Source organism: Biomphalaria glabrata, chromosome 6, assembly GCF_947242115.1.
Source record: "Biomphalaria glabrata chromosome 6, xgBioGlab47.1, whole genome shotgun sequence".
In the NCBI taxonomy this organism is placed as follows: Eukaryota; Metazoa; Mollusca; class Gastropoda; family Planorbidae; genus Biomphalaria; species Biomphalaria glabrata.
The window spans coordinates 25,790,182-25,862,270 of NC_074716.1; the positions used below are offsets into that span (position 1 = coordinate 25,790,182).

General features: G+C 37.5%; 2 protein-coding genes and 1 long non-coding RNA gene across 18 annotated transcripts in view; 1 reads left to right on the forward strand and 2 right to left on the reverse strand.

The window, feature by feature from the left end:
* Positions 1-405, reverse strand: part of LOC106050822 (CUGBP Elav-like family member 2) — a 186,560-nt gene extending 186,155 nt beyond the window's left edge. For 2 of the 7 annotated variants that reach the window (XM_056034066.1, XM_056034067.1), the window contains exon 1: positions 279-402. The gene's annotated coding sequence lies outside the window, so the exon portion shown is untranslated. Of the gene's footprint in view, positions 1-278 lie in introns of all 7 variants that reach the window. The other 5 variants (XM_056034063.1, XM_056034065.1, XM_056034069.1 and 2 more) reach the window with 4 other exon arrangements.
* A 20,742-nt stretch (positions 406-21,147) lies between these two features.
* LOC106066470 (uncharacterized) lies at positions 21,148-48,201 on the forward strand. 10 transcript variants are annotated; one of them, XM_056032721.1, is made up of 7 exons: positions 21,149-21,212; positions 28,239-29,147; positions 38,764-38,848; positions 40,253-40,357; positions 40,974-41,114; positions 42,353-42,403; positions 43,084-48,201. In XM_056032721.1, the coding sequence occupies exons 3-7, from the start codon at positions 38,827-38,829 to the stop codon at positions 43,221-43,223; spliced, it is 459 nt and encodes a 152-aa protein (XP_055888696.1). In that variant the 5' UTR covers positions 21,149-21,212; positions 28,239-29,147; positions 38,764-38,826; the 3' UTR covers positions 43,224-48,201. The 10 variants fall into 10 exon arrangements, with proteins under 10 accessions (XP_013080954.1, XP_055888696.1, XP_055888695.1 ...); XM_056032720.1 differs by having other exon boundaries at positions 21,159-21,216; XM_013225500.2 differs by lacking the exon at positions 28,239-29,147 and having other exon boundaries at positions 21,148-21,212.
* Positions 32,021-36,247, reverse strand: LOC129926787 (uncharacterized). The gene is made up of 2 exons (XR_008778522.1): positions 36,167-36,247; positions 32,021-35,117 (listed from the first exon to the last, which is right to left on the reverse strand). It is a non-coding gene; the product is annotated as an uncharacterized LOC129926787 (long non-coding RNA).
* Positions 48,202-72,089: the final 23,888 nt, after the last annotated feature.

Sequence of the window (72,089 nt, forward strand, 5' to 3'; positions counted from 1 at the left end):
CTAATAGAGTGAGAAGAAACCAAAAACCGAAGGAATAAAAAAAAAAGTAAACATCCTTACAACTTTTTATGTGGGAAGAAAAAGAAACTTTTCATTAAAAATGTTTAAAAAGCAACTAATGATTTATTTTGTTGTTGGTGGTGTAAGCTACAGAAGCTACGGTCCAGTGATTTAAGAGTTTCTAGCTTAGCGTTAAATGTCATCTGTCGTCACAGTCAACTTAATTCTCCAAGTTACGACCTGGCAACTGTTATCTCGTGCCTCTATCCATCACTTACCCTGCTAGAAGTGTAATCCATTGCTTCCCCCCGCTGCGACATGTACGTCTCAACTAATGTTCCTGTGCCCACTGTCTTGTTTACCTCACTCACTACTAAAAGGGAGGCAGGGGGGTCCGTGAGTTCTACCCCCCATCTCTCCCTCTCGCTCTCTCACGGCTTTGCGGAAGGGGTGTACGCACGCGCGCAGCGCTGGGTGCCGGTAGGGCGATTGTAGAGCCCGTGCAATTGAAAATACAGAGCAATACTTCAGCATTGACCAATAGACTTTAAACTATTATAACTGTAGAATAAAATAATGTCATGGAATTACATCACACCTCCCCGTTTCCTTTCTGTTATCTATTTATTTGTGTATCAGTGTGTGTGTGTTAGTAAATCTGTGTGTGTGTGTGTGTCTGTTCTCCTTTATGAGTTGCAGACTTTGTAGCTGCACTATCATATATCTGAGCTCAACACATCAACAAGTCAAACGCATCCCTTTGGAAGCATCTTTAAATATTAAAACTGATCATATTAGCACATGTCCACATTGAATAGAACATTCCTAAAAACATTCCTTTCTTTTCAAAGTTACGCTTTATAATTTGAATATTATAACTTATAATCATCTGTTATGTGTGCTAGCGTACCAGATAGCAGATTATCTTGAAACATTTGAGTCTCTGATGAATAAATCCTTTACGTGCTTTGCTAGACCATTGACCAATTCACTCTGAGTTTTGCTACAAGGTTCGAAAGTACAATGTGTCTTTTGCGCATCGCTGCCTTGCCATCTTTAAAGTTTTAATTTCAGTACTCTGTCATATTTATATTAGATTTCCACAATCTAAATAAAATTTATTTATTTAACGAAAACTCATCTACAAATGTCCACGAAATGCCAAAAATCTGCTCTGCTAGACACATTGTGATAACAAGCAGTTTGTACAAGATGTTCTTTCATTCTTTCGTCTTAAAGTTAATTATAGCAAGGACTCCCTTGACAATTGTTTTTTTGTTTGTTTGTAGCTAAATCTGGCTGCCAAAGTTTTGCAGTTTTTAAAGCCTGATCAATGTTTTTCAGTCTTTTCGTGATTTTCTAATGTTTGGACATGAATCCACAAATTATCAAATCAACAAGAACTGGAAGTTTTCTCATTAGGAAACATTCATAGAAATCATTCGTTTGCTTTTGAATCTTGCTACAGTCACTTTTTTTAGGCTGTTTTTGAAAAAAGTGATTTTTCCATATGGGTGTCCTGTGAGTAAGAATTAGTGAAAATCATGTGAAAGACTTTTGAGCCATTTTTACCAAAGGCAAAAAAAATGTTCATAAAATAATATTTCGATAGTAATTTGTTCATAAAGTACAAATGTTCTACTTTTTAAAATGTTTTTTAATGTTGATAACAGTCTCTTTGGTTGGTCACTTCCGTTCTTAATTTTTTGTAGACAAGTGAGAGGTTTCCTTTTTCTTCACTACGTTATTAGGCAGTGTGTGTGCCCTCGTGTTCCCTGAGTCCATTGATTTCACTCACACTGTTCTGGCTCTTTTCACTTGTCTAAAGATGAGAGATATTCCCTCTAACACAGCGGTTCTCAACCTTTTTAGGTTGGCGACCCCTTTTTACGATTCTCTACTATGCGGCGACCCCCCCCCCCCAATCGTAAAAATCCTATGCCTGCCTGTGCTTTTCATAATGTTCTAAAACAGTTCATTTAATGTAAACGTTTGTTATGCATTGCCAAAAGTTTTAGGTTTAATCACAAAACAATTGTTATTGTAGTCTTGAAATATATATTTCTCATTATGATTAAATTATAAATAAATAAAATTGCATTTTGTGACGCATTTATTTACTATTCTTTTTCTTATTCAACATTTTTATGTTGCATACTTATGTGACTATTTAAAAAAACGCACAACAATGTAGTACTACAACCGAACCTCCACAATGCGATAGTCTGAGCTTAATTCTGTTTCACCAGATCAAGATTTGTATTTAGACTTGATAACCATCAGGCTGGAAAACTCATGTTTCTCAAAAATATGTTATTGAAAATGGAAGAAAAAGGTCTAGCACTGACTAATAGGGCTACGACTGCAAACTCTTGATCCACATTTTTTTAAACACATTGCAATTAATAAGCTAATTAAACTCTGTCTCCTGAACAGCTTTAAATTGAACTTCAAAACTGTGGCAAGTGCACACAGTACACCAAGTAGATCTGGGAAGTAGGCTCAAATGTCGTCCACATGAATGCACAGTACATCAAGTAGATTTGGGAAGTAGGCTCAAATGTCGTCCACATGAATGCACAGTACACCAAGTAGATCTGGGAAGTAGGCTCAAATGTCGTCCACATGAATACACAGTACATCAAGTAGATCTGGGAAGTAAGCTCAAATGTCGGCCACATGAATGCACAGTACATCAAGTAGATCTGGGAAGTAAGCTCAAATGTCGGCCACATGAATGCACAGTACATCAAGTAGATCTGGGAAGTAGGCTCAAATGTCGGCCACATGAATGCACAGTACATCAAGTAGATTTGGGAAGTAGGCTCAAATGTCGTCCACATGAATGCACAGTACATCAAGTAGATCTGGGAAGTAGGCTCAAATGTCGTCCACATGAATGCACAGTACATCAAGTAGATTTGTGAAGTAAGCTCAAATGTCGTCCACATGAATGCACAGTACATCAAGTAGATCTGTGAAGTAAGCTCAAATGTCGTCCACATGAATGCACAGTACATCAAGTAGATCTGGGAAGTAAGCTCAAATGTCGTCCACATGAATGCACAGTACATCAATTAGATCTGGGAAGTAGGCTCAAATGTCGTCCACATGAATGCACAGTACATTAAGTAGATCTGTTAAGTAGGCTCAAATGTCGTCCACATGAATGCACAGTACATCAAGTAGATCTGGGAAGTAGGCTCAAATGTCGGCCACATGAATGCACAGTACATCAAGTAGATATGTGAAGTAGGCTCAAATGTCGTCCACATGAATGCACAGTACATCAAGTAGATTTGGGAAGTAAGCTCAAATGTCGTCCACATGAATGCACAGTACATCAAGTAGATATCTGAAGTAGGCTCAAATGTCGTCCACATGAATGCACAGTACATCAAGTAGATTTGGGAAGTAAGCTGAAATGTCGTCCACATGAATGCACAGTACATCAAGTAGATTTGGGAAGTAAGCTCAAATGTCGGCCACATGAATACACAGTACATCAAGTAGATCTGGGAAGTAGGCTCAAATGTCGTCCACATGAATGCACAGTACATCAAGTAGATCTGGGAAGTAGGCTCAAATGTCGTCCACATGAATGCACAGTACATCAAGTAGATCTGTGAAGTAAGCTTAAATGTCGTCCACATGAATACACAGTACATCAAGTAGATTTGGGAAGTAGGCTCAAATGTCGTCCACATGAATACACAGTACATCAAGTAGATTTGGGAAGTAGGCTCAAATGTCGTCCACATGAATACACAGTACATCAAGTAGATCTGGGAAGTAGGCTCAAATGTCGGCCACATGAATGCACAGTACATCAAGTAGATCTGGGAAGTAGGCTCAAATGTCGTCCACATGAATGCACAGTACATCAAGTAGATCTGGGAAGTAGGCTCAAATGTCGTCCACATGAATGCACAGTACATCAAGTAGATCTGGGAAGTAGGCTCAAATGTCGTCCACATGAATGCACAGTACATCAAGTAGATTTGGGAAGTAGGCTCAAATGTCGTCCACATGAATGCACAGTACATCAAGTAGATCTGGGAAGTAGGCTCAAATGTCGTCCACATGAATGCACAGTACATCAAGTAGATCTGGGAAGTAGGCTCAAATGTCGTCCACATGAATGCACAGTACATCAAGTAGATCTGGGAAGTAGGCTCAAATGTCGTCCACATGAATGCACAGTACATCAAGTAGATCTGGGAAGTAGGCTCAAATGTCGTCCACATGAATGCACAGTACATCAAGTAGATTTGGGAAGTAGGCTCAAATGTCGTCCACATGAATGCACAGTACATCAAGTAGATTTGGGAAGTAGGCTCAAATGTCGTCCACATGAATGCACAGTACATCAAGTAGATTTGGGAAGTAGGCTCAAATGTCGTCCACATAAATACACAGTACATCAAGTAGATCTGGGAAGTAGGCTCAAATGTCGGCCACATGAATACACAGTACATCAAGTAGATTTGGGAAGTAGGCTCAAATGTCGTCCACATGAATACACAGTACATCAAGTAGATCTGGGAAGTAGGCTCAAATGTCGGCCACATGAATACACAGTACATCAAGTAGATCTGGGAAGTAGGCTCAAATGTCGTCCACATGAATGCACAGTACATCAAGTAGATCTGGGAAGTAGGCTCAAATGTCGGCCACATGAATACACAGTACATCAAGTAGATCTGGGAAGTAGGCTCAAATGTCGTCCACATGAATACACAGTACATCAAGTAGATCTGGGAAGTAGGCTCAAATGTCGTCCACATGAATACACAGTACATCAAGTAGATCTGGGAAGTAGGCTCAAATGTCGGCCACATGAATACACAGTACATCAAGTAGATTTGGGAAGTAGGCTCAAATGTCGTCCACATGAATGCACAGTACATCAAGTAGATTTGGGAAGTAGGCTCAAATGTCGTCCACATGAATGCACAGTACATCAAGTAGATCTGGGAAGTAGGCTCAAATGTCGTCCACATGAATGCACAGTACATCAAGTAGATCTGGGAAGTAGGCTCAAATGTCGTCCACATGAATGCACAGTACATCAAGTAGATCTGGGAAGTAGGCTCAAATGTCGTCCACATGAATGCACAGTACATCAAGTAGATCTGGGAAGTAGGCTCAAATGTCGGCCACATGAATACACAGTACATCAAGTAGATCTGGGAAGTAGGCTCAAATGTCGGCCACATGAATACACAGTACATCAAGTAGATTTGGGAAGTAGGCTCAAATGTCGTCCACATGAATACACAGTACATCAAGTAGATCTGGGAAGTAGGCTCAAATGTCGTCCACATGAATGCACAGTACATCAAGTAGATCTGGGAAGTAGGCTCAAATGTCGTCCACATGAATACACAGTACATCAAGTAGATCTGGGAAGTAGGCTCAAATGTCGGCCACATGAATGCACAGTACATCAAGTAGATCTGGGAAGTAGGCTCAAATGTCGTCCACATGAATGCACAGTACATCAAGTAGATCTGGGAAGTAGGCTCAAATGTCGTCCACATGAATGCACAGTACATCAAGTAGATCTGGGAAGTAGGCTCAAATGTCGTCCACATGAATACACAGTACATCAAGTAGATTTGGGAAGTAGGCTCAAATGTCGTCCACATGAATACACAGTACATCAAGTAGATCTGGGAAGTAGGCTCAAATGTCGGCCACATGATTGCACAGTACATCAAGTAGATCTGGGAAGTAGGCTCAAATGTCGGCCACATGAATGCACAGTACATCAAGTAGATTTGGGAAGTAGGCTCAAATGTCGTCCACATGAATACACAGTACATCAAGTAGATCTGGGAAGTAGGCTCAAATGTCGTCCACATGAATGCACAGTACATCAAGTAGATTTGGGAAGTAGGCTCAAATGTCGTCCACATGAATGCACAGTACATCAAGTAGATCTGGGAAGTAGGCTCAAATGTCGTCCACATGAATGCACAGTACATCAAGTAGATCTGGGAAGTAGGCTCAAATGTCGTCCACATGAATACACAGTACATCAAGTAGATTTGGGAAGTAGGCTCAAATGTCGTCCACATGAATACACAGTACATCAAGTAGATCTGGGAAGTAGGCTCAAATGTCGGCCACATGATTGCACAGTACATCAAGTAGATCTGGGAAGTAGGCTCAAATGTCGGCCACATGAATGCACAGTACATCAAGTAGATTTGGGAAGTAGGCTCAAATGTCGTCCACATGAATACACAGTACATCAAGTAGATCTGGGAAGTAGGCTCAAATGTCGTCCACATGAATGCACAGTACATCAAGTAGATTTGGGAAGTAGGCTCAAATGTCGACCACATGAATGCACAGTACATCAAGTAGATCTGGGAAGTAGGCTCAAATGTCGTCCACATGAATGCACAGTACATCAAGTAGATCTGGGAAGTAGGCTCAAATGTCGTCCACATGAATGCACAGTACATCAAGTAGATTTGGGAAGTAGGCTCAAATGTCGTCCACATGAATGCACAGTACATCAAGTAGATTTGGGAAGTAGGCTCAAATGTCGGCCACATGAATACACAGTACATCAAGTAGATCTGGGAAGTAAGCTCAAATGTCGGCAACATGAATGCACAGTACATCAATTAGATTTGGGAAGGAGGCTCAAATGTCGTCCACATGAATGCACAGTACATCAATTAGATTTGGGAAGTAGGCTCAAATGTCGTCCACATGAATGCACAGTACATGAAGTAGATCTGGGAAGTAGGCTCAAATGTCGTCCACATGAATGCACAGTACATCAAGTAGATCTGTGAAGTAGGCTCAAATGTCGTCCACATGAATGCACAGTACATCAAGTAGATTTGGGAAGTAGGCTCAAATGTCGTCCACATGAATGCACAGTACATCAAGTAGATTTGGGAAGTAGGCTCAAATGTCGTCCACATGAATGCACAGTACATCAAGTAGATCTGGGAAGTAGGCTCAAATGTCGGCCACATGAATGCACAGTACATCAAGTAGATTTGGGAAGTAGGCTCAAATGTCGGCCACATGAATGCACAGTACATCAAGTAGATCTGGGAAGTAGGCTCAAATGTCGGCCACATGAATGCACAGTACATCAAGTAGATCTGGGAAGTAGGCTCAAATTTCGGCCACATGAATGCACAGTACATCAATTAGATTTGGGAAGGAGGCTCAAATGTCGTCCACATGAATGCACAGTACATCAATTAGATTTGGGAAGTAGGCTCAAATGTCGTCCACCTGAATGCACAGTACATCAAGTAGATCTGGGAAGTAGGCTCAAATGTCGTCCACATGAATGCACAGTACATCAAGTAGATTTGGGAAGTAGGCTCAAATGTCGTCCACATGAATACACAGTACATCAAGTAGATCTGGGAAGTAGGCTCAAATGTCGTCCACATGAATACACAGTACATCAAGTAGATCTGGGAAGTAGGCTCAAATGTCGGCCACATGAATGCACAGTACATCAAGTAGATCTGGGAAGTAAGCTCAAATGTCGGCCACATGAATGCACAGTACATCAAGTAGATCTGGGAAGTAGGCTCAAATGTCGGCCACATGAATACACAGTACATCAAGTAGATCTGGGAAGTAAGCTCAAATGTCGGCCACATGAATGCACAGTACATCAATTAGATTTGGGAAGGAGGCTCAAATGTCGTCCACATGAATGCACAGTACATCAATTAGATTTGGGAAGTAGGCTCAAATGTCGTCCACATGAATGCACAGTACATCAAGTAAATCTGGGAAGTAGGCTCAAATGTCGTCCACATGAATACACAGTACATCAAGTAGATCTGGGAAGTAGGCTCAAATGTCGTCCACATGAATACACAGTACATCAAGTAGATCTGTGAAGTAAGCTCAAATGTCGTCCACATGAATACACAGTACATCAAGTAGATCTGGGAAGTAGGCTCAAATGTCGTCCACATTAATGCACAGTACATCAAGTAGATTTGGGAAGTAGGCTCAAATGTCGTCCACATGAATGCACAGTACATCAAGTAGATCTGGGAAGTAGGCTCAAATGTCGTCCACATGAATACACAGTACATCAAGTAGATCTGGGAAGTAGGCTCAAATGTCGTCCACATGAATACACAGTACATCAAGTAGATCTGGGAAGTAGGCTCAAATGTCGTCCACATGAATACACAGTACATCAAGTAGATTTGGGAAGTAGGCTCAAATGTCGTCCACATGAATGCACAGTACATCAAGTAGATCTGGGAAGTAGGCTCAAATGTCGTCCACATGAATACACAGTACATCAAGTAGATCTGTGAAGTAAGCTCAAATGTCGTCCACATGAATACACAGTACATCAAGTAGATTTGGGAAGTAGGCTCAAATGTCGTCCACATGAATACACAGTACATCAAGTAGATCTGGGAAGTAGGCTCAAATGTCGGCCACCTGAATGCACAGTACATCAAGTAGATCTGGGAAGTAGGCTCAAATGTCGTCCACATGAATGCACAGTACATCAAGTAGATCTGGGAAGTAGGCTCAAATGTCGTCCACATGAATGCACAGTACATCAAGTAGATCTGGGAAATAGGCTCAAATGTCGTCCACATGAATGCACAGTACATCAAGTAGATTTGGGAAGTAGGCTCAAATGTCGTCCACATGAATGCACAGTACATCAAGTAGATCTTGGAAGTAGGCTCAAATGTCGTCCACATGAATGCACAGTACATCAAGTAGATCTGGGAAGTAGGCTCAAATGTCGTCCACATGAATGCACAGTACATCAAGTAGATCTGTGAAGTAAGCTCAAATGTCGTCCACATGAATACACAGTACATCAAGTAGATTTGGGAAGTAGGCTCAAATGTCGTCCACATGAATACACAGTACATCAAGTAGATTTGGGAAGTAGGCTCAAATGTCGTCCACATGAATACACAGTACATCAAGTAGATCTGGGAAGTAGGCTCAAATGTCGGCCACATGAATGCACAGTACATCAAGTAGATCTGGGAAGTAGGCTCAAATGTCGTCCACATGAATGCACAGTACATCAAGTAGATCTGGGAAGTAGGCTCAAATGTCGTCCACATGAATGCACAGTACATCAAGTAGATCTGGGAAGTAGGCTCAAATGTCGTCCACATGAATGCACAGTACATCAAGTAGATTTGGGAAGTAGGCTCAAATGTCGTCCACATGAATGCACAGTACATCAAGTAGATCTGGGAAGTAGGCTCAAATGTCGTCCACATGAATGCACAGTACATCAAGTAGATCTGGGAAGTAGGCTCAAATGTCGTCCACATGAATGCACAGTACATCAAGTAGATCTGGGAAGTAGGCTCAAATGTCGTCCACATGAATGCACAGTACATCAAGTAGATCTGGGAAGTAGGCTCAAATGTCGTCCACATGAATGCACAGTACATCAAGTAGATTTGGGAAGTAGGCTCAAATGTCGTCCACATGAATGCACATTACATCAAGTAGATTTGGGAAGTAGGCTCAAATGTCGTCCACATGAATGCACAGTACATCAAGTAGATTTGGGAAGTAGGCTCAAATGTCGTCCACATGAATACACAGTACATCAAGTAGATCTGGGAAGTAGGCTCAAATGTCGGCCACATGAATACACAGTACATCAAGTAGATTTGGGAAGTAGGCTCAAATGTCGTCCACATGAATACACAGTACATCAAGTAGATCTGGGAAGTAGGCTCAAATGTCGTCCACATGAATACACAGTACATCAAGTAGATCTAGGCAGTAGGCTCAAATGTCGTCCACATGAATGCACAGTACATCAAGTAGATCTGGGAAGTAGGCTCAAATGTCGTCCACATGAATACACAGTATATCAAGTAGATCTGGGAAGTAGGCTCAAATGTCGGCCACATGAATGCACAGTACATCAAGTAGATCTGGGAAGTAGGCTCAAATGTCGTCCACATGAATGCACAGTACATCAAGTAGATCTGGGAAGTAGGCTCAAATGTCGTCCACATGAATGCACAGTACATCAAGTAGATCTGGGAAGTAGGCTCAAATGTCGTCCACATGAATGCACAGTACATCAAGTAGATCTGGGAAATAGGCTCAAATGTCGTCCACATGAATGCACAGTACATCAAGTAGATTTGGGAAGTAGGCTCAAATGTCGTCCACATGAATGCACAGTACATCAAGTAGATCTTGGAAGTAGGCTCAAATGTCGTCCACATGAATGCACAGTACATCAAGTAGATCTGGGAAGTAGGCTCAAATGTCGTCCACATGAATGCACAGTACATCAAGTAGATCTGTGAAGTAAGCTCAAATGTCGTCCACATGAATACACAGTACATCAAGTAGATTTGGGAAGTAGGCTCAAATGTCGTCCACATGAATACACAGTACATCAAGTAGATTTGGGAAGTAGGCTCAAATGTCGTCCACATGAATACACAGTACATCAAGTAGATCTGGGAAGTAGGCTCAAATGTCGGCCACATGAATGCACAGTACATCAAGTAGATCTGGGAAGTAGGCTCAAATGTCGTCCACATGAATGCACAGTACATCAAGTAGATCTGGGAAGTAGGCTCAAATGTCGTCCACATGAATGCACAGTACATCAAGTAGATCTGGGAAGTAGGCTCAAATGTCGTCCACATGAATGCACAGTACATCAAGTAGATTTGGGAAGTAGGCTCAAATGTCGTCCACATGAATGCTCAGTACATCAAGTAGATCTGGGAAGTAGGCTCAAATGTCGTCCACATGAATGCACAGTACATCAAGTAGATCTGGGAAGTAGGCTCAAATGTCGTCCACATGAATGCACAGTACATCAAGTAGATCTGGGAAGTAGGCTCAAATGTCGTCCACATGAATGCACAGTACATCAAGTAGATCTGGGAAGTAGGCTCAAATGTCGTCCACATGAATGCACAGTACATCAAGTAGATTTGGGAAGTAGGCTCAAATGTCGTCCACATGAATGCACATTACATCAAGTAGATCTGGGAAGTAGGCTCAAATGTCGTCCACATGAATGCACAGTACATCAAGTAGATTTGGGAAGTAGGCTCAAATGTCGTCCACATGAATACACAGTACATCAAGTAGATCTGGGAAGTAGGCTCAAATGTCGGCCACATGAATACACAGTACATCAAGTAGATTTGGGAAGTAGGCTCAAATGTCGTCCACATGAATACACAGTACATCAAGTAGATCTGGGAAGTAGGCTCAAATGTCGTCCACATGAATACACAGTACATCAAGTAGATCTAGGCAGTAGGCTCAAATGTCGTCCACATGAATGCACAGTACATCAAGTAGATCTGGGAAGTAGGCTCAAATGTCGTCCACATGAATACACAGTACATCAAGTAGATCTGGGAAGTAGGCTCAAATGTCGGCCACATGAATGCACAGTACATCAAGTAGATCTGGGAAGTAGGCTCAAATGTCGTCCACATGAATGCACAGTACATCAAGTAGATCTGGGAAGTAGGCTCAAATGTCGTCCACATGAATGCACAGTACATCAAGTAGATCTGGGAAGTAGGCTCAAATGTCGTCCACATGAATACACAGTACATCAAGTAGATTTGGGAAGTAGGCTCAAATGTCGTCCACATGAATACACAGTACATCAAGTAGATCTGGGAAGTAGGCTCAAATGTCGGCCACATGATTGCACAGTACATCAAGTAGATTTGGGAAGTAGGCTCAAATGTCGGCCACATGAATGCACAGTACATCAAGTAGATTTGGGAAGTAGGCTCAAATGTCGTCCAAATGAATACACAGTACATCAAGTAGATCTGGGAAGTAGGCTCAAATGTCGTCCACATGAATGCACAGTACATCAAGTAGATTTGGGAAGTAGGCTCAAATGTCGTCCACATGAATGCACAGTACATCAAGTAGATCTGGGAAGTAGGCTCAAATGTCGTCCACATGAATGCACAGTACATCAAGTAGATCTGGGAAGTAGGCTCAAATGTCGTCCACATGAATACACAGTACATCAAGTAGATTTGGGAAGTAGGCTCAAATGTCGTCCACATGAATACACAGTACATCAAGTAGATCTGGGAAGTAGGCTCAAATGTCGGCCACATGAATGTCCAACATCAATCTTAAAATGATAAAAAAAACTTCCAATGGAAAAACAGTGTACAGTGTCAAGTTTTACATCTTAGAAAAAAAAAATCCTTTTTTTTCAATGGTGTTACGCGACCCCTGGTAAATCGTTATTCAACCCCCAAAAAGATCGCGACTCACGGGTTGAGAACCCCTGCTCTAACATTATCAATGGAATGGGCCATTCTACGACTTGCGTACTATCTGTCTGTCGCTAATCAAGTTAAGTTCCCATTGTAGTCCTTCCGATCTGTTCTTCCACCATACTCTTTAAACTCATTTATTTGTTCATGTGTAGTGACGTAAGCCTGTTCATCTTAGTCTACATATATTAATAAGCAATATTAGAAATGCATTTCATTTAGTTCTATTACACACCAACTACGACCGGAACTTTGATTTTGTTGTAGACTAATTACTTAAAGTAAAAGAAATTTAAAAAAAAAACGCGAAGAATGATCAAGCTTAAGAGTCCTAAATTTTAAGAAACCCAAATAATAAAACAATCTGACCTATGTATATTATTTAACTCCTTCCCCCTGTTTTTTCCCCAAAGCTTACATTGGCAACCAAAACTGTTGTCATAGTGATGGTAAAACACCTTGGGGGCATTGCGAGAGATAAACTCCTGGAGTTTATGAATCGAACCTGGGCAGAGTCCAGACTGCCCGGGGCCTGGAAGAGTGCTGTCATTGTGCCAGTCCTTAAGAAGGGTAAAGACGCGACTAACGTGGAGTCCTACAGACCCATTTGACTAACCTCAACCCTTGGCAAAGTTGCTGAGCGAATGGTTAACGAGTGGCTAGTTTGGTCCTTTGAGAGTGCCGGTATCCTGGCGCCAGAACAGGCCGGCTTTAGGGCAGCCTTGAGCCCGATCGACCAGGTCACGACATTCGCAAAGGAGGTGACCGACGGGTTCCAGAGGTCCGAGAGCACATACGCGGTGTTCATAGACCTAAAACAGGCCTACGATCGTGTGTGGAAGCAAGGCCTCTATCTTAAGCTAAGAGCTATGGGTGTGCGGGGAAAGATATACAATTGGACACAATCCTTTCTGTCTGGGAGGAGCACACGTACAAAATACCAGCACTCCCTTAGCAAGCCAAAACAACAACTCAATGGCCTGCCTCAGGGCTCTGCCCTGTCCTGTACACTTTTCATAGCCTTTCTTACTGATTTGCCCAGCTCAATACGGTCCAAAAAACTGCTATATGCTGACGATATTGTCCTCTGGTCAACCGGGAAGAAAGCCGACCAAATTCAGGCGGCACTTCAAGCAGACCTCCATACCATCTCCTCGTATTGCGACAAATGGCAAATTCAGATAAACGTTGCCAAAACGACCTGGTCCCTGTTCAGCCTAGTAATCGACATCCTTAAGGCTCCATTCGAGCTTCAACTCGGTGGGCTACGACTCCAGCGTGAAAATACGCCAAAATATCTAGGGGTGACCCTGGATAGAAAACTGTCAATGCTCCAGCACGTCCAGGAAGTTGAACGAAAAGCCTCGGAGAAGTTAGCGTTACTAAGAAAGCTGGCCAGCACAAAGTGGGGTGCCAAAGCTGACATGCTACGCACATTGTACTTAGGGGCAGTCAGATCACAAATTGAATACAGCTATACAGTTCAAGGATACGCTAGTAAAACTGCCCTCGAATCACTCGACCGGGTACAAGCACAGGCTCTACGGTTCATTTGTGGCACCTTTAGGACAAGCCCAACAAACGCTGCTGAAATCTTTACTAACGTGGCACCCTTACATCTTAGGAGGGAGAGGGCAGTACTTACGGCCTACGAGCGCTACAAAAGGGGCGACTCTAGGCTACCCACCTCAATCTTAGTGCGACAGTGGAGAGAGAGGAACCGCATTAAAATGCGATCGTTCCTACATATAGCGGCCAATTTGTCAAACTCAGCTGGACTCTCCACTGATAGAATCCCTATTAGGAGAATTAGTACGTGCCCTCCGTGGAGGAGATTGCCGGCCCCACAAATAAACCTGTCCCTGTTAGGGCAAGAGGGAGCCACCAAGAGGCGATTAACACCTGCCATTCTCCAAAATTTGGCATCCATAACCATAAAATCCTACCCATCAGTTGCCATATTCTGTTATACCGATGGGTCGATAATGAGGGACCCCGATAGATCAGGGTATGGGGCCCTTATTGTCTACCCCGACCGGACTGAACCAGATAGGCTCTCTGGTCCATGCGGCTACGCTGCATGCTCCATGGATGCCGAACTTACAGGGATAACTAGGGCGTTCGAGGCCATTAGGGTCCGAATGCTCCAACGCGAGACTAGCGCCACTACGGTGGTGTTGGTCACTGACTCTCGCTCCAGTCTCCTAGTTATGGGTGGCGGCGGGGGAGGGTCGTCCGTAATAGAAGAGGCAATCGGCGCCGCAGATAACATCCGCCGAGCTATTGGAGCTGTCGTTTTTATGCAGTGGGCGCCTTCACATTGCGGCGTGAGGGGCAATGAAACGGCAGACGCCCTCGCAAGGGAGGGTGCAATGGCAGCCACACACCTCGAAGCACCAAGCACGTACTTACAAGCAACGGCACAAATCCGAGCACTCATTCATGAGAAGTGGTTAAAGTCCTGGGAGGAATCCGACAGAGCACGTGGTGTCTGGCAGCGCATGCGTCACCCAGATCGCGACGATCCATGGTGGCGACTGAGGAGGTCAGAGCAGTCAATAGTTGCGCAGTGCAGGACGGAACATTGTCCTATTGGGGCATACTTTGCCCGGTTCCGCACTAACTTTGACTCCCGATGCCGTCACTGTGGAGAGAGCGTCGAAACAGTGTCGCATGTCTTGTACGAGTGTCCCCAGCTTCGCGAGCTAAGGGGGGACTTGCCTGTGCAGTCACTCGACTTGTATGGTAGCTATGAGGCACTACGCCGGACGGCTAAGTTTCTTGCCAGAGCACTACGGGAGGACTAGTCCTTCCTGCTCTGATTTTTCAATAGGAGTTCATCTCAGGTTGTCATAGTGTAATTGTTTATCAAAGTAGACATTGACCTATACCGAATTATTGAATCACGTGATAAATGCACACGAACAAGAAGCCGAAAAAAGGATTCCAAAATAAAAAAAAAATTTTTATAATGTTTTATTTCTGAAGTATTCAAACTAACCCTGTGGTATACTGTTTTTAAGGGAATAGCCGCTATTAGTATTGTTCTATTAGTTTTACATATTTAAACCAGAGCAATTGGAAAAGATATTGAAAATACAACATCATAATATTTTAGATCTTTCAAAGCTCTGATTCAACTGCTGCAAGAGAACCATTTCATTGTAAAAATGAACTATGCAAGCAGTTTAGTCATAAACAAACAAACACGGGAGACCATTGAGTTGAAACATCCTTGTACAGTTTCTATACATATATATATATATATCTATATGCAATAATGCACCTCATTCACCAATCGTAAACAAACAACATTTAGCCACGTGATAATAATGATTAAAAAATTAAAATTACGTATCACGTGACAGCCTTTATGGATTGCGTAATTTGTATAAAAGATATAGAGAACCACGTGGCAAAATGTTGTTTGTTATTTAAAATGCTTTTTATGTTAATAAAGGAATTTTAAGGGAATTCATTATTATTATTATTATCGATCAGTCCTGACTCGTCGATTCGCACCTGAGGTCAATCTACGAAATTCTACATGATGATGGAGCCCAGTCCTAGTCAATTATTAAATCAAAATTAATTTGAGAATATTAAACAATAAACATTTGATCATTTTAAGATGAAACGCGAGTTAGACACGAAATGACGTTATTGTTATTAATCAAATCTAATCTAGATCTACATTAGGCATATATACATCTATTCGCTCGTGTTCTATATCTTCCCTAGTCCGGCTATGAATGGATCTCTAGATCTCGAGTTTTAAATCTAGGTATCATCTAGATTAGAAGATTTTTGTAGAAATATCAGTTAAGCTAATTGATGTACAGAATAGACAATTAAAATAATATTAATAATGTAGATCTCGCGGCTATGGCCAAATTATGATTCACGGTGCCCCCGCTGTGGGGAAGAAGAGGAAACCGTGCCTCATATTCTGTTTGACTGCACAGACTTGCTGATCTCCGTCTCGACAGGTCTGGGAAACCCAAAATTCTCGACCTGTATGGCGACATTTATGCACTACGCAAGACAGCAGGGTTTCTGTCCAGGGCTTTTACAAGAGAGGATTTAAGCCTCTCAGGCCCTCACTCAAATGGAGTTTGATGATGATGATGATGAATAATGTAGATCTAGGTAGAATGTTAGGTTAAGAAGGCATATTTTATGTAAATATCACCTACATTTTTTTAAAAGACTTTTTATTGCAAATTGGTTCAGTGAAAAACAAAGCCAAATAATTCTTTAAAATTGCAAATATTTAATGTATAAACTTTATTATTTTTGCATTTTTAAAAATAAATTTTCGTTAATAAAGGCTACGAATTTTTTAAAACATTTTAAAGATATTTCTTAGATTTAAATGTTGAGTATACAGTGGTCCGTGTTATCACAGGTCTGTAGTTAATACGTCACAATATAACTTTAAACTTTAAACAATCAAACCAATACCATCGCTTAAATAGTCCTTGTCCATGTGAGGATCTCTCAGGGGCCACCTGTGAGTTTGAGTGACAACACAAGCTCTCTTTGAAGTTTTGTATTACTAGTTTAAATATTTATATTCTTCGAAATTGATTAAATTACTGTCAACAAGTAGGGCATAACTCGAGGTTCCATTTTTGATCCAACTTTACTGATGGGAAAATGATTCCCAGCAGCCAGATGTGCGACTGGCCCGGCACTTCGCCGTCAAAGTAGGCAGACGACAGCAAATGGAAATGAGGTAAAAAGACGACTTGAGGTGATCCGCCAACCCTTCGAGAATATTTGTTGTTTTTGAAAATTGCTAAAATAATACAGTTTTGATGCCCAGAACAAAAGTTCTTGAATAGCGTCTATATTTTAAAAATTCCGTACACTAAATTTAATAGAATTCAAATACCAGAAATTATTCGATTTGTATTTGATTTTTACAGGTACTCACACAGACTAATTTAAACAAGGAAATGTACAAAGGGAAGCAACTCGTCTAATGCCTTGATCGATTAACAATGCAGAGTTAGTGCCTTTCAAAATTATTTTGTATGCCATAACTCACTGCAGTTATTACCTTATAATATTTAATTATTTTTAATACACATATTTTCAAAGGGAAGGGGGCAGAACTATGTTGAGCATTGTGACTGTTGTTTTGCTTTCCTTTTTTTTAAAAAAAATTAAATGTGAGATTTTAATGTTAACCATCACTTGCCTTAGCGTTGCTAAAAAAGGAAAAGGGGGGGGGGGGGGGAATTTCAGGGTTTAAAAAAAAAAACGGTAGGAATTAGAGGTTGGGGTTAGAAAACTAAGAAGTTAAGGTTAGAGACGGTTAGGGTAGGGGCGGACTGGGTGTCAAAAATACATCCGGTCCGGCCCATTAATTGCTTGTCATGTGAAGTACAGCTGTTTTTTTTTGATAATGTAAAAAACAACAACAAAACTAAACGCAAGCCTGTAAACTTGTATTTCTACACTTATAAATTGAACAAAATAAATGTAGAATTGAAACATGAATTCGTTTGATTCACATTTTTAATTTTTTTTTTTTTTTTTTGTTATTATCTTCGTGAACGTGATTAGTCTGAGATTGAACACAAGCTTCTTGAATGGGTTGTACCAAACTAGGGAGGAATTAATTTCACTCCATCTCTTCATTAGCAAAGGATTCCAGCATTTTTTTTTGTGTGTGTTCTCTCTCAACTCTTCTTCTCCTCCACACCTTTCTCTTTCTGTAACTGCGTAAACAATTGTGAAATGTGGAAGATTTGGTAGCGGGAAAACTCTGGGTTCTTGAGACGAACCAATTCTATAATAATAGGCAGATTTGACCAGACACGGTATCCTTTTGGTAACGGTGGATCTTTAGAATACTGTAGTAGCCTACAATATACTCCATAATATAAGGAAATTCGTTACTAATTTATAAGCTAAGAGTTTTTTTATAGATTCACCCGAGTATGTTTACATTAACGCAACTTATAAAGGACCATACAAAATACAAACCATAAGTTGTCCGCTAGATTCACTTATAGAGGATATAGGCCTACATATATCTATATCTAGGTGATTCCACCACAACGAGAGTATGCTTGAGTATGGGTTTAGAATACATGACCTCCTTTCCTCGTAAAAACAACTATAAATCATCTAATGGAAATAAGATGAATGCCTGGGCATTTCCTGTGATTGGAACGATGTCGCTCACACAGCAGTATAGGCCTAGCATGGGCGTAGCCAGGTTTTTTTTTCGGGGGGGGGGATTTTTTCTCCCCCCCCCACCCCGCGAATTTTTTTTTTAATATGTATTTATGTGTGTGTGTGTGTACATAATCTTTATTGCATTCGGACCCTTCATTCTCTCGGAAGACGTTTATTGTACCCTAGAATAGGTTCTTCCATGAGTTAGTGGAAAAATTGTAGATTCCCCGTCAATACTAGCAAGGGGGTCTGGGGGAGCGCTAGGAGCTCCCCCCAGCGCGGGGCGAAGCCCCGCCGCCAAGCACTTTTTCTGATATTGAAAGCCAACAAAATGCATATTCTGAGGTATCTACAGTGTATTTTCCTGCTATTAAAAAGTTTTATTTCAAAAACCTAATGTGCTATTCTTACTGACTTAGACCCTCCCGTGCCGTTTGGCGCATTTGCCGTCAAGCTGTTTCCATAAAATTGTAGATTCCCTGCCATTACTAGCAATGGGGTCTGGGGAGCGCTAGCGCGGGGCGAAGCCCCGCCGCCAAGCACTATTTCTGGTATTGAAAGCCAACAAAATGCATATTTTGAGGTATCTACAGTGCATTTTCCTGCTATTAAAAAGTTTTATTTCAAAAACCTAATGTGCTATTCTTACTGACTTAGACCCTACCGCGCCGTTCGGAGCATTTGACGTCAAGCTGTTTCCATAAAAATCTGTCAGTGGTAATATCTGAAGCCTCTTCCCACCTGCCATGAGGACCTCAATGAATGAGTGGCGTCAAGTTGTACTAGGATATCATTGCAACTCTTCTTATGCGTAATTCATTTGTCGGAGAACATGTCCCACAAACCTCTCGCTCTCTCACAATCTTACTAAAGGGTCGACTCCCAGTTCGGCATAGGATTTCCTTGATTTAAACCCGATCTCTATAACTGACTCCTAAAATCTGTCTTAGCCATCTTTGTTGAGCCACATTTAGTGTTTTTCAATTTCGGCAGATGACTATTCACTGCAGTTTATTAAGGGAGCCCTGCCACTGGTAAAAATGTGTAACCACTCTTGAATACGCTCTTGGAATTAAGTGACTGTAGTTTGCTTTAGATTTTATATCGAAAAGAGAAGTTTTATCGTCAAAATCATCTGTTGGGGGTTTTCCACCTCAGAATGCTCTGTAGGGGGATCTTAAACTCAAAACCTTCTGGAGGGGTTTTAAACTTTAAACAAACGCCATCTGTAGAAGAGGGGTTTAAACTCAAAACTCCCGATTGGATTGGCTACGCTCAAATAATTTTAGTGTGTAATTTGCTTTTTTTTTTTATATCGAAGGGGTATTTTTAGCATTAAACCCCTCTGAATGGAGGTTTAAACTCAAAACCCCTTTTGGCAACGCTCATAGCATTTTGAGTTCATAATTTGCTTTTTTCTTACACTGAAGATGTATTTTTTAGCCTCAAACCCCCCTGGCGGGGGGTTTAAACTCAAAACCCCTTTGGCTGCATTCATAGATTTTAGTGTGAGTAATTTGCTTTTATTTATATTGAAGAGGTACTTTTTAGCTTCAAACTCCACTGGAGGGGAGTTTAAACTCAAAACCCTTTTGTGTTTTGAGTGTATAATTTTTTTTGGTTTTATTATTAAAGAGGTATTTTTTACCTTCAAACCCCGCTGGAGTGGGGTTTAAACTAAAAACTAAGTCAAAACCCATTTAGCTACGCTCATAACATTTTGAGTGCGTAATTAACTTTTTTTTGTATTGAAGCGGGGGTTTATCGTAAATTTTGGAAGGGGTTTTAAAATCAAAATCTCCCTCAACTGTGCTCTTGGAATTAGGGGATTTTCGTTAGCATTTTTGTTTTGTTTTATAGATGAGGGGAGGGGGGTTAACTGCAAAAACCCCAAGTAGGGGGTTTTAAACTCAAAACCCCTGGTAGGGGTTTTTAAACTCGAACCCCCCTGGTAGGGGGTTTTAAACTCAAAAACCCCTGTAAGGGGTTTTAAACTCAAAACCCCATTGGTTGTGCTAGGGCAATTGATGGTTTAGTATTAAAATCTCACCTAAAATAAACAAAATCAAAGCAAAAAATCATTCACTAAATTCCGATCCCAGGGGGGGGGGGATTTCATTTCGGGGGGGGGGGGGGGTTGAACCCCAACCCCCCCCCCCCTGGCTACGCCCATGGGCCTAAGCCCTCTCCAAACAGCTGACTGTATCCAAGGGACAAGCAACGTCCAATACAGTTTGGGATCAGCGGTTTATACCTCTGTGTTCTGCAAACTACTGGCTCCTAATTTTACTGTTTACATCTAGTTCCTATCTAGAGTTGACTCCCGAAGCCTTACCATTCAAGGTGGCCCTTCCGGCGACCCCATCGGCTCATTTGGGCACCATATAACCCAGCGGTTCTCAACATTTTATGCTCACCGACCCCTTTTTACAATCCCCCACTCTGCCGCGACCCCCCTCCACACACATACAGCAATAGAAGAGGAGACAATAACAATCCACATTTTCGATGGTCTTAGGCGACCCCTGGCTAATCGTCAATCGACCCCCAAGGGGGTCGCGATCCACAGGTTGAGAACCCCTGATATAACCAGTCCGCCCCTGGGTTAGGGAAGGCCTACTAGTCTCAATTCTTTATGGGACAAGGGAGATCATTCTGCTTTATTTGTAATTTTGTCAACAACATGGCGCGGTCTGCTCTCTTTTTTCATTACTGTAGTGTAGTGTAGGTATAATAATAATATTTAAATTTTAAATATAATAATAATTATACCTTTTATATAGCGCTACTGTCATGCTTATAGCATGCTCAGATCGCTATGGTCCAATCTCATTGCCTTATTAAATCATTTCTAGATTAGATTATAGCAGAATGCTATTATTTTATATCTAATATTATTATTTTTATTTAGAGATCTATTCATCTATTTAACTATTACTTACAATAACTTACATCTAGTATTATAATTATTACTATTAATAATTATGAGTATTAAGTATTATTTATCAATATCATCCCTAGATTTAGTAGATTAGGTCTTACCTTATAATACTATAATACTTTTAATAAAATATAAAAGTTTTATATAATACAGACGTTACTTAAAAAAAGAAGATGATTAGGACTTACGTTCTAGTAAGTCCTACGCGTCATGCATTCAGTCATGCATTATTTGGCTAGCTCAGGCAACCCATTCCATGCTCTAATTTAAATAGCACTAAAGAAGGAGTATTTGTACAAATAATTTGTCCTAGCATATTGGCATATGGCGGAAAACAGATTGAGCTCTCAACATTCTACTTTAAGGACCATTTTTTTGACCAATTTCAAAATTACTTTTATTGACATATTATATATCAAATTTATTGCCCAAGAATAGAGGAATTCAAAAAAAATAAAATCAGAAGCAACAGACAATTATTTAACTTGAAAAAATGAGGTCAAGCACACTTACCCCTAATAATGAAAAATTCATCACTCACAGAAGATATGTCCCATAATCCATGAATTTCACAAATTCACAATATTATTTATAGAAAAATATATCCCAAAGTAAAGTATATTTATAGAACATTTGAAAAAAATATAAAAACAAGTTTTTTAAGTCATTTATGCAAATTAATTGAGCCACCCCAGACCCCACCCCCTCCGTAAAAAAAATTAGGTTGCAAATTATACTTTATCATTATCCTAAATAACAAAAACATAATCAGTTTAGACATATTATGTATTAATTTTAATGCCCAAGAAGAGAGGAATCCAAAAAAACTAAATTCATTATCATCAGACAAGTACTTAACATAAAAAAATGAGGTCAAACACACTTACCCCTAATAATGAAAAATCCATAATTCACAGAAGATATGTCCAATAATCCATGAATTTCACAAATTCACAATATTATTTGCTTAAAACTATGTCACAAAGTAAAGTATATTTATATAACATTTGAAAAAAAAAAAAAAACCTTAAAAAGTATTTATAATTAATAAATAAGCCTACTCTTCGGCCCACCCTACCAATAAAAAGTCTTTTTTTTTCTCTTATCTTCATGTTTTAACATGATACTATTTATATCAATTTTAGATAAAAGTTATAGATATGTATAATTTTAGACTAGAAAAGATCTAATATTAAATGAAATATTATCAAGATTTAGATCTATTCTAGTTCTTGATCACTTTTTAGATCTAGGTCTAGAGTACTCTACTTAGAGTTAGACCTAATAAAGCTTAACTTGCATGGTGCATGATCTTTCTATTGACTATTCTGTTTACTATCTCAAATAATCTCAATCTTTGTATCTGTAGTAACTGTTGCTGAGAAAAGAAATAAAAACAACTTTTATAATTTGGTTAATATGTGTTTGTTGTTATTTTTAACTATGTCACTATGTCGTCTATGTCTATTGAATCTCTTCTACTCTTGTTTATAATTGACTAGATCTAGATTTTTTCCACTTTAACTTTAAGTAATTTAAGATGTAGATCTAGAGATCAGATCTAATTTAACCCTACTGAGTTTATAAGATCCTATGAATTAGATTTAGATATCTAATATATAAAATCTTAGATCTAATCTACATTTAGATTCCTAGATCCACACGTGTACATCGCTAATTGACTATCTACTAGTAGTACTAGTTACTAGATCTAGATCTAGAAATGACTAGATCTAGATAGTAGATTTAGATCTCAGATTTTATTCCATGTTAAAATCTAGTCTTAAGTCTTACTATGAATTATATTTAGACGTAGATATAAGGCATTATATAGATCTAAGACCTAGAATCTACATTTAGACTTAGACTAGATCACTAGGGTCTTGATCCACGTGTGTACATCGCTACTTGACTATCTACTAGAAATGACTATATATAAATATAGATCTAAATTATTCTAAATCATCTAGTTCTAGGTCTAGATCTAATCTATCCTGATAAGAGAATTTAGATCTAGATCAGTAAATATTTAAATAATTTCACGCTTATTAACTCTAATGACTAGATCTAGACTAATCTAATCTCAGAGTCTAAGTCCAGTGACCTAGATCTAGTCCTAGACCTAGAGATCGATCTATGTCTAACTAATCTAAAAGCATTTCGCTAGATTGATTTTAAAATATGATTAAGATCTAGTCTTTATAGATCTAGATCTGTAGAAACTATTATAGATCTAGAGATAGATTAATTTAGATCTAAAATCTAAGTTCAAAATGTGCCCCCCCCCTCGCGCTGAAACATCGCATTGCCGGGCCGATTTTATGACGCATGCAATGTACCAATATTAAAGTAAAATAATTGCTGTAGTAGTCGATATTAATTTAAAAATTATAGGTTTTTAGCTTTTACAGACTAAGATCTCAATTCAGAGGTGCGCCTTCAGGTTGACTAAGTCAAAACGTGTGTTTGTTTGTTTTTATCGCGCGCGCCTGGCTAAAGATAGATACCCGTGTTCCCGTCCTTGAAGTTAATTATTGAAGAAAACGACATCCCATTATTAAAGCAGAATAATTAACTAAGCAGTTGATATTATGAACTGAATTATCTGTAATAGATTCTGTCTATAATTACCTTTGCTAGAATTATCGCTTCGAATATTTCTGAGCGAATGACAAAAAAAAAAAGCACTTTGAACGGGAGGTCATGAAGTCAATTCCGGCGACCTCCATTCTGATTGGTGTTAAAAAAAACGAGATTTTATAAATATTTTTTTATTTTAAATAACCAAAAAATAAAAAAAATAATTAATTATAATGATAGAAATACAAAAATAAGGGTTTTGAAACGAAAATCGGCAAAATGTAATTTATATTAAAAAAAAAATGTACACATTGTTTGGCGACATCACAACTTCAAAAATTGCATCGAGGCTATTTTTTTTCAAATTTAAGACAAAAGAAGCATTTTATTTACTTTTTTTTTTCTTTATGGTGTATAACAATCATTTTTAAATACTAAGTATGTATTTTATACATGAGTTATATTTCTAAAATATGTTTCTTACCTTTTGAAATGGGATCACATAAATCCAGAAGTAAATGTTGTCTGTCTTTTTGGCAATACTTCATGATATTCACAAATGCACAAATTCCATATAAAAACGAATTTCAAAAAAATTTTGCTAATGAAGCTTCCAGAAACATAGATCTATCCATCAGTAAAAGCAAATATACCACAGATGGTCTATATTCAGAGATAATGAATATTGAACTCGAAAAATGCATTTTCAATAGAGAATCTGTTTTCCGCCATATGGGATGAGGAATATGCCTCATATTTGTGTCTTTCTGAGTATTTAATTAAATTTTGTTTTTTGTATTTGAAGATAATGGTTTAGACAGTTTAGTGTTTTATGTATAATTGCTACTTTACTTTTGCGTCTTCTGTCCTGAAGGCTTTCTAAATTTAGTGATTTAACTAAAGGTGTTACATAAAGGATGTGTTAAAGCAGGCCAGAGCCCTCCATGGGCTGTAGCGCCACTAGGATGGATGGATGGATGTTACATAAACTCTAGTCAAATGTGAATATTCGTTTGTTATGAATCTCACTGCTCTATTTTGTGTCTGTTCCAGTTTCTTAATGTTTTCTTGAGTTGAGGGGTCCCTAACGGAGGATGCGTATTCTACTATTGGCCTAACCAAGGTTAAATAACATTTTAGTTTTTATGTTCTTATATAAATTTGATTTATAGAAATTTCTTTTAATAAACCCTAATGCTTTGTTGGATTTTTTGATAGTTTCATCAATATGGGGATTCCATGACAGTTTTTTTTATTTATTATAACACCTAGAAGAGAGGTAATTTGCGTTTATCTTATAAAATCTTCTTTATCTTATATTTAATACAGACGTTACTTCAAAAAAGAAGATGATTTTGTCCTAGGCGTCATGCATTTAGTCATGCATATTAACCAATGACTTAAATTCTGCCAAGTTACTGGTTTTCCTGGCTAGCTCAGGCAACCCATTCCATGCTCTAATAGCATTAGGGAAGAAGGAGTATTTGTACAAATTTGTCTTAGCATATGGGATGAGGAATATGCCTTTATCTTTGTGTCTTTCTGAGTATTTTATTAAATTTTGTTTTTGTATTTGAAGATTATGGTTCAGTGTTTTATGTATAATTGCTACTTTACTTTTGAGTCTTCTGTCCTGAAGGCTTTCTAAATTTAGTGATTTTACTAAAGGTGTTACTCTAGTCAAATGTGCATATTCGTTTGTTATGAATCTCACTGCTCTATTTTGTGTCTGTTCCAGTTTCTTAATGTTTTCTTGAGTTGAGGGGTCCCAAACGGAGGATGCGTACATTCTATTATTAAATAACATTTTAGTTTTATGTTCTTATTTGATTTATAGAAATTATTTTAATAAACCCTAATGCTTCGTTGGATTTTTTTAATAGTTTCATCAATATGTAGATTCCATGACAGTTTTTCATCTATTATAACACCTAGGTATTTTGCATTTTTTGTAATTCATCTAATTCTCTTTGTAAAATATATGTGTCTTGTGTTGTTTTTATTGTTCTATATATTATGCTATCGTCTCCAAATAATCTGACTTTTGTTCCTGAACTAATGCAATTCGGTAAATCGTTTATGTAAATTAATGCAGCTTGGTGTAGTTGTGTTAGGTTGCATTTGTTCCAGAGTAAGATTTTACTTTTGGGTTTTATATTGGCTACTGCTTTTATCTGACTGTGTATTTTTATGATCTCATGGTCTGATAGACCAGGGATGATATCATAATCTACTACTAATCCAGGTCTGTTGGTTAAGAAGAGATCTAATGTGTTGCCTAATTTAGTTGGCTTTTTAATGATTTGATCTAAACTTAGGTAGTGTAAACTTATCTTATCTTATATAATACAGACGTTACTTCAAAAAAGAAGATGATTACGTCCTACGCGTCATGCATTTAGTCATGCATATTAACCAATGACTTAAATTCTGCCAAGTCACTGGTTTTCCTGGCTAGCTCAGGCAACCCATTCCATGCTCTAATAGCACTAGGGAAGAAAAGCTCATTTATGTCCTTAAGGTTTTGGTGTTTATCTATGGTTAGTGTTTTCCAATTTATATAAGGTAGATCTAGACACTTTGACTTTTACATAATCAGATTTAGACCTAATTTTAGTTTAGATCTAGTGAATTACAAATCAATTGCCTTCAATAGTACAATAGGTACTTCAGCAAAAAAAAGTGTTTTGATCATATTGTTTTGTAATTGATATCATTAAATAGAACTTGGTTTAATCCCATTTACACAATTATAAAAATTGAGTTTCTAGGATAAGTAGATCTAGAAGGGAAGTTATGATTTTTTTTTTTCTTCTTTGGCTTTGAATTCAATAAAAAAATTTGGCACCCGAATTTTGACTTTTTGTTATTAAAGCATGCATATCGTTCTTATTACCGGTATTCAATATATTTGGTTCAATTTTTCAGAAGACTTTAAGCATGTTCTTTAAAGCGTGATGACCCCAATCTTTCATCTAAACTGATTTTTCATACTTTGACAGCCGGAGGAAGCTGAAAATAAAAATGACGAATTTGGTCGAAATTTGATTTATGCATGCACAACTTTTAACAATTACTCAATTATTTATTACATTATAATTTATTTACATTCACTTAATTTCATGACTTAATTCACTACAATAGACAATATTAATGATAATTTCGAATGTATTGATCTAGATTTATTGCAGATGTATATGTTTATTTGTTTATGCTTGCCCTGGATGTGGCAAAATATGTAGGTCGCAGCTGGAACTGCTAAAGATAACTTTTCAGTTTCAGTGGTGGGTCTATTCAATAATTTATAAAACGTAAACAAGACAGCGAGCTCAATATCTTTATTGATTATAGATCTACAATATTCTACAGAAAAACATTTAAACTACTATTGATAGGGACTGAAAGTCTACATATAGCTTAAATAACTGAAGCAAAAAAAACAATATTTTTAACAAGATCTACATATAGATGTAATTGTAGGTCTATAATATAGATCAAGATTCTAGATCTCTAACAATTATTCCACCCTTGGGTCCAGTTGGGTAAACCATGGTTACCATCTATCTCTAGATGATACTAAATCTAGATCTACTTCTTATCAAAGTGAATGGCTTTAGCGTGTCGACATATATACTGATTTAGAGCTACGTCAACACAAGCTCAAAGTGCTTTAGTCATTGACTAATTTGATCACAATATATTATATGGATCTCTCTCTGTCTCAGTGTCTTTCTCGAAAGAAATATAAAGTTCAACTATTATACATGTTTGTATAGACAAAAGGAAAAAATGTGCAGATATCTATAGGAAATTAGCAATGAATATAAACTTTTACTAAATATTGTCTGCATGTAACAATTTATATGAAATTTTCTCACTGGGATAGTAAGAATCTATTATAAGTGATTGATCCACAAATTTAGGCCTACTCGGCTATGGAAAGACACGGGCCATCATGTGAATATATCAACTAATGTATTCTGCAATTATTGCTAAATTGTGTATATTTCTATTTGAAAAAAATAGTCTTATCATTGCTAAATTGTGTATATTTCTGTTTGAAAAAAATAGTCTTATCATTGCTTTATTGTTATTTGATACGTATGTGATTTTTTCGAACGTTGAAGCCTACCTTTTGGATTGGTAAAAAAGAAAATGGGAGGTGAGAAAACTGTTTGTGTTAACAGGCTATTCAATAAAACGTCACTTATTCAACTTTTTTATTTTAGGTTCATTATGCCACCAAAAAAAAGATGTATTGGAAAAATTACACCTAGGGCAAAAAAAATGGCTCTACAACGCAGCACTGAAAGTGAAAATAGAAGGTAACAAAGACTTGGACATAACAGGGAGAGGAATTTCGCTGCAAGACTGCATGAATCAGAAGAACGATCCAGTAGGCTGCAAGAGAACAGAGAGAGAAATGTGACTTTAAGACAAAAAGAATCAGAAGAAGAAAGGTCATCTAGACTTGAGGTGTTTTAATAGGTTAGCTGAAACGTCTGAACATCAGCAAATCAGGCTTTCTGGAATTAGAAATGCTACAAATGTGTCAAGGGCACGTGAACAACTTAGCGATTTAAAAGGACTTTAATTACAGCCACCTTTATGATTACTCAAAGCATCCAAAGGTGCAAATATGGAAGGTGAATGTTCAATGTAGACATTGTCATGCATTAAAGTGGAAGGAAGAAACCCCCGTCATGTGCTGTTCCAATGGCAAGGTTAAACTGTCATCTCTCCAGCCACCACCAGAGCCTTTAAAATCTTTAATGTCTGAAAAAACACCCAAAGCAAGGCATTTTCGTCAACAGATAAGAACATACAATAAGTGTTTTCAAATGACATCATTTGGCGCTAAAAAAATTCAAGAACCTGGGTTTATGCCAACTTTTAAGGTGCAAGGTCAAGTCTACCATTCTATTGGATCATTGTTGCCATTGCCCAACAAGCGAGCTCAATTCCTACAAATATATTTTATGGGAAACAGCAACGATGAAGCTTCACATAGAAACACCCTGATACCTAACACGCAACTAGACATAATATTTGACCTGTAGCAGTTTTTACACCAACATAACCCATATGTTCAATTCTTTAAAACAAGTTTAGACAAAATGCCAACTGATGACTATAAGGTAATTATTAGAGCTGATAGAGTACTCAGTACAGAAAATCACTTTTGTGTGCACATCGTATGGATAGTCTGATTCACTTCATCTGTGGGGATACTTTAGCAAACTATAAACCAGACTTTCGAGCTGATTACTTAAACACGACATAAAGCAAAGCAAAGTTAAGGTTTCTTTAACAATGGAAGAAACAGATCTAAATAGAAACTTGAAATCACTGAACAGAAATGTAGGCTAACATTATCATAGACAATCTTTTTTTTTATTACTAGATGAATTGATATACTTCTTAAATAATTTACCATCTTTTTGTTCACGTCATTATTAATTATTCATGCGGAATTAATGCATGTTTTTTTGTAGAAAAAAAAACCCAGAGCAAAGCCGGGTAAAATTAAAGCTAGTATATATATATATATATATATATATATATATATATATATATATATATATATATATATATATATATATATATATATGTAATAATAATAATATTCCATGGACGTCACTAGAAGAGTTTTATTATTGTAGGGATGTGAAAAAAAAATCTTTAAAAAATAATAATTTTTGTAAATATATCATTAAAGTACTTCATTTGAGCTTTCCAATGATGTATAAATTATGACTGTATGTTTAGCAGTTAGAAAGTTATGATTTTTTTGTCCTGTTTTTACCTAACCAAAATTAACACTGAGCCCAATGGAACTGTCACTGTGTGAGAGGAAATTATGTCACTGGCTAAGTAGAGCTGGGCTAGGCAAGACACCCCCCCTCCCAGGTCAAAAGTTCAAAGTTCAGATTAAGTTTAGTATATGATTTCTAGCTCACAGAGCTGATTTTGTGGTAATAGTTCAGATACGCAGATACCTTTGCCGACCACCATGTTGTTTGTTAAGCATATTTATCTCCCTTACCTATATTGAACTTTCTATAACTTTTTTTAAAGAGAGTTTTTGTTCTTATGCTGTCAACTTATGATTTTTTAAGTGTATTTACTGAAATGAAGGTCTAAATAAAATGTTATTAATAAATTGATGAACTTGTTGTTTCTTCTTTTTTTCTACGTATGAAATTATTAATTAAAAAATATATGTTAACAATTAGATCTATAATTAATATAAAACAAATATGCATGAATTAAATGAAATGAAACACGCATCTAGATATACATGTTATGTTTAATTATTATTATTTTTCGAACAAAATTATGCATTATGACTTAGTGATCTTTTGAGAGCAATGACAATAAATGATATAGATCTAGTACGGGAAACTTATTACTATAAGAAATAATACTTTTATGTTTATCTGTTGATGATTAAGACTACAGTTAGATCTATACATTTCTAACGAATTTTAAGCGCTCTCTATTTTCGTAAAATCACACCACGAAGAGAAAGAATTTTATGAAGCTGACACATATCAGTGTCCCTTTCTCTTTCGCCGTGAGGTCTTCTGAGTGGAGTCTACTGTCTACCAGAGATTGTTTGGCGTGTGTTTTATGATCAGATAGGACTAATGTCTGTGTTTATAACTCTTACCACTACCTCTGGCTCCACCTCTCTTGGAGGGAGGATAGGTCGAGTGTAACTAGATCACGAACGTCTTTGTTAAACGTTACGTAGCACCTGTTAAACTATCATGTTTCACAATCTGAAATTTACTTTGCATAGAGTGGGGAACAAAAGCCAATGTATAAAGAAACAGATAAGAAGCATATACACTACTATTTAGATAATTTATGCATCTTTACTTTCGGAGTTCATTAAAAAAAAAACTCCTCACCTATTACACTAAATTTGTTTAAGATGTGTAGTTGTGTGTGTGTGTGTGGGGGGGGGGGTAGCGACTCCACCTACCAACCCTTCTCTTCACATGGATCCACTAGCGCCCATGTATTACATTCCGTTACGGAGTCCAAATCAAGTTTTTCTCTCCCGCCGTACCGTACAGGTGGCGATTGTCTCCATTTATTCTTACGTACCTTTAAACCCTCGCTGCGCCGGCCGTCACACGCGATCTTTGTCTTTACGGCAGAACTAGGTGTGATGTAATCACCTTCCCCTGTTCGGAGCTTCGCTGCGCCGGCCGTCACACGCGATCTTTGTCTTTACGGCAGAACTAGGTGTGATGTAATCACCTTCCCCTGTTCGGAGCTTCGCTGCGCCGGCCGTCAAACGCGATCTTTGTCTTTATGGCAGAACTAGGTGTGATGTAATCACCTTCCCCTGCTCGGAGCTTCGCCGGCGCCGTGGTCATATTAGGTCATCTACTGCTAGGATCGCTGGTATGCTCATAAAGGGAGAAGGGCAAGGTATGGTGTTTTACTTGGTCAAAATTTATCCTTCGCTTTCTTTGCCGGTTCGTTTCACCGACATGCAGTTCAACTGAGGTCTAGTCGGATGAGACTAAGACTCAAACGTGACGCAACATAAACGATGTCACGATCAAAACTCTCTTGGTTGTATCCTAGAATGTCGGCCAGCTTCTACAGATAGTTATGTACGACAAAAACTCCCGTGGTTGGATCATATCGTGTTGTGATGCCATTGTAACATTTCCCGAATCTGTTATAAAAGGAGTTCCCTTCCACTCTTCAGTCCTATCATTACTTTCTCTACCTTGTTGTAGATATTGCTTGTTCTTATATTGTGCATTGTTTTTCATTCAATATGATTATAAGTTACCGTACATAATAAGAGAAGGATAAAGAACTTGTACTTATAGCTACCATATTTTTTTTTAACTCCAGCATATGGAGCTGATGAAAAAAGATACAACATGGGCCACAACTGCAGAAATGCTTGCAGCTGCTACACTACTGCAAAGAGACATCTATACATTCTCACCAAACCACAACAAAACAAAATACTCATGGCTATTATTAAAACCTTTATTTCATGATGCAAACACATACATACTATCTCACACAGACAACCATATATGCTGCAACATAACACTATTGCATACAAATGGTAATCACTTTGATGTGGTTGTACCACAAGAGGCCACATGTAACTGTTTTTTGCCAAATCCACTGCTTGGAGTATGATGCTTTAGCCTAAATTTTTAAGTGTTGATTAATATTTCATCTTACAATCTATTCAGATTAGATCTATTTGGCTATTTGATTTTTTTCTTGCATGCTTTTAATATCTTAAATAACATTTAATGTCTATTATTTTCATGTATTTAAAGTCAGGGTACCGGTATCTATTTATTTAATTACTTTTATTTTGTCAATAAAAGATATTTTGTTAGGCTTAGAGTTATTTTTTTATTTTTCTATTAATTTTTTTGTCTGTTGTATTACTTTAACTACATGATTTTAATTTCGATTTTTAGTTATTTTTCAAAGTACAAAAGATTGTTTGCAGTTTAAATGAATTTTAATATTAGATCTAATAGCTGCTAGAAAGAAAGACAAAGCAGCAACAGAAAAAAGTTGGCAAGTAATTCAAGGGAGATAGTCTAGTATTAAGCCTTAAAACCAAAATGGCGTATTTCCAATGACAATATATGGTAATAAGAAATAAAACTTAAAAATATATATTTTAAAAACTATTTATCTCCGAGGAAATCAAATTACATATTTGTAATCTGCATTTTTTTCTGCATATTCTGAAAATATAACAGAAACCTGATTTAGCGTTTCTAGTGTCGTATACTAATACCAAATTATGGGGTCTTGAGCAACAAGAAATGTCAAAGAGGTGCGAATAAAATGGTAGTGGCATTGTTGTTAGCATATTTGGTGTCAGAGTAGTCTCCCTTGACCAACTATTTAAAAATTGTAATCAAAAGTTATGAAAGAATAGATAGTAAATTTGAAATAAAAAGCCTGACATGTTTGTTTTTCTGTGACAAAAATTTGTCTACATCCTAAACTGTACATTCCCATTGTTTTCTTTGTTAAATGGCATTTTTTACTTTGTAAATGCCATATGAGACTTGCAGTGATAAAATTTGGTAGAATTAAAGCCAGGCATGATATCTAATAAACAAAAAATATTAACCTTTGTACTCTATTTTAATTTCTGTATTGTTAAAAACAAAAGAAGTGATATTTTCATTATAAGTAAAAAAAAAAACGTAATTAATTTAAAAAAAACCCTCCTCATTAAGCATTTTATAGGCCATTGTCTAAAGTAGTCAATAACACACCTTTAAGCCTCTTATATTTCATTAATAAAGTATTATCTATTTCCAAGTGCAACCTGTGAAAAAAAAAATGTAATCTCAAGTTTTTAGGTCATTTTCTACTCCACTTTTCTGTTGTTTTTTTTTTCCATACCCAATTCTTGCGCCCAGGCACAGCTAGTGGCATTATAAACCGCTAGGCCATCTAACAAGGGAGCTTGAATTCCAATCCCGACTCAAGCTGAGTTTTATTTTCTGAGCACATGAAGGCAGATCCACAAAAGAGCTTGGATAGAGTGCACTGAGTATACTATTAGCATAAAAGGTGCACCATACATTAATAACTAAAGAAAAAGCTCTTACTTTGAGAGGTTGTCTCCACATGCTAAACAAAATACATAAACTTAAAACAAGAAAAAGGAGCCGGGGGGGGGGGAGTTGAGTAGTAAAGCGCTTGGCTTTCCGAACTGGGGTCCCGGGTTCGAATTCTGGGGAAGACTGGTATTTTCAATTTCAAGATCTTAGGGCACTCCTGAGTCCTCCTAGCTATTACTTGACAGTACTTGGGAAAAAGTCGGTTGGTCATTGTGCTGTCCACATGACACCCTCGTTAATCATGGGCCACAGAAACAGATGACTTTTATGTCATCTGCCCTATAGATCTCAAGGTCTTAAAGGGGAAAGTTACTTTTAAAAAAAAACAACAAAGCTTATATTAAGTGTAATTGTATCAATTAGTTTGGATCAGTCATGTAATTAAATTTGTAATAGATCAGACCAACAATAATAAATGTGAGCAATTATAAATATTTTGCCATTTTTTGTTTCTTGCGATTTCATGTTTTTAGCTTTCTCGATGTGTTATGATACTATCACCTGTCTGGACCAGTTGGGGAAAAAAGGAGGGGGGGGGGAGAAGGGGGTGTCGTGTGAATTTTACCATGACCACTTTTTAAATGAATTAAAAAAAAAGGACCCAAGCATCCTCAAGTGGTCCAACTGAAACCATCACATTTGTGTTATGTTTCATTTCTTTCCCTTGTTATGACTTCAACTGAAGACTGTGACTATGCTGGGAATTTCAACTAAAGACTATGATTTTGTTATGGTTTTAACTGAAGACTGTGATTTTGTTATGGTTTTAACTGAAGACTGTGACTTCAACTGAAGACTGTGATTTTGTTATGGTTTCAACTGAAGACTGTGACTTCAACTGAAGACTGTGATTTTGTTATGACTTCAACTGAAGACTGTGATTTTGTTATGGTTTCAACTGAAGACTGTGACTTCAACTGAAGACTGTGATTTTGTTATGACTTCAACTGAAGACTGTGATTTTGTTATGGTTTCAACTGAAGACTGTGACTTCAACTGAAGACTGTGATTTTGTTATGGTTTCAACTGAAGACTGTGACTTCAACTGAAGACTGTGACTTCAACTGAAGACTGTGATTTTGTTATGGTTTCAACTGAAGACTGTGACTTCAACTGAAGACTGTGATTTTGTTATGGTTTCAACTGAAGACTGTGACTTCAACTGAAGACTGTGACTTCAACTGAAGACTGTGATTTTGTTATGGTTTCAACTGAAGACTGTGACTTCAACTGAAGACTGTGATTTTGTTATGGTTTTAACTGAAGACTGTGACTTCAACTGAAGACTGTGATTTTGTTATGGTTTCAACTGAAGACTGTGACTTCAACTGAAGACTGTGATTTTGTTATGGTTTCAACTGAAGACTGTGACTTCAACTGAAAGTTGTGATTATGCTGTGACTTGAGCTTACCTTTGTGACTTATTCGTTACTTGAACTGACCATTGAGACTATGTTGTGACTGAAAATGAAGATTTTGACTATGATTAGTGTTTGGGCTGAATATTGTGACTAAGTTGTGACTGGAAACCTTAGACTATATATATACAGGACTGCCAACACTAAGGGTCATTAAGCATAAGTTTCGTTCAACTCCAAAATGTGAGATGAGGTACTTCCGGTATAAACTTATTTTATGAAATTCACGATGTTTGAATGATAATGCCAGCTTGGATAATATATTTCTCTTTTCATCACATTTGACAATTTCTTTTTACATTGTATACTATTAATATGAGTTAAATAAGCGATTAATGAAAGAGTCAATACAGTTTTGAGAGTGACATTTATTACTTAGGTAGCCTATAGGCCTATAATGGGTGATAGAAGTTAAGTCTGTGAGTGAGTCAGTCTAAAAAAAAACAACAATAGTGAGTCCCTGAGCCTACACACTGACATCTTTACCAACTTTTATTTACATCTAGATTCTATACCTATTTTTTAAAACTTATTTGTAGTTTTTTTTTAAGATAGCATGCAGTATGCATTATATATATATATATATATATATATATATATATATATATATATATATATATTAATGGAGAATGAAGCTGTTAAAAATTACAAGCAATAGTGTATTTATGACTAATTGAAAAATATGCATAAAGCTTTCAGCTCTGCAAGTTATTAATTTTTTAAACTAATTAAATCCTAAATAACATCCAATTATTCTAAAAGCCATAAAAATCATTGATTGTTCCAAATTTTGTCTTCACTTAATAGAATTCTAGAATCATTGTTCCTACTTCAATAAAATTTAATTGTACACGTAGTAATCATGTAAACTTTGACCCAGACTTAGTGACCTATGGCTATAAACTAGATCTACATATACGACCATACACACTACTATCATTTGTGTTTGGGAAAAAATGGCTTAATGGGTTTTTAATTATATATATATATATAAACTAGTTAGAACACTATCTATGTAAAAGCTCTTTTTTTTAAGTTGGTAAATCAGATTTTGTTGTTATAAAAATCTGGCTATCTCTATCGCACTGTTACCAAAATTATGCCGAAGAAATATTTCGAACGAAGTGTTTATCTTTAGTGATGGTTTCTTTCTATAGTAAACTAATTCACCGGAAGTCATTCTTCTAACACTACACTGCAACCAAGGACGCCTCGGTGTACGGGACTTATTGAATTGAATAATATAGGCGTGGTGCGCACAGTTGGCAGTCCTGTATATATATAGTCTATGATGGAAACGAATATTGTGACCATGATTTTACTGGAACTGAGAATTGAGTTACTTAAAGAACATCGAAATTTGTGTCGCAGTCCAATGACCTATTAGTTTGGAGTATCACTGTGTACCGGTATGTGAGTTGACTGGAATTATAACCCAACGCACATCACAACATGTATGAAAGATATAAACTATCACTCTAAGTTTCTAAAAAAAATGGAATTCAAAGCTATACTAATAATTGATCAGTTTTATCATTTCATTGAATCACTGAAAAAAAAAGCACATTCTAACATTTAGTAAATATTTAGTCTTATTGTATTGAAGCATTTGGAAGATAGCGTGGCATGGCTTCTACCAGGCCTCTATGTAGGCTTCACCTTCATCTATCCCTCAAGTCTTTTGGACCATTGGGGCACCCCACAAGATTTGTCGACTGTCTTTTTCCCATTCTCTCTGTCCTTTGCCTTGGATATATTCTCTTTCAATGACAGGCCCGTCTATTCTTTTATGTTGTCTTCCTATCGCTTTCTCTGTCTGCCTATTCTTCTTTTTCTTGGTACTGTTTTTTTACAATACCTCCACCAACTGACCTGCTAACTCTGTAGGCTACAATCTGGTGTATTCTCATTAAAACTCCTTTCAGAGGCGGCTTTAGTGTCATATCAGGACCACAAATATTTGTACGATAGACTGACAGTGACAAAAGATTCTATTTTCGAGGGGTCCCCTTATGGCGCGGGGCCTGCATCGGTTGCTCCTTTGCCACCCATTTAGGCCGCCTCTGAGCCTGCATCGGTTGCTCCTTGCCACCCATTTCGGCCGCCTCTGCTCCTTTTATTAGTGCGACGATCTTTTGAATAGGGCCTACAATCCAATCAGACACGACACTATCACCAAGTTATTTAAGGATCGGACTTGAATAATTCAAAGAGAATCGCTCAATGAAAGACTTCCATAACACTGGATGGAATCAGTTGAACAAAGCGTGGTGTGTCATGTCAGGGTCAAAACGATTTCGATCTACGCCCCTCTAAGCAACATAAATACATCTGTACGTTGTAGGTACCATACTACTTGTAATGTTTGGTTTTCATTGTGTACTTAATCTAGACAAGATTCGTATATTTATAAATGCTTTCGAGCTAGTGTTTTTGAGAGAAGTGGGATTTATAAGACAAAACTCAATTACAATTAGTTGATGTTGAGAGGTGTGTGGACTAGTAATTGGGAACATCTAGGGCTACTAAATAGGGGAGTGTCTAGTTGACAAAGAATCGAGGTAGAGAATACGTATTGCGCCTGGACGTGGCTAGGCTCCCACTTTTTTTTCTCTTAAAGAAAAGAGGGAAAGGAAAGGTTGGTCATTCTACCATGTGATAGTAATTACTTTTTTTATCTCGTAGTACCGTCATTTTGTAGCGCTCAATCTGATGTGTGGCTGAGACATATATTTGGCACACAGCCCGTCCCATTGGATGCTGTTAGATAAGATAAGATAAGATAATTTTTATTGATCCAATCAAATGGAAATTCAGTTTGACAACAATTGACAACCTCTGTGTCGTTTGTAAAATATTTCTGACAGAAATGTTCTAGTCTTTATTAATCTTGACAAACGTTTTAGGGTTTGTATCTCTAGGCCCTAGTCCTTGACCAATGCTGTACATTTAGTCTCAGTGTTGGATTCAAATGGCTTGTAGATTTCATAAACTGGCGTAATGTGGGTTTAATGAACTGTCGTTGAAGATTTCTAGCGTTAGCTTTGTCAATGTGTGTAGTCTTCCGGGGCTGGCGTAGTCTAGACATACAATGGAACTGTTTCTGATCTTGACGCTGTGGAGACACCTGCAGTGATCGATAGCATTGCAAAGGTCAGAGTTCACGCGATATGTCAGTCTTGTTTTGCTTTGAGATTTACCAATACGAATACATTAGCCGCCATTAAGTGTGTTGAGTACATGTAGTTACAGATCATGTGAAGTGACTTCTGTTTTAATCCTAGAAAAAACATTGTTGGGGATTAGTTGGATGTAACATTGACTGTATAGACTTGGTAACAATGTATAATACGACTATGTAATGTGAGGATGGCAATACAAAAAAAAAAGGCATTTATAAAATTATACACTGAAATTCTACCTTTGATTTATCTTTTTTTTTTGTTAGGACATTTCTTGTATACATCTAGATCTATTTTTGTGTATGAAAGAAATTATGTAGCCTGTTTTTCTTTCTTTAGACACAAGCTAGTTTATACTTACAATTACATTGTCATTAAAAAGTCTTATCACCACTTCAGTTATTAATTAAGGTTGATGCTTTAAACATTTTAGAAGTTTGGACAATTATTTGTTCCACATTTTAATTTATACAAATATTGTTTTTTTGTTTTGTTCACAAAATAAAGATGTGAGGATGAAAGATCTGGCCAGTAATTGTATCCATAGATCTGGGCGATAGGACTCCAGAGATGCCATTAGAGCCTGCCCAAGGTGAGTACAGTCATTGAGCTGTAGTTGTGCTGACTAATAGACATACTACTGTAGATGTTGATTTAACAGAGAATATTAGTATAATCTAGACTTGGGTATAGTATATAGGTACTACACCTTTACTGATATAGACTAACCAAGGCAGGATGGCTGCCTGGTCGTGTGGTTTGCGCACTGGACTGTCGTTTAAATTTTATAGATGGTCTCTGGTTGAAACGCTGCCGACTCCCATCTCCCGTCGTCCTGTGGGAGGTTTGGATTAGGAAGTAAACTATTTTTAACTCTGAAGGAACATCCGAAACATGTAAAACAAACATTTTATAGACTTAAGTTATGGGTATAGTATAGGTACTACACCTTTACTGATCTACTGGCAAATCTCCTTACATTTCCCAGTCCTGTTTTCTATCTTGTTTTAAATAAAGCCAAATACTTTTCTTTTATTATCCTCATTCTCAGTACTTTGACTTGTGGGTTCCATTTCAGTTCTTTACACTTTGTCATAGTTGGCAACTTGAACAAAGTGTATCCAATGCAGGATCATCTTCTTTCTGATTTCTTCCTTGATACAAATATGGCAAGTAAAGTTAGATGTTTAGCCAGTGGATCTGAAGATTTCTCTAGAGGCAACTTTTGTGAACTAGATTGACTATATCTTCTGATGATGTTTGCTATCCTTCAGGTAGCAAAGAACTTATTCTACTTCTTAGCATTTAGGTTTCATCTGCTCAAATCTTTTGCTCTTTTTGAGTGTTCTCAATGTAATGCTCTGTTTGTTTTTAGGTGTAAGGCCCTTTTGGTTCAAGTATTTTCAGTGTAAGACTGTTGGTTAGAGTGTTTTCAGTGTAAGACTGTTGGTTAGAGTGTTTTCAGTGTAAGACTGGTAATCAAGGAAACCTTTCTACATATTTTCTTGATCTGGATGTTTTTTTGAACCTTGATATACATCTCTTCAAATTTGTATCACTTCTATTGCTACTCAGTCTCAGGTAAAGAATTATTTCCATTCTCTCCTTATTGTGTTCTGTACAGGTGGTTTGCTATCCTTCAGGTAGCAAAGAACTTATTCTACTTCTTAGCATTTAGGTTTCATCTTCTGCTCAAATCTTTTGCTCTTTTTGAGTGTTCTCAATGTAATGCTCTGTTTGTTTTTAGGTGTAAGGCCCTTTTGGTTCAAGTATTTTCAGTGTAAGACTGTTGGTTAGAGTGTTTTCAGTGTAAGACTGTTGGTTAGAGTGTTTTCAGTGTAAGACTGGTAATCAAGGAAACCTTTCTACATATTTTCTTGATCTGGATGTTTTTTTGAACCTTGATATACATCTCTTCAAATTTGTATCACTTCTATTGCTACTCAGTCTCAGGTAAAGAATTATTTCCATTCTCTCCTTATTGTGTTCTGTACAGGTGGTGCTAAGAAGTTTCTTTACACTGGCCCAGTCAACAGCAAAAAGTGTGAAAGTGACCAGTGGTCATTAGGGATTAAACCAACAAATCAACAAAGTCCAAGAGGTCAGTTCATGTTTACAAACTGATTATAATTGCCATTTTTTATTAAATTAATTATCCCTGTGATGTTAGTATCACATATGTATGTGGCTACATTCACAGTATTGGTCCCCAATGAAATTTTTTCTTATTATCTTAATGCAATGTCACTATCTACATCCCATCTTTGAAGGGACCTTATGATCAAATGGTTAAGAGACTGACCACTGAGATATGATTCATTGTTGATTGTTAGTCACACAAATATTTTCACTTCCTCTGTCCATCTAAGTGATTAAGAAAACGTAATTATTTTATAATTCTTGATCTCCTTATCCTCTTCCTGGTTTCTCTGGAATCAACTCTTTCTTCCTTTTCCCTTTGGATGCATCACTGCAAGGACCTGATCAGTTTGTATGCTGTTTTTTTAAGCATGTGTTACTCAGTTGCTACTATTTCTCAGTACTCAGTTGCTACTATTTCTCAGTCAGTTCAATTTTACTGTTTGATTTTCTCATTATAAGCTAAAAAAATAGTTGATTTAAATTTTTTGTTTTTGAATTTCCCAATACAATTCAAGAAGCAGAAACATTGATATCTGGTCAAAATGAACTATATCTTGTATTGATTTTCTTTCCAGGGTTGTCTGTTGATTTAAACAATGCTTGGAGTATCAGAAATGTTGGACTCAGCACAAGAAACACATCAGCCAGTCACACTCAAGTAGACCTTAGTAAAAATGTTCAGGCTGGTCTTTATTCTCGCCATGGAGGTTTGAATGGTAAATAATTTGAACAGTTAGTACTTGTACTGTACTGTACTTAAATAATGTGTTAATCATTAAAAAAAACAAAGAACTTTTACTTTAAAAATTACTTAACCCTAACATTACTGTAATTATTTTATTTTTGTGAAAGATATATTGTTATTAAATATATTAATCTCAGAGTATAGATTATATGCTATAATATCTTTTTTTGTTGATTGAAAGTCATCACCATTGGTTGTGCTCATGATGAGATTAGGTTTTCTTTTTCACTGTGATGGAGTTAATAGTTTAAGTTCATAACATTTTCAAAAAAAGAAAAAGCTTTGACATTTTCAATCCGATAGTTCTTGTTGCTCCTTCACAAAATTCGCTGATGATGCGGCTCTTCTTGCCCTGCTCTCAGAGAGCTCAGACGTAAATGAGTATTTCAAAGAAATAGAACCAATTGAAAAATATTGTAAAGATAATTTTTTATTATTAAATGTAAAAATAAAACAAAGAAATGATAATCAATTTTCGTAGGGACAAGAAGGAAAATGATATTGTTTCTGTAGCTGGAAAGACTATTGAAATTGTGCAAACCTTTAAATACCTTGGTACTATCCTAGACAATAAACTAAATTTTACTGCAAATACTGATTATATCAGCAAAAAAGGGCAGCAAAGATTACGATTACTAAGAAAACTGTCCTCGTTTAATGTTAGCGAAAAGGCCTTGGCTATGTTTTATCACGCTCACATCTGCAATATTTTAAGTTTCAATATCACTGCCTGGTATGGCAATCTGAGCATTAAAAATAAAAATAAACTTCATAGAATCCTAAATGCTGCTGGCAAAATCATTGGCAAAAAACAAACCCCATTTGGGCAGTTGTTTGAGAAAAACATCTATAAAAAAGCTAACAAGATCCTCGAAATAAAGAATCACCCTTTGTGTCAGGATTTTGTGATTTTACCATCACAAAAGAGATACAAGACACCGATAGCAAAAACAAACAGACACAAACACTCTTTTGTTCCCCTAGCAATCAAATCATTAAATAAGAACAATCTGGTATAAACTTTGTCACATGTAAATTATGAGTGAGTCTGGTGTGAATGTACATTTTGGTTACTTATAGTTATAATGTTTTTTGTTTGGTGTAATGCACAAATTGTAAGACAAATTTCCTTACTGATAATAAAGATTATTATTATTATTATTACTTATCTTAATATAAATGTTAATCGACAACAATGTTTGTGTTCAGGGCAAATTGGTGTATCAAATAATCCAGTGGCCTCCCCTGGCAAATCTTCAGGTGTGTAACTTTTTAAACTATCTTTTTATTTCAAAGTAAGTCTCTTGAAATAATTTGTTGTCCTGTTGGTTTGTTATTTCTACATTAATGATTCTGAGCAATTAGAACTTGTGAAATAGAAATGTGTAGATTCTGTAGATTGTTTGAGTGTTGTGTCGTTCATACTATCGATTAGACTTTTGACAAATGCTATGAATGTTAAATGAAGCACAGTGAACAAAGTGTAATGAACAATGACTATACTAATTACAAATCAAAAGATCATGGCTATACACATACATAGCTTGACCTCAAACACTTGAGCTAGCTGCTATGTGCAGTGGAGGGTGATACCAGTTACACATGAGATGTATCAAGCTCACCAGTCTTCTGTTGCCTTGTGTTCTCACTTTATAAAGACATGAAATAAATCAGAAATAATATTTGGCATATCATTATCTCCTGTATTCAGAAATCATCTCGCCTAAAAGGTTACTAAAATCTGTTGAAAAGAAAGAGTAGTTTGTCATTTGTGCTAGACTTAAAATATTTTCATAAATAATGGAAAGAAATATACCAAACCTGTATCATGGATCATTAGGTCTTAAAGTTAAAACTGGACATTTATTTACATAGCAGCATGTCAGTTTGTAACTAGTATGTCCTTTACACATCTTTTCATGCTTTTTTGTTTTCATTAGGTGTTCAGTGGGCGAGCTCTGGACACAACTTCTCCCAAACATCACAGATGTTGACTGCAACAGCTGCACAAAGTTCTTCCAACTCATCACGAAGTAGACAGCATTTTTCCCCTTTAGATGATGATACTAATGATTTTTGACAGTTTTTGTTGTTGTTGTTGTTTTATTTATTCATTTCTATGTGTAAATATTCTTTAAATAGTGAAACTACCTGATGATTGGACTAAGACCATTCGTTATAGAAGGCCTGAACACTGCAATGTCACAACCTGTGGGGAGTTTAGACCAATAGCTCGCTGCCATGTCACAGGTCTGTATGATGTGGCAACAAGCTATTGGTCTTAATAGCCCACAGGCTGTGACGTTGCAGGTGAGTGGTGAGGCCTTCTATAATGAATGGTTTGACCCAGTGACTCTCTGGTACTTTATATATATATATATATAGGTATATATATAAAGGCTCTTATGTCTAATTCTAATAATTCATTAATACATTTACCTAATGCATCCAAATTAAAATGCTTAAGAAAATATTTTTTTTATTAATGATAATGAAAAGTGAAATAGAATATATATAGATATTTTATTATAGTATTTCCTGATATATTTACCATCTTTTGGTTTGACTATCAGCTGTATATACTCATTTATGTTATCTGCAACTCCAACAATGTAAAGTTGTTCATATTAGAAGTTGGGTGAATCTAATATTCTTCTCTTTGGTATTACAGCTTTCATTGTTTATAATGACTTTGGTCAGATTAGAAATATTGAAACAGCAAATTTTCTGTCAAGTGCAGTCTTACCTTGATTTCTCTGTCAATTTATTTCAAGCCTCCTTGTTTTATATCTTCCCTCACCATTGACAAACGCAGGTTTTCCATAGACAAACGCAGGTTTTCCAGTGCAAACAAGACCTCATTTTATATCATCTGAGAAATAAATTTGGATATCTGGATTGTCTTTTCTTCACTCATTGCATTTGTTGACTTTTCCCAGAGTTCAAATGGATAAACTAATACTATAGTGTCAACAAACAAAAAGTCAAACTTTCTGTACTGTCCCCCTCTCATCTGCTAGTTTTGAATATTGATACTTGTCTAAAATTCTTCAATTATGCAAGTTTCCTGAAATGTTTCTATTAAGTTTTTTAAAATCAACTAATGATGGTGGTCATCCAATAACATGCAGGAGAATGGGCAGTGAGAAACATTCTGCATTTTTTTGCTGCCTAGACTCTGCCAAGAAACTCCCACTTGTTGACTTCTGGGTATTCTTTCATTTAACTACTGTGTTTTTGTCTGCTAAATAATTTTTGTGATGCCAATGTAAAACAAAGTTTACTCAAGAGGATCACTTTGATTCCTCCCCAAAAAACAGCCAGGATCATTGAACTTTACGATGCTTATAGCTTTTAAGTTTCACTTCATCAAAATACATTTTTTGATCATTTTCATGCACCCCTGTGAAAAGACATAGTGTATTGGGTGTCTTTGATTATATTCTTTTTCAAAATTTCAAACAGTAAAGTATCTTTTTGAGGATTCCAACTCTCACCACTTACAATACAGTCTATTTCAGTGGACCTTATACTGTAATATTTGTTTAGGGGTTTCAATGATGATTAGAGGCCTCTGACAGGTCAGTTTCATGGAAATGTCCTTGATGTTTGCTGTCAGATGATTTGTCCATGTCAATAACAACTTGACAATCTTCTGTCTGCATTTGGTGGTAAACTATTTTAATTAACTGATTGTTTGGTTTTTGCTGATTGGGAAAGTGTTGCAAGTCAGTCATGATATTTGTGTTTGGCACCAAAGCATTTCTTTGCAAAGTTTCTCCTTTATTGTTTCCTATGAAATAGATCTTTCAAAACTGTCAGTGTTTAATAACAAAGATTTATTCAAGTGATAGACATGATCAATGAATGATTGGCATTGTTTTTAATTCCAAAGATTACAGAAGAGTGCAGTGTTTCATATGGCCATGCAAACCAAGTTGTGACCTGCATATTTTCCCACAACTGATGCAGACAAAGCATATTGAGCCTCGAATGTTGGCATAAAATCAGATTCTTGAACTTTTTTTTTATTGCCTAAAGGCTGCCATTGAAAAGCCTGATATTCTGATGGATGTTTTTTGTTTATTTTTTTTTCTCTGACATTCAAGTTTTCAAAGGCACTGTTTGTGGTTGAGGGGGAAATTTAATCTTAGCATTTGGTCAGCTAAATGTCAGGTATTTCATTCTTTCATTTCAATACATGACAATGTGTACACTGTACATTCATCGTTTCTATTTTGCTAGATTCTAGTACTATGATGGCTGTAGTCAAAAATTCTTCTTACTCTGGTTCTTCAAGTTTTGATGACAAGTTTGAAGATTTTGGTAACTATGCAAACCTGATTTGTTGTTACTTAAATAAGATAGATAATTTTGTATTGGTACAATCAAATGGAAATTCAGCTTGACTACAATTTGACCACCTCAGCAAAACTAACAATAAAACTATAGATGCAAATACGAACCTACATTTACACACGAAACACATACACACTCACTAATAGCGCTTTGTGAATTACGGTTCTATGTACTTCTTGATGATGACTGATGACCTTGTAACATATTTCAAATCTTGATGGTCTCTTCAGATTCATGCAAATGTGTAGCAGTTATTGTGCCTATGCTATTGTGTAGTAAATATTTTATCACAAGATTGTTGCAAACCTGAAGCAATATTTCTATTCCTGTTATTTTGAAGTTGTACTCTCACTTTATTTGTAGCCTCAAAGATAATTCACATTTCAGAACTTTTTTTCAGTATTGCCTATTACAAATGTATCTAATTTAGTTTAACAATTTCAATGCACACTTGTATATGTTTTAGCAATGGAAAAAACAGTTACTATCTACCTATTTGGGTCAGTATGCTGCTCTGGATGGATAAGTCTGTACATCTAAACATGTACAATGGGTTTCCTCAACCCTGTTGGGAAAAAATATTAGGGAATATTGTCTATAGGCAAAGTAACACTGAGTTGTAAGGAAGATTGGCGCTGAATTTATCAAGTACGTCTTTTTTGTGTGTTCAATAGCTTGCAAATGACAAAACTCCTATGATATCGTATTTCAATTAAAATGATAATATATACAGATACCTTACAATTTGCAATATAAATTTGAAAAAAAGTAAATATGTAATTTACTACTAGTAGAGAAAAAAATACATGAAAACTTTCACTTTATATACATTATACATGTATACATTAACAATTACAAGTATTTAGGCATTTTCTATATTTCTCCTTATATTTCTAATTATCATTGGACAAAATTTATGTGTATAATATAACACATTTGTTGTTAATGCAACTTATCAGAAAAAGAAATAAATAGTCATAGTTATAAATAATAGCAAAGTCTGGACATGAGCTGTGACAACTACTGAATGCTAAATTAAAAAAACAAACTTTGGTGTGAACTATTTATGTATTAATATCATTTTTGTTAAGTATTATAATCTTTATTTAATCTTAAATTCTTTGCTCTATCTTTCATTAATTTTTTTTACATAAATTATTCTTTCCTATATCAATATAATTCTGTTTCCCTGACATTGAAAAGAGAGTGCCACTAATTATTTACCTATTCAGTTTGGAGAAGGTTCCAAGCTGCATTCAGCCACTCAATGAACACAACTTAAGCTCCCATTCTGTTGTTCAAAATAAAGTTTGTACTTGCTAAGGTTGATGGAGGATGTTTTTGTTGATGTTTGAATGAATGTGATGACTGAGAATATAAAGTAACTGGAAATGAACATTTCTCTGAGGTTATATTTAACTCATTCTTTGAATGCTAATTAACATAATTGACTACACAGCATTTGTTGTGAAGCATTTAAAAAAAATATTCATTGTACTTTGACATTTTTAAAACTTTGAACTCCCTTCCTTTCCATACTTTTGATTGAATACAGGAATTACCTGTTTGTAAAATGTTTGACATGTTTCGAATGTTCCTTCAGACTTGAAGATAATCTACTTCCTAATCCAAACTTCTTGCTGGATGACGGGGGATGATAGCGAGCAGGGAATGAACCCTGGACCATCGAGACAATGAATGATAGTCCAGTGTGCACACTGCACCACCAGGCTGCCTCATATTTTCAGGCTGAAGTTGACATTGTCATTATGTGGCCTTACAATTGCTATCAATTTGTATGCTATGCGCACCTTGAAATTATCAGCAGTGTGTAAGAAAATATACAATGAGGTCTAACTAAAAGTAGATTTGCTTGTCTCATTCAAGCACTAAGGCTATATTAATGTAGGTCAGCTACAACCTCAGTTATAGAATCTCAGATAACTTCATTATCTAGTAAAATGTTTGTCATAAAAAAGTTTAAAAAGTATGATACTTATACACAATGTCACTTTACCTGCTACTAGATCATTATATTCATCATTATGAACTGTAAATTTCAGTCACTTTAATACTTTTGTACTAATACCTCCCCCCCCCCCCTCTTTTCCAAATTTTTTTGTCTACACAAATCAAAATTTGTTATGCTTCATTGTTATGGTAAAAGGGAGATTATAAAATGTCAACATCAAAACTGAAATCAAATGTTATCTCTCTTAGTATTAGATTAGCGTAAAAGGCAAAAATAGAAATGTATGTTCTTACCTTCTTGAAGAAGATTTGTGGAAAACAAACTTTATATTACAATTTAATAAAACAGATTCACTTCATTTACATTTTAGCAAGATGCTTTAATATGCTGTGAAATTTTTGAAATTGTTCATTGACATTATTTGTTCATCTTTCTTGCAACAACATTGTGTGTTGTTAATTACCATTCACTTTAGTTCATTTGTCACTTTAAACAATGTCCTTCATTTAATTCAGAAAATGTTTTCTCTTGTATATGAACACAATAACTAAATACCTATGCCATTGTTTTCTACAGTCCAATGTTGTTGATGTATCAGTCTGCCTGTAACAAGTTTATTGCCTCCAATGTGTACATTATCTGCAACAAAGGGTAAAACTTCAGAACTACCGGTATTTGTTACATGTTGCATGTTAATGGAAACAATAAAAATTGATGTACTTTTGAACTGTGTCGTGTAGCTCATTATAGATATGGATGTTTTTCTAAGATAATCTAACTCTTCTTGGCTCTAAGATAATCTAACTCTGCTTGGCTCTAAGATAATCTAACTCATAACTCTGCTTGGCTCTAAGATAATCTAACTCTGCTTGGCTCTAAGATAATCCTACTTAACCTACTTTTCCTTGCTCTTAGATAAACTTTGCCAACTTTTCTCTGCCCTAAAATGAATTTTGCCTGCTTGTCATTGCTCTGAAATGAACTTTTGTTACTTGTTCTTGCTCTAAGATGTTCTTGTTTTGCTTTTTTGTCATTGCTCGAAGATGGACGTCATCTCTTCTAGAAAGCATTTTGTTTGTTAGCCGTTGCCATCTGTCAAGTGTAGGAGCCTTTTGAGTCATCCATCATTTTTGTGACCATCATTGTGCCAGTAACAATAAACTGTCTACTTAGAATGCAGGACAATTACCCAACCTAATTTCCAATGCTATGGTAAAACAAGTGTGAAGACTAGATAGAAATGTTCACTTCCATGTTCACTGAACGATGTGTTTATGTGCTGTGTTTATCTTTTTGGTGTTTCTTTGTAGTGAAAATTGACAAAGGGAGATAATGAAAGTGAATGTTGCATCTGAGTTGCACACAACATCTTAATGAAAAGGAAAAAGAAAATGATTTTCTCAGCAGACTGGTGGTCACCTGACTAGAAGATGTTCACGTGATATCGCGTACTTGTAGCTGTTTTAGGCAGGAATATCCCAGCATCCTCCAGTACTTTCAATCCAAAACTTTGCTACTTGTCTTCTTTGTGTTTTTATCAATTGAATGGCTCATTTCAAATAATCAAAATCTTTATTTTCCATAAGGAAATTTGTCTTGCAATTTGTGCATTACACCACACATAACATTATCACTATAGAAGACCAAAACATACATTCACACCTGAATCACTCATAAGTTTCTTACGAAAAGTTTATATCAGATAGTTTAAATTTAATGATTTGATTCACTGGAGAATAAAACAGTTTATTTGTCTGTTTGTCTTTGCTATCGGTGTCTTGTATGTCTTTTGTGATGGTAATATCACAACGTCCTGACCCAAAGAGTGATTTTTTATTTCTAGAATCTTTTTAGCTTGTTTTTATGAATGTTTGTCTCAAACAGCTGCCCAAATAGTTTTTTTTTGGCCAATAACTTTACCAGCAGCATTTTGGATTCTATGACATTAACATTAATGGAGGACATTTTTCTAAATGATAGTAATCTTTGCTGCCCTGCTGATATATAGTAGCTAACAATCGCATTATTGTTAAATTGTTTTTGTATATCACATTTGACTAACATTAAAAATGTAACGGACACTTGAGGTGCTGCTCCTAGAACTGGCTTGGTTCACTAACACGAACTTGTTTGGTTCAAAAGCACGAACTGGGTTGGTTCACTAGCACGAAATGGGTTGGTTCACTAGCACGAACTGGGTTGGTTCACTAGCACGAACTGGGTTGGTTCACTAGCACGAACTGGGTTGGTTCACTAGCACGAACTGGGTTGGTTCACTAGCACGAACTGGTTTGGTTCACTAACACGAACTGGTTTGGTTCACTAGCACGAACTGGGTTGGTTCACTAGCACGAACTGGGTTGGTTCACTAGCACGAACTGGGTTGGTTCACTAGCACGAACTGGGTTGGTTCACTAGCACGAACTGGGTTAGTTCACTAGCACGAACTGGGTTAGTTCACTAGCACGAACTGGTTTGGTTCAAAAGCACGAACTGGGTTGGTTCACTAGCACGAACTGGGTTGGTTCACTTACACGAACTGGATTGGTTCACTAGCACGAACTGGTTTTGTTCACTAGCACGAACTGGTTTTGTTCACTAGCACGAACTGGGTTGGTTCACTAACACGAACTGGGTTAGTTCACTAGCACGAACTGGGTTGGTTCAAAAGCACGAACTGGGTTGGTTCACTAGTACGAACTGGGTTAGTTCACTAGCACGAACTGGGTTGGTTCAAAAGCACGAACTGGGTTGGTTCACTAGCACGAACTGGGTTGGTTCAAAAGCACGAACTGGGTTGGTTCACTAGCACGAACTGGGTTGGTTTACTAGCACGAACTGGGTTTGTTCACTAGCACGAACTGGGTTGGTTCACTAGCACGAACTGGGTTGTTTCACTAGCACGAACTGGGTTGGTTCACTAGCACGAACTGGGTTGGTTCAAAAGCACGAACTTGGTTGGTTCACTAACACGAACTGGGTTAGTTCATTAGCACGAACTGGGTTAGTTCACTAACATGAACTGGGTTAGTTCACTAACACGAATTGGGTTGGTTCAAAAGCACGAACTGGGTTGGTTCACTAGCACGAACTGGGTTGGTTCACTAACACGAACTGGATTGGTTCACTAGCACGAACTGGTTTTGTTCACTAGCACGAACTGGTTTTGTTCACTAGCACGAACTGGGTTGGTTCACTAGCACGAACTAAGTTGGTTCAAAAGCACGAACTGGGTTGGTTCACTAGCACGAACTGGTTTTGTTCACTAGCACGAACTGGGATGGTTCACTAGCACGAACTAAGTTGGTTCAAAAGCACGAACTGGGTTGGTTCACTAGCACGAACTGGGTTGGTTCACTAGCACGAACTGGGTTGGTTCAAAAGCACGAACTGGGTTGGTTCACTAGCACGAACTGGGTTGGTTCAAAAGCACGAACTGGGTTGGTTCACTAGTAGGAACTGGGTTGGTTCACTAGCACGAACTGGGTTAGTTCACTAGCACGAACTGGGTTGGTTCACTAGCACGAGCTGGGTTGGTTCACTAGCACGAACTGGGTTGGTTCACTAGCACGAACTGGGTTGGTTCACTAGCACGAACTGGGTTGGTTCAAAAGCACGAACTGGTTTGGTTCACTAGCACGAACTGGGTTGGTTCACTAGCACGAACTGGGTTGGTTCACTAGCACGAACTGGGTTGGTTCAAAAGCACGAACTGGGTTGGTTCACTAACACGAACTGGGTTAGTTCACTAGCACGAACTGGGTTGGTTCACTAGCACGATTTGGGTTAGTTCAAAAGCACAAACTGGGTTAGTTCACTAACACGAACTGGGTTAGTTCACTAGCACGAACTGGGTTAGTTCACTAGCACGAACTGGGTTGGTTCACTAGCACGAACTGGGTTGGTTCACTAGCACGAACTGGGTTGGTTCACTAGCACGAACTGGGTTGGTTCACTAGCACGAACTGGGTTGGTTCACTAGCACGAACTGGGTTGGTTCACTAGCACGAACTGGGTTGGTTTACTAGCACGAACTGGTTTGGTTCAAAAGCACAAACTGGATTGGTTCACTAGCACGAACTGGTTTGGTTCACTAGCACGAACTGGGTTGGTTCACTAGCACGAACTGGGTTGGTTCAAATGCACGAACTGGGTTGGTTCACTAGCACGAACTGGGTTGGTTCACTAGCACGAACTGGTTTGGTTCAAAAGCACAAACTGGATTGGTTCACTAGCACGAACAGGTTTGGTTCACTAGCACGAACTGGGTTGGTTCACTAGCACGAACTGGGTTGGTTCAAAAGCACGAACTGGGTTGGTTCACTAGCACGAACTGGGTTGGTTCACTAGCACGAAATGGGTTGGTTCACTAGCACGAACTGGGTTGGTTCACTAGCACGAACTGGTTTGGTTCACTAGCACGAACTGGGTTGGTTCACTAGCACGAACTGGGTTGGTTCAAAAGCACGAACTGGGTTGGTTCACTAACACGAACTAGGTTGGTTCACTAGCACGAACTGGGTTAGTTCACTAGCACGAACTGGGTTGGTTCACTAGCACGAACTGGGTTGGTTCACTAGCACGAACTGGGTTGGTTCAAAAGCACGAACTGGGTTGGTTTACTAGCACGAACTGGGTTGGTTCACTAGCACGAACTGGGTTGGTTCAATAGCACGAACTGGGTTGGTTCAAAAGCACGAACTGGTTTGGTTCACTAGCACGAACTGGGTTGGTTCACTAGCACGAACTGGGTTGGTTCACTAGCACGAACTGGGTTGGTTCACTAGCACGAACTGGGTTGGTTCACTAGCACGAACTGGGTTGGTTCACTAGCACGAACTGGGTTGGTTCACTAGCACGAACTGGGTTGGTTCACTAGCACGAACTGGGTTGGTTCAAAAGCACGAACTGGTTTGGTTCACTAGCACGAACTGGGTTGGTTCACTAGCACGAACTGGGTTGGTTCACTAGCACGAACTGGGTTGGTTCAAAAGCACGAACTGGGTTGGTTCACTAACACGAACTGGGTTAGTTCACTAGCACGAACTGGGTTGGTTCACTAACACGAACTGGTTTGGTTCAAAAGCACGAATTGGTTTGGCTCACTAGCACGAACTGGGTTGGTTCACTTACACGAACTGGATTGGTTCACTAGCACGAACTGGTTTTGTTCACTAGCACGAACTGGTTTTGTTCACTAGCACGAACTGGGTTGGTTCACTAACACGAACTGGGTTAGTTCACTAGCACGAACTGGGTTGGTTCAAAAGCACGAACTGGGTTGGTTCACTAGCACGAACTGGGTTAGTTCACTAGCACGAACTGGGTTGGTTCAAAAGAACGAACTGGGTTGGTTCACTAGCACGAACTGGGTTGGTTCAAAAGCACGAACTGGGTTGGTTCACTAGCACGAACTGGGTTGGTTCACTAGCACGAACTGGGTTTGTTCACTAGCACGAACTGGGTTGGTTCACTAGCACGAACTGGGTTGTTTCACTAGCACGAACTGGGTTGGTTCACTAGCACGAACTGGGTTGGTTCAAAAGCACGAACTTGGTTGGTTCACTAACACGAACTGGGTTAGTTCATTAGCACGAACTGGGTTAGTTCACTAACATGAACTGGGTTAGTTCACTAACACGAATTGGGTTGGTTCAAAAGCACGAACTGCGTTGGTTCACTAGCACGAACTGGGTTGGTTCACTAACACGAACTGGATTGGTTCACTAGCACGAACTGGTTTTGTTCACTAGCACGAACTGGTTTTGTTCACTAGCACGAACTGGGTTGGTTCACTAGCACGAACTGGGTTGGTTCAATAGCACGAACTGGGTTGGTTCACTAGCACGAACTGGGTTGGTTCAAAAGCACGAACTGGGTTGGTTCACTAGCACGAACTGGGTTGGTTCAAAAGCACGAACTGGGTTGGTTTACTAGTAGGAACTGGGTTGGTTCACTAGCACGAACTGGGTTAGTTCACTAGCACGAACTGGGTTGGTTCACTAGCACGAGCTGGGTTGGTTCACTAGCACGAACTCGGTTGGTTCACTAGCACGAACTGGGTTGGTTCAAAAGCACGAACTGGTTTGGTTCACTAGCACGAACTGGTTTGGTTCAAAAGCACGAACTGGGTTGGTTCAAAAGCACAAACTGGGTTGGTTCACTAGCACGAACTGGGTTGGTTCAATAGCACGAACTGGGTTAGTTCACTAGCACGAACTGGTTTGGTTCAAAAGCACGAACTGGGTTGGTTCAAAAGCACGAACTGGTTTGGTTAAAAAGCACGAACTGGGTTGGTTCAAAAGCACGAACTGGGTTGGTTCACTAGCACGAACTGGTTTGGTTCAAAAGCACGAACTGGGTTGGTTCACTAGCACGAACTGGGTTGGTTCACTAACACGAACTGGGTTAGTTCACTAGCACGAACTGGGTTGGTTCACTAGCACGAACTGGGTTGGTTCACTAGCACGAACTGGGTTGGTTCAAAAGCACGAACTGGGTTGGTTCACTAGCACGAACTGGGTTGGTTCAAAAGCACGAACTGGGTTGGTTCACTAACACGAACTGGGTTGGTTCACTAGCACGAACTGGGTTGTTTCACTAGCACGAACTGGGTTGGTTCACTAGCACGAACTGGGTTGGTTCAAAAGCACGAACTGGGTTGGTTCACTAGCACGAACTGGGTTAGTTCACTAACACGAACTGGGTTAGTTCACTAACACGAACTGGGTTAGTTCACTAGCACAAACTGGGTTGGTTCACTAACACGAACTGGGTTAGTTCACTAACACGAACTTGTTTGGTTCAAAAGCACGAACTGGGTTGGTTCACTAGCACGAACTGGGTTGGTTCACTAACACGAACTGGGTTAGTTCACTAGCACGAACTGGGTTGGTTCACTAGCACGAACTGGGTTGGTTCAAAAGCACGAACTGGGTTGGTTCACTAGCACGAACTGGGTTAGTTCACTAGCACGAACTGGATTGGTTCACTAGCACGAACTGGTTTTGTTCACTAGCACGAACTGGGTTTGTTCACTAGCACGAACTGGGTTGGTTCACTAGCACGAACTGGGTTGGTTCAAAAGCACGAACTGGGTTGGTTCACTAGCACGAACTGGGTTAGTTCACTAGCACGAACTGGGTTGGTTCACTAGCACGAACTGGGTTGGTTCACTAGCACGAACTGGGTTGGTTCACTAGCACGAACTGGGTTGGTTCACTAGCACGAACTGGGTTGGTTCACTAGCACGAACTGGGTTGGTTCACTAGCACGAACTGGTTTTGTTCACTAGCACGAACTGGGTTGGTTCACTAGCACGAACTGGGTTGGTTCACTAGCACGAACTGGGTTGGTTCAAAAGCACGAACTGGGTTGGTTCACTAACACGAACTGGGTTGGTTCACTAGCACGAACTGGGTTGGTTCACTAGCACGAACTGGGTTAGTTCACTAGCACGAACTGGGTTGGTTCAAAAGCACGAAAGAAAAACATAGAAATATGACGTCATTCTGTCCATCAAATCTGAAGAGGTAGTTCTTATTTTAACAAACTGTTAATTGTTTATAAAATAATTTTTAACATCGTTTTCATTTGTGAGCCAAAAAAAATATTATTAGAGTAAATAGGAAATATAAATAAACTACACCCCCTCCGAAAAAAAACAAACACACAGATTTTAGAGATAAAAAAATACGACAGAATGCAATTATTTTTTAGGGTAGAAGAAGAGACAGGAAGACAGAGCTCACCTTTTTATTTCATGTTTGTTGTTTTGTCGACTCACGTATTGACATGACCTGTCGTAGCCCTCCACCCACCTCTTCCTTTCTTTCCAGTTCCACATTGCTTGCAGAGTTTGAGCATTGTAGACATTCTTTAAAATATGTTTGTGCATGTATGCGTATGTGCTTATTGCTTAATGTAAAAACTGATAAATATACAATTGAATGAACGTGGGCCATTAAAAATAAAGGGGAATGAATTCAGCAGACACAACTCTTGTCTTAGAGTTTCCTCCCTTTATTGCTGCCTATTAAAAGAACTCTATTTAGTTTCTCGTTAGATGAAAGAGGTGGTACATGTTAATTGTGATTGAAGACTTACATCGACTATCAGTGGTAGTTATAAACTCTAGTGTTACAGTGTACCCCTACAGGGTCTCTATGTCTTGTCTGGTACACTCTTAGTGAGGGCGCTCATGACAGCGACGTCTGCAGACCAATAAAATATTAAAAAAAAAGGAATTGTCAACAGTGACAGAAAACAGGAAACAAGATTTCCTCATTGGAGTTTAAATAGGGTCTTTGCACGAGATGGTCAGTCTAGAAAGTTCACCGCTCATTTAATACTGCCAACCATTCCATTCCTAATGATTGCGAGCTCTCCACATACTGGAGGCGGTCTCCTTCGAGATTTCTTGACTTTCCATTTCAATCTGGCACTTTATTTTTTGTACTATAGTTTTCCACTTTTTTTCAACATTGTCTTTTAAGTCAAAGATCAGCTGGTTCCTCATTCCTAAATAACAGTTGAAAATAAAGACTTACCAAATTGTTTGAGAAACTTTTCTTTAGACATAAAGGATCAATTACACTTTTGGAGGTTGATCTCCTGTTCTTGAACTCCCCCCCCCCCCATTTAGCCCTGACCTCCTTGACATTACACAGAAGTTCTTCTTCTTCCAACGTTTTTTTTGTCTGCCTTCATTTCACCTTTTTATTGAATCTGTAGAAGAGTTCTTTTTTTTTTTTTTAACCAATCCCGATTAGGCCTATGTACGTAGCCATTTAAAACACTCCAATTTTCCTTAATGTTCAGATTTGAAGCACGTACTTACAAGCAACGGCACAAATCCGAGCACTCATTCATGAGAAGTGGTTAAAGTCCTGGGAGGAATCCGACAGAGCACGTGGTGTCTGGCAGCGCATGCGTCACCCAGATCGCGACGATCCATGGTGGCGACTGAGGAGGTCAGAGCAGTCAATAGTTGCGCAGTGCAGGACGGAACACTGTCCTATTGGGGCATACTTTGCCCGGTTCCGCACTAACTTTGACTCCCGATGCCGTCACTGTGGAGAGAGCGTCGAAACAGTGTCGCATGTCTTGTACGAGTGTCCCCAGCTCCGCGAGCTAAGGGGGGACTTGCCTGTGCAGTCACTCGACTTGTATGGTAGCTATGAGGCACTACGCCGGACGGCTAAGTTTCTTGCCAGAGCAGTACGGCAGGACTAGTCCTTCCTGCTTTGATTTTTCAATAGGAGTTCATCTTAGGTGATGTGGCAGGTCTGCAGCAGTACCGCCCTCTGACAAGCAACGAGGATGTTCCCAAATATGTTAAGGGTCTTGAAGGTGTCTGTGAGGTCAGTTGTTATTATCCCTTCGGTTGATATAACAATGGGGTATATTGTTATTTTGGACAATTTCCATAGACGCTTAATCTCCAAGCCTAGGTTCCCATATTTTCTTTGTTTTTCTATCTCCGTTTTTCTTAAATTATGAGACAGTGGTACGGCGATGTCGATAATGGTAGCGGTTTTTACTTTTTTATCAACGAACAGAAGATCCGGGCGATTGAAATCTACCGTTTTGTCGGTCAGAATAGGCCTATCCCAGTACAGCAGATGATCCGTAGACTCGATAACCTCTTGTGGCGAGTATTTATAATAAGGAGGAGTGTCCTTACCGATCAAATTGTGCATCTTATTATTATTATTATTATTCAAATATTATTATAACAAATATCAATCCTTTGCAGTGTATTAAGTGTGCTCACATCTTTAGACACAATAGCTCGTTCTTGAGGTTTATTTGTACAGCTTGCCAGTTCTGATCAAGAATAGATTTTGATGACATTAAATAAAACAAAAATTGTGCGCTCAACTGTGTACACATTAAATGTCTCTTCCTTTAAACAAAAGGGTTTTCTTTCTTCACGTCCCAGGTCTTTCTTTATAATCCAAGGTGTTGGTGATGAACGGTTAATGTCCTTCTAAATAAAACGATTGAGGATGTAATCATGTGACCAGCTCTCGCTCACCACTTACCTTGTTCTACACAGGAACATACTCAAATTCTCTTAAAAAAACAAAAAAAAACATAGGCTGATTCAAAGTAATAACCTCTCAGCCCCTAGCCAGAAAACGACAGATCTAAGCCGTATGGTTATCGAGATATGGAATTAATTTCAACTTTACATTAAACATTTATAGGTAAAGCCAAATGATTTTGCCAGAAAGATTTTGTTTACAAATAGAAGATTATTCCATTAAATAAATCTTTTTATAGTCTCTCCACTAAGATGACTTCTAAAAAGAAAATTAAACAATTAGTTAATTAATTGTTGTTGATAATATTTTGTATTTGATTCCGAAATAAGGGGAATAAATTTTACTTAATGAGAGATGGGGATATATGTGTGTGTGTGTGTGTGTATTTGTGTGAGTGTGTGTGTGTGGATTTAGTCCCTCTATGACGTTCCAACACGTTTTTTTCTCGAATCAGTTGAAACTTTGCACACAATTATTCATAGTCGATAACAATACATGAATCAATCCAAAAACTAACCAGTTAATTAATTATGTAGTTCTAATAAATTAATTTTATTTTATATAACAGAAAGGGAGCTAAACCCTGTAATTTTCAGATAAATATCAGTAATTAGTGGTTATTTTCCCTTGGACAAACTTCTTTTTTCTTATTTCTATTGCTTGTTTTGAAACGATTAATCGTCTATTTGTTGTCCTCCTTTTTGTAGGTTCTGGAGTTCTGTTGTCACAGATAAATATTAACATTAACATACTGTAGACATTAAATTATTAATATTTATCTGTGACAACAGAACATGGTGTCAGATTTGGTTTAAGATCTTGCGTCAGATCTGGTGTTAGATTATGTGTCAGATCTAGTGTCAGATTGCTTTAAAAAGATGATAACAGGTAGATCTAGTGGTTTATATATTGCTAGAAGTAGCAAAAGTACATTTATTTGAATCAAGTGGTGTCGTTAGTTCATTTTGTTTTGGATCTAGATCTAGACATAGAATCTATAATCTATACAAATAATGGAATTATTCGATCCTCCTAAACCGTTGTCACTAGACGGTAATCTATCTGAAAGATGGAAAAAAATGGAGACAAAGTTTTGAACTGTTTATGGTCGCCACTGAAAGGAATACGAAGCCCGAGCCAGTGAAGAAAGCTGTATTGTTACACCTGATCGACATCTACAATACTTTTCAAGTAGGCCTATGTGAAGATGAGACTGTAGACAAAGTTATTGAAAGGTTTGAGAATTAGTTTATGCCTAAGTCCAACACTGTGTATGACAGATTTAAATTCTTTTCAAGATATCAGAAGGACGGTGAAACGTATTAAACTGATTTGTAGAATTCGGGAAAAGAATGTAAGTTCGACAACCTTCGAGATGAACTCATCAGAGATCGATTGGTATGTGGCATACAGTCGGATCGAGTGAGAGAGAGACTTCTGAGAGATGTAGACTTAACTTTAGAGAAAGCAGCAAGCATAATTCGTGCTGACGAGCATACCCAGAACCAAATGATAATGAAAAGACTACATGTAGATGCTGCTTATAAATTAAAGAAGACAGAAGATAGAAAGCCAGTCAAAACCTCACAGGAAAAAATGGCAAAGAAACATGTAATAAGTATCATTAGAGATCGTGTGGTAGATCTCATGAAAAATACAATTGCCCAGCATTCGGACAGACATGCCGAAAATGTAAAAAGAGAAATCATTTCGTTGTAAAATGTCGTTTGAAACACTTCAAGGCTGTTGATTCGCTGGAAGATGGTCAAGCCAAGTAAATGTGTTGTGGTTTGAGGGAACTAGTACTAACAACAATGTCACAGTTTGGATGGTTGATGTCAATATTATGGGAAATAAAAAGATAGTTTATCTATGTCTACTTTAATAATCACAGTCTCGTTATTATTATCATTACCATTAATTAATGTCGACAGTATGTTAATGTTAATATTTATCTGTGACAACAGAACATCTGGTGTCCGGTAACCCTACACACGTAGCTGAAAGGATTGGCTACCCATGGAGGGGGTTCGAGGTTCGACACCTGAGTCGAGCAGAGTTGTGTTTACTGAGCGCCTAAAGGCAGCAAGGAAAACTTTCTCCCAGATATCCCCTCCACCCGCTGGTCCACAAATGAGATTGAACCAATCAAGAATGCTATGAGCATAACAGTAGCGCTATATAAAAAGCTATAATTAATAATTCTAAGTATGTACATTTCATTAATTCCAGAAGAAAGCAATTACTATTTTTTTTTACTTTAGTGTATTTTTAGCGGTCATCGTAGGGGAAAGACTATTTAAAAAATATTTAACGGAAGTTTCTTGAATAATCATATTTTCCGTCAATATAATTTTTTACCTATAAAAAAAAATAAATCATTTAAAATCTAGACACCAACAAATTACAAAAACTTAAAAAAAACAAACAAACAAACAAAAAAACAACTAATCTTGAAGCCAGTCTAGTTGCTATAGAATGTCATTCGAACGAGAGAAACTCATTAATTTACGTTGTAAGAAATTGTTTGACATCGTCTGCCAACAGGGCTAGCAGAAAGACACACGATCAGTTTAAAGTGTAATAGTGGGGCTTGTTTTTTAAAACCATTTCTTTTACGTAGGTGTCTTCTTTTTTTTTTAAATTCCAACACCCACTGAAACACCGGGTAGCAGCAGGTGGCAGTAGGTAGCAGCAGGTAGCAGCAGGTGGCAGTAGGCCTATATGTCATGATTTTGATCCGTTATTTCTAGTCATTAGTTAGGATCATCTGGATACATTTATGTCTGTACATTTACATTGATGGTTCCTACTTAGCACATTGTATATACAGATACGTGATGTTTCAAGTCTGTCAATAATCAGACCTAAGCAAACGTTCACCCAGCCTATATCCTCCAAGTTGGCACAAAAGGTTGATCCCATAGTCTTATATCTACAATATCTAGACTGGACATGGAGATTTTTTAACACTATAAAAAATGTGAAAATTTTTTAGAAAGTAGTTAAAAGAAGTAAAGTTGTTGTTTTTTTCAACCCTAACCTATGTAACATGATTTAATTTTTAGATCTAGATCTAGTAATTGAACATCAAAAATAATAGTACTCTCGTTTCATAATTATTATTTTCCAATTTTTAGATACATAATCTAGAAAGATCTAGGTAATTAATCTATTTAAATGTACATAAAATGATTTAAATTAACATGAATTTATTCCATCTAGGATTTTTTAAACATTATCTCAATGGAAACAAACAGGAAATGGCTTTGTTTCATATATTTGCTTGAATATCCGATAAATGATTTTGCATTATTTCTAAACTTTGAAAATTAAAGATTATTAGTTTTCTACAAAACTTATAGCGTCTTTTCCCCTTTCGGGGGCCGCTAAAAATAAAAACGTCAATTTCTCAAGCCATTGGTCTGTATCACCACTATGACCAAAGAGTTCATGACCTATTTCTGGTAGTGCCAGGTACTTTATGCTGCAAGGAAACGAAACTGTGTACTGCTTGTTATATTTTATTTGTTTCAAACTTATTTACCTCGAATGTCAATTTTTAGACGATGTGTCCCCCCCCTCCCGTTTCCACATATTACAGTACTGATACAACCCAGTTAAAAAAAAAAAAGAGCCTGACATTATCTCCAATAACTTCGCTTTCTCTACACGGCTGATGCTGGCCTTGATGACGCCGATCTGACACCATGAAATATGATGTTGATCTGGTGACGGGTCAAGGGTCAGGGTATGTTGGGGAGTAACGCAGCTGTGGGTCAGAAGCATGTCATTTACAACAGATACTAAAAATAGAAATAAAAAGAAGAGCTCAACAAAAAAACGCGGGAATGTGCTCACGAGGGAGTGAATGCCCTTGTTTGTTTTTTTTTAAAGCTGTGTCACTTTGTGATGAGATGTTGCGAAAGGTGGAAATAAAATCCATACTAGCAAATTTGTTTGTGTTTCAATATAAACATAACCTTGAATACATATTGTGTTTCAATATAAACATAACCTTGAATACATATTGTGTTTCAATATAAACATAACCTTGAATACATATTGTGTTTCAATATAAACATAACCTTGAATACATATTGTGTTTCAATATAAACATAACCTTGAATACATATTGTGTTTCAATATAAACATAACCTTGAATACATATTGTGTTTCAATATAAACATAACCTTGAATACATATTGTGTTTCAATATAAACATAACCTTGAATACATATGTGACAGGTGGGGAGATGTGATGTGTGTTTGGCGCGTTTTATGTCTAGGGGATGATTATTTTTAAAGCTATCACACACCAACCTATCAGCATATGAATCGGGAGCAGACACGCAACGAGACAAAGCAATGAAAGATAGATACAAAAGTTAACATAAAAGAATATTTATTTTCATAAATATACATATAAGAATAAAAAGGGGGAGGGTTTGCATCTATCTCTAGATAATAATGGATTTAATCATCACTCTTGCACCTAATAAGAGAGTATGTCACTTTGTCCTCTGACTTAGCTGGTTTTCCTGTTGATGTCGCAGCTGGCTGTGTCCTGGCTTGAGGGTCTGCAGCTGGGGGTGGCGCTCTAGCGGATAGAGGGACGCCGGTGATATAGTTCTTGTGGAGTCTCAATCCCAAGCTCTAGTATCTGTAGTGGGCACAGTAGGGCGGGTGGCCGGCTACCGTGGGCACAAGGTTACTGCGGGCAGAGCTGATCTGCCGTGGGCAGCGTAGTTGACAGGATATGTCCAGTGAGTTGCAGAGGGTTGGCGTAGCTATGACGTCTCGCACAGACCTGAGTCCATAGGGACGTCGCACCTAATAGCTTGACAGGTGGGCTGTCGAATAGGCGGGCAATGCCGATAGCGCCAAGTGGTAGAGTTGAGTAGAACTCAGTGGGCAAGTGCAGTGCTGAATAGCACTAAGCACATAGGCAGTAGTTGAGTGGCGTCGAGTAGACACTGAACAGTAAATAGCAAATAAATAGGCAGACACCTGAGGGAGGCTGCGGATAAATAAAGACAAGTTAGGACATGTCTCTCATGCATCTTATCGATGCCCTCGACTGAGGTGCATTCGTCAGATTGGTGAAATTGCTTTAGAGCACAATGAGGAGATGATGACAAATTGGGATTTGGGAAAATAGATGGCAGATAGTAGCAATATAGAAATGTACATAAAAGGGGAAATAATAATATAAAAATGTACATAGAAGGGGAAATAATAATCTCAAATAAACAACACAGGTGGATAGAGAAAGAGAAAGGGGGGGGGGTTGAATTGGGCGGTGGTCAGCGACCCAGATGATTGTTTACATATGACCGTGGGTCGAGAATAATGGAGCGCGCTTGAATGGTGTGTCCGTTCAAGCGGCGCAACTCTCATTAGAGTAAAATGAGTAAAGGGGAGATAATTCAATACAGGGGAGATAACTCATATCTCCTTTCTAAGCGCAGTATTAGTGCGATAGTAAAATCATCAAGGCGATCAACCGAGATAAAGGAAATAAAATAAGGTGTACAAATATATACATGGTTGCATCAATGATCAATTGAGCAACGTAGCATTAATAGATTAATGCAATACTAAAATATATACATAGCACATGTTTATGTTTTCTACTTACACCAGTGAGAAATACACAATGCACTAATTAAATATAAATGAACTAAGCAAAATACACATGATAAAATCCATATGGAAATATACACAGAGTAATTAAGATGGAACTTGTGATTAAGTTCGGCTTACCACCAGGTATTCCTCTAGGAGAAAGAATGTATGAAGAAGTCCAGACTCAATAGCTCAGCTCGCATGAGAATGAAAGAGAGTCTGATTTGAGTTGGTTTACTTTATATAAGCCTGGAAAGTGCGGGCGGACACAGGAAATGCCCTAGGCTAAGTTTTATCTTACACGTGGGTGGATTTGACTCGAGGTGGGAGCCGCACCTTGGAATATCACGCGGTGTGTTGACCAGGGTAATCTCTTAGATTAAAGAGAGACGTGAGAGAAGGGGGGGGGGGGAGAAGGATTAGCTTGCATTCAAACCAAGGTGGTGTCAACCGCGACCGTCCTTCAGACATCCGGCGGGCAAGACAAAAGAGATTGAGTGTTTACCTTTCCCCGATCAAGGGCAGATAAATGAAAGGACGCGCTTTAGCTATCTCCAATGTGGTCAACTAAGTCTAGCCTGGAGCGGAAAAGGTGGTGCGGGTGGAGAATTTAGGGGTAGGATGGGGAAATAATTAAAATAAAATAAATAAATAATGAAAAATAATAATTAATGCTGTGATAAATTTGAGTGACTCTGACAGCGAGTTTTTGACTTGTCACAACATATTGTGTTTCAATATAAACATAACCTTGAATACATATTGTACGCGCATGCGTAAAAAAAAACTAATTAAAAAAACACAAGAGTTTAAAAGACAGTTCATATCATTTCTCAAGACTGGTTGTGAGTTTGAGTTTGTATGTAATCAATCTGTAAGTACGGCTGACCTGAATGTTTTCCCGAGGACAAGCTAGTATCAATACAAATACATATAGCCCTGATGGCAAGTTAGTGTCAATACAAATACATATAGCCCCGAGGACAGGCTAGTGTCAATACAAATACATATAGCCCCGAGGACAAGCTAGTGTCGATACAAATACAGATAGCCCCGATGACAAGCTAGTGTCAATACAAATACATATAGCCCTGATGACAGGCTAGTGTCAATACAAATACATATAGCCCTGAGGACAAGCTAGTGTCAATACAAATACATATAGCCCTGATGACAAGCTAGTGTCAATACAAATACAGATAGCCCTGATGACAAGCTAGTATCAATACAAATATAGATAGCCCTGATGACAAGCTAGTGTCAATACAAATACATATAGCCCTGATGGCAAGTTAGTGTCAATACAAATACATATAGCCCTGATGACAGGCTAGTGTCAATACAAATACATATAGCCCTGAGGACAAGCTAGTGTCAATACAAATACAGATAGCCCTGATGACAAGCTAGTGTCAATACAAATACAGATAGCCCTGATGACAAGCTAGTATCAATACAAATATAGATAGCCCTGATGACAAGCTAGTGTCAATACAAATACAGATAGCCCTGATGACAGGCTGCACATAACACTTTATCATAGCGTTCTTTTTTACACACTCTCAAGGCATTTTTTTTTACAAAACCCTCAAAGCGTTTTTTACATGATTCAATAAAAATTAATTAAATTAATGGTTATTAATTATTTTATTTAACACCAACAAAGAAAATGAATCCTTCACTGTTCACAGCTATGGTTAAATAGGTCGAATGTCGAGTTTTCGCTCTTAATTATAGGTACACGTTATTTCCATTTTATTCTCGGATCAAATTAAAATTTTCTATAATTATTTATTGCACCTAACAAAACACAAACCAAAAAAAAAAAAAAATAACCAATTTGTCAATCAAATATTGGTAATCAATTTTTTTTTGTTTGATTTCGAAAAAGGGAAATAACTTCTACATTATTGACATATATTAGTAAGTGTGGATTTCTTCCACTTAGATAATTTACAAAAATAACACACGCTTGTAACATTATTCTTTACACCCCTACATTCAACAACAATTAATCAAATCACCTCACTCACACTGGTTTACTTCCCCTGGCTATAGCTCTCCTAACGTTTAAGATTGAAATCACTGTCTGGTCTGGAGCTGCCCTCTGGAGACTCACTTTCTGGTACCAAATGACAGGCGACAAGCAGTGTTCAAAAGTACGCCTGACATTAATAAACTATTTGTCGTGTCAAACTGTTTCTAACGAGCTACCAGCAGACGACAGAGTCAGTTCTCTCTATTTAGAAGTCTTAGAGATCAAAATGTGTTACAAGCATTTATACGTTTTCTGAAAGGTCATCACACAATGGCCCTCTCTTCTATCTTGCTATCACTTACTGTGATGAGAATCTCATAATATTGACATTACTAATTAAAAAGTTGATTCAATTTGTCCTGGAATATTGATGATGCGTTGATTTTCAAACTTTTCAAATGTTCTCCCCACAAACCCGATTCCCACTCACTCTGTCCCCCACATACACACACTTTCAAGTCCAAATCAAGTCCTTGGTCAATAACGGGCACACATTTCCTAAAGAAATCTAAATGTGCATTCTGTTCACGTCGGTGTGGTGGGAATTCTTTCCGGTTCTGGTCAATAGATTTCTCCGTAGAGCAGCATACGTTTGGATTAACAAGTGTAGAGGCGTGGAGGACATGCAAGACATGTAGGACACAAAGGCAGGACATGTAGCAATAACTTAACACGATGTTTGAATTTTCTTTTTACCGACTTTAATTTTAACTAAAATATTTGTACAACTACTTATAATAAATGAAGATTTTGAAGCGATATTAAACAAATCATCAAGAGGTATTAATGAAATATTTTTGAGATTATACAAGTGACAATAAAGAGATATTAAAGAGATATTAAATAGATATTAAGAAGTATTTCTAATAATGTATTGCTAAATGAAGGCTGATAACCATGCTTACTTATGTAACCCTGCAATAAATTAATTTAGAGCCTGATGTCTAACTGAACACGTGGTGAGTTGTGAGTATCATAGGGGGGGGGGTGTTACAGCAGTAACAGTGTTTCATGTAAAAATTAATTCATTAGACCATGCACCAGGGGAGCGACAGGTGGCTCAGTGTTACGGTGAGAGTGCAGCATGGTCCTAATGTAGAGTGGTGCGAATGTAAAAGTGGTGCGAATGTAAAAGTGGTGCGAATGTAGGCCTAAAAGTGGTGCGAATGTAAAAGTGGTACGAATGTAAAAGTGGTGCGAATGTAAAAGTGGTGTGAATGTAAAAGTGGTACGAATGTAAAAGTGGTGCGAATGCTGCCAGTCTAGCCTAATGCCTCAACAGCACTTCGTCATCGGACTCGGGGCAATTCTCCTCACTTTTCCATGCCCATTTTGTTCTACTGCTCTTCTCCATGTTTGCTTGGGTCTCCCAGACTTTTTCATCCACTTTGGATTCAATTCCAGAACCTGTTTTGCAATGTTTTCTGAGATTCTCCGCACTGTAGTCAAATCCAGCGCATTTGCCTCTTTCGATTGAGGTTTACTGAGTAGTTTCAATCACAATACCGTTAGAGATTTTGTTCGGCCATCTAACTCCATCTGTACATCGCAAGCATTTATCGGTGAATGCCTGGAGCTTGTCTGTATTGAGAATGCCTGGAGCTTGTCTGTATTGAGAATGCCTGGAGCTTGTCTGTATTGAGAATGCCTGGAGCTTGTCTGTATTGAGAATGCCTGGAGCTTGTCTGTATTGAGAATGCCTGGAGCTTGTCTGTATTGAGAATGCCTAGAGCTTGTCTGTATTGAGAATGCCTGGAGCTTGTCTGTATTGAGAATGCCTAGAGCTTGTCTGTATTGAGAATGCCTGGAGCTTGTCTGTATTGAGAATGCCTGGAGCTTGTCTGTATTGAGAATGCCTGGAGCTTGTCTGTATTGAGAATGCCTAGAGCTTGTCTGTATTGAGAATGCCTGGAGCTTGTCTGTATTGAGAATGCCTGGAGCTTGTCTGTATTGAGAATGCCTGGAGCTTGTCTGTATTGAGAATGCCTGGAGCTTGTCTGTATTGAGAATGCCTGGAGCTTGTCTGTATTGAGAATGCCTGGAGCTTGTCTGTATTGAGAATGCCTAGAGCTTGTCTGTATTGAGAATGCCTGGAGCTTGTCTGTATTGAGAATGCCTGGAGCTTGTCTGTATTGAGAATGCCTAGAGCTTGTCTGTATTGAGAATGCCTGGAGCTTGTCTGTATTGAGAATGCCTGGAGCTTGTCTGTATTGAGAATGCCTGGAGCTTGTCTGTATTGAGAATGCCTAGAGCTTGTCTGTATTGAGAATGCCTAGAGCTTGTCTGTATTGAGAATGCCAGGAGCTTGTCTGTATTGAGAATGCATGTATCAATGAAAATGACAAGAGTAAAGGAAGCTGGATGATGCAATAACATGAAAAGTAATATGAACATTTTTTTTGTAATTCTTTACAATATACCAAAAAAATAAAAAAATAAATACAAGTCGATATAATTGATATAAAGATGAAAGAGTTCAAGAGTCTCATGTGTTGAAAGAAGAAATAAAGAGGTTCAATTCCAACTGTTCTCTGGGATAACAAAACATCAAGTCAAAGACCTGGTCTCTTTTTATCTTACCCCACCCGCTTGTCTTTACTTTGAACTCAGAACATAGTCACGAGCTCTGGAGAAAGACATCGTCTCTGCTCACACACAACTCCTCTATCCACAATAGCTCACCAGTAACTCACCCCTAGCTCAGCCATAGTGTGACTGAGCAAGGATAAATCGAACCACCAATCAGGAAGCGGGCTGAAACCCACGTCTCGTGTTTCGAGGCGCTGAATGCAACTTGAATACAGGATTTAAGCGTATTCAATAGCAGACGATAATGTGAGAAGACAATGGCAGTTAGGGTGCAACACGAAACAGTAGAACATCTAAATCTAGATCTATGTTTTCCTTTTTGGTCTGGGTAGAAATGGGACTCAAAACAAATCAAACACATTTTTTGCAAGTAGACATTTTTATAAGATGCCGCGTCGAAATAATTTGAGATTTTCTAGATAAAAACAATGCTAAGAACGCTAAATTGAATTTTACTGATGCCATCTACAAAATAAACGAATAAAAGAATTAGGCTATAATTTAACTATATTTCAACGAGTGCTAGTTGCTCTTTGTATCAAGTCTCAATTATTATCACTAGATAGTTGCCCTTTTGCTTTTAAAAGTAAAAGGTTCCTCTTTCAGACCTTTTGGATCTATAGGGCAGATGATGTTAAGGTCACCTGTTTCATTGGCCAACGGTTAACGAGCAGGGTGTCATGTGGCCAGCACAACGACCAACCGTCTTTACATCCCCCAACTAAAGTCAGTTACCCATTAAAGCTAGGTGGACTCAGGGGCGCCATTAAAAATCCCAAAAGTTCAAAACCCAGGCTTCACCGAGATTCGAACCCAGTACCCCAGGTTCGAAAGCCAAGCGCTTAACCATTGAGCCACCTCATCAATAAGTTGTAAGTCACGAAGTAAAACTCTAAAGCTCGCTCCATGTTGAACTTCTAGTGTGCTACAAACTAAAGAGCTGAGAAAGTTGGATTCCCAAGCGATCAAAAGTGCACAAAAACTGTCCTAAGCCTTTTCAAAAACGCCTAGTTTGTCAACACTTTCTGTCTTTTGTACACCGGATACACCAACAAGATTGCTATTTATAGATTTTTTTTTTGCCATGCATGAAAATCTGCAATAGCATAAATTGTTGTAAAAATATTTAATAAAACACATTTCACTTTTTTTTTTTGGTTATTGAATCTCTAAATGTGTATTTCTCTATAAATAGTTATAGCAAGTGTGAGAAGCACTCTTTTTAATACGTCAAGTATATTTAAATTTCTATCTACTATAAAGGGCTTTTGTTCATTTTTTGCATACAACTCGATTGACCACTATTTTGTTATAGCACATGTAGTTAAAAGTGATCACATGGTGTAAAAGAAGGGAAAGCAGAGTAACACACACAAGTTTTTAACTACAAATCCTTTTCCTTTAATAGCATGCATGGAAGGTTCTTGGTGGGAAACTAGTGTGAATAAATCAGTGAAAACTTATCTCATAATGTCACAAGCTCTTGTAGTTGAATTCTTTACCTGAAAGTTAACCCTTTACCTCCTACGTCACTTTGTAGATTGTAAGCCCGTCTAGTTCAATCTTAGCCTTAGATGACGTGCACGGCTGAGGGAAAGATGAAACGAAAATATAAAAAAAGATTTAGTTCTAATACACCAGACTAGTTCTAATACACCAGAATAGTTCTAATACAATAAAGTAGTTCTAATACACCAGAGTAGTTCTAATACACCAGAGTAGTTCTAATACACCAGAGTAGTTCTAATACACCAGAGTAGTTCTAATACACCAAAGTAGTTCTAATACACCAGAGTAGTTCTAATACACCAAAGTAGTTCTAATACACCAGAGTAGTTCTAATACACCAAAGTAGTTCTAATACACCAGAGTAGTTCTAATACACCAGAGTAGTTCTAATACACCAGAGTAGTTCTAATACACCAGAGTAGTTCTAATGCACCAGAGTAGTTCTAATACACCAAAGTAGTTCTAATGCACCAGAGTAGTTCTAATACACCAGAGTAGTTCTAATACACCAAAGTAGTTCTAATACACCAGAGTAGTTCTAATACACCAGAATAGTTCTAATACACCAGAGTAGTTCTAATACACCAGAGTAGTTCTAATACACCAGAGTAGTTCTAATACACCAAAGTAGTTCTAATACACCAGAGTAGTTCTAATACACCAGAGTAGTTCTAATACACCAGAGTAGTTCTAATACACCAGAGTAGTTCTAATACACCAGAGTAGTTCTAATACACCAGAATAGTTCTAATACACCAAAGTAGTTCTAATACACCAGAGTAGTTCTAATACACCAGAATAGTTCTAATACACCAGAGTAGTTCTAATACACCAGAGTAGTTCTAATACACCAGAGTAGTTCTAATACACCAGAGTAGTTCTAATACACCAAAGTAGTTCTAATACACCAGAGTAGTTCTAATACACCAAAGTAGTTCTAATACACCAAAGTAGTTCTAATACACCACAGTAGTTCTAATACACCAGAGTAGTTCTAATACACCAAAGTAGTTCTAATACACCAGAGTAGTTCTAATACACCAGAGTAGATCTCATACACAAGAAGCGTCTGGTCGTTTGCAGCATTATTTTCAGCGCTATGTAAAAAGGACCAAACACACAGACCTTGGACACTATGGAGGTAGACATTGAAAGTATATGAGAGTTAAAACTGAACTTGCTCTTCTGTTTTCAAATATAACACCTGAAGCATGAACAATGTAACACGTTCGAATGTTCGACTAAATATAAATGTAATTCATTGGTCACGTCAATCATGAAACATTCAAGATTAAAAAAGAATAAGTTTACTGTTTTAAATGTTCAAAGCTGAACAACTAACATTGAAACAGCTTTTATTGTATAAAATCTATTCCTCCATTATAAAGATGATGGACGTCTATAGTTTCTAATTCTATCTATTTCTTGTAATGCTTATTACAATGTCTATCCAGTAAGCCTTGCGACCCAGCTTATCATTTCTTCCTATAACGGTGCGCGAAATGTGGATATGCGTCTATTTCAACTCCTTATTGAATAGAAAGAAAATTTGATTCGGATGCATGGACTCCCGTTGAAAAGGTTTCAAAATAAATAAAGACATCAGCTTAATTTAATTTTATGATGATTTGTATTTTGAAAAATTAACACAGTCAAACCAGAGTTTCTACTGTGTTGCCTATTAGATTTTTTAAATTCACAAATATATACATAAGTTGTAAGAAAATCGTAAGAGCCGTTTTCGAAATTTATGTCCACTCAGTGTCCAGTTTTTACTTTCTATCTTGAACTCAAGATGAGTTTGCAAGTTTATATGAGGAATAAATACAATAATTTGGTATCGGAGTGATGTAACTAATATATATATATATATATATATATATATGTGTGTGTCCGAAAATGAATTGAAGGATACAATGAAGGCAATTCTCCAAGAATATTGTCTTCATGTATCATCAGTCTTCACACCTTGCAACACACCGTCTGCTGGAGATGTACTTGACACCTCCTTAAGAAAAAGAACGAAAAAAGTAAAGAATTAGAGCACTATTTGTAAGCATGTCTTGTAGTCTTAATATGGTTACTTCATGTGCTACTAATACATTAGTTTTACTCCAACCTATTACAGTGGTGTCAGACTTACTTTGGCCAGGTTACCAAATACATAAGTGTGTACACGTCATTTCTCCCCAACAATTCTTGGATCGAGTTGAAACCTCGCGTAATTATTCATTGGCATAGGCAATATACGAATTAATAAAAAAAAAAGTAACAAATTAGTCAATTAAATACTGGTAATAAATTTTTTAGCTTGATACCAACAAGGAAACTAATCCTCCTGTATTCACAAATACAGCTAAATTTGTTGGGTTTAGTCTCCTTAAACAATTGTTAACGCTATTTCTCCCTCACGCATTCTTCGATCAAGTTGACACTTTACACAATTATTTATCGTACCTAACAAAACATGAATCAATTAAAAAAATACAAATAGTCAATTAATTATGGGTAATTACTTTTTTAAAATATAGAATAAGGGTAATAACTAGTACATTATTGATAGATATGGTTTTAAGGGCGGATTTTTTCCTCTTTAGAAAAGCTTTTTGTTTTTACATTTTGCTTGTTAACTTGTGTTTTTACCTATGACTAAAATGAAGTTGAAAGCTATGTATATTGTTAACAAACAAAATATTACAAAAATCCGAGAATGAGTGTGGGAGAAATAAACTGTATACAATTTTTACCAGACAAACAGAATGAGTTGATATAAGCTTTGTAATAAATATTACTTTCAGTTTT

Coding starts and splice junctions, on each gene's coding strand:
- LOC106066470 (XM_013225500.2), top strand. CDS start 38,827: ATGCCATTAGAGCCTGCCCAAG. Junction 38,849..40,252: donor GCCATTAGAGCCTGCCCAAG/GTGAGTACAGTC, acceptor TGTTCTGTACAG/GTGGTGCTAAGAAGTTTCTT. Junction 40,358..40,973: donor AAATCAACAAAGTCCAAGAG/GTCAGTTCATGT, acceptor TTTTCTTTCCAG/GGTTGTCTGTTGATTTAAAC.